This window comes from Lates calcarifer, linkage group LG19 (assembly GCF_001640805.2).
Source record: "Lates calcarifer isolate ASB-BC8 linkage group LG19, TLL_Latcal_v3, whole genome shotgun sequence".
Lineage (NCBI taxonomy): Eukaryota > Metazoa > Chordata > Actinopteri > Centropomidae > Lates > Lates calcarifer.
In genome coordinates, this window is record NC_066851.1 from 13,730,865 (window position 1) to 13,789,669 (window position 58,805).

General features: G+C 39.3%; 1 protein-coding gene across 1 annotated transcript; it reads left to right on the forward strand.

Annotated features, from left to right (window-relative positions):
• The first annotated feature begins 21,121 nt into the window (after positions 1–21,121).
• Positions 21,122–42,787, forward strand: htr1d (5-hydroxytryptamine (serotonin) receptor 1D, G protein-coupled). The gene is made up of 2 exons (XM_018663373.2): positions 21,122–21,709; positions 39,515–42,787. Exon 2 carries the CDS (start codon positions 40,434–40,436, stop codon positions 41,580–41,582), a length of 1,149 nt encoding a protein of 382 aa, XP_018518889.1. The 5' UTR covers positions 21,122–21,709; positions 39,515–40,433; the 3' UTR covers positions 41,583–42,787.
• The last annotated feature ends 16,018 nt before the right edge of the window (positions 42,788–58,805 follow it).

Below are 58,805 nucleotides of genomic sequence, written 5' to 3' on the forward strand. Positions count from 1 at the left end.
ACACACAGGCAACTTATGTAGTGATCATTAACTCTGACGGCTTGAAATCGGCGCTGGCGCCATTAATTTTTGCTCAGGCTTTTCCTGCCAACAAGGCGGTGTAAATAAACTGAGTCACATGACACCCAGTGCTCATGGTGCATTCCATTTACATTGGAGGTCGGAAATCGGACTCATTGATGCAGTACATCCATGGGTTGCTCCAGTCCTTATACCAGCTTCTCCATAATGGCCGCTGATGCTCATGGGTATTGTAGTATTTGGAACCATTCACCATTCCTAAATGAAGAACTAAATATTTTTTTTCCCAGAACTGAAGTTAAAATGATTAAAACTGGTGGTCATAACAATGGGATTACAGAGTGAGGAGGAACACTTACGGAACAAGCTCCTCCTACTTTGCAACTGTGTGACCCCAGTGTCCTTGTTAATGTAGTAATTCGTGTTTGCAATAGCTTTGAGGTAAACATTCATGGTTTCTCACATTTTCATAATCACAGACACTGAATTTGTTATCCAATACTGTTTCTACTGTAAAAAGTGCTTCCAGTAAAAACTCCAAAGACCAACTACTGTCTTCAGTGGTCATTTTAGCAGCTACAGTTTGTACTGCTTTTCATTTGTATTGCTTTGTGCAGGGAGTTTTTCTTCTAATATTTTGTCCACCCAAAACTTATAACATAAATTCAAGGAAAACTGAATATTACAGCCCTGAAGAAGTAGGATTTACTGCAGGTCTGTTGTATTAGATTGCACTTGTTTTAGGACGACGTACATGATAAACTGGCAAATGCAGATTTGGGTTGCACACTGTATTTTTGTTTTATTCTGACAGAGACGAGTTTCAGAATAACTCTGTTTACTTTGTGCTCTGCTGAACTTTTGCTTCCATGATGATTCACAAGCCGCTCCATCTGGCACAGACGCCAACAAACACACCTGCAGTCACACTGAGTGTTTACCGGTATTTGCTTATAAAGCTGTATTTAACTTGTGTTCTGTGATTTCAAAACGGCGAAACACCCTGCAGCCTGTAAATGTCATCACCTACAGAATAAATGGGGGTATTTATGACTACCAGGAGGAGGTGGTGTAAATTGTTGTTGACTTACGGTCTATGAACAAACTTATTTACCTGAAAAGAATAATTAGCGATAGTTGCAGGGATGGGTGAAAGGTTGAAAGTGCTCGACAATGACAGGCATCAAATCCTCTCCAGCTCTGCCTGCTGGCCTGACATACTTCTGCTGACAAGCAGAGGGTGTCATTGTTATAAATGGGCCCTGAGTGGATAACCTTTGATCTCACTGAATTAGTGATCGGGCTGGCAGAGCGAGCGCACACCCGCCTGTGGCTGAGGACTCTGCCTCCCACAGCCACTCTCACTGATAGCTAGATGCACCGAGGAACGGAGGAAGAAGGTGAGAACAGAAGGTGATAAATGTGCTGGGGGAAAATAAAACGAGAGGAAGAGAGAACAGGTGTAGAGAGCCTGGATGTGAGTTGGCATCAGTGCATAAAAATGTGGTTTACCTCTCAGTCAGTGATTTAAATTCTTCTTCTTCTATGTGTTTTCAAGCCACGACTCTACACTCTACACATTTCAATCACAGCGTGTGAAGCACCGGGCAAGTCAGATAGCCCAAATACAGCTGGCTGAAATTACCTGACGTACAAGCCACTAAAACCAGTAATCTGTGCTGTATGACACTAAATTACAGGTTTTATTACCTTCTCAAGTCATTTAAAGGAGACAATTTGATGGTGAAATTGAACTAATTTAGCCTTCAGTGTGCTGTGATTCCTGTGGCACTAAGTCTAACCTTCAAGACAGCCCCAGCTAATGTTTGTGAACAATAGAAACTTACTTATCGCCTGACATGAGACACACGACTGAGCTGACTCATTGATGTGATGTGACACTTAAAGCCTGCTCCAGTGAGCCTCGGTGAGCAGGTAGAGAGATAAAGATCCTGAAAGGGAAGGAAACAGTAAGAATGGCTCTACTGTACACGTGAGGGAGAAAGAAGGCAGAGAATAAAAAGCATGAGAACTAAAGATGTGACAGATGAAAGAAATATGCTTCCTGATGAAATAGAACTGTGACCTTTTTCCATTTTCCTCCATCTGTTAGTCAAATGTCAACTGTGACATGAGGGACTGAGAATTCACAGTAATGACACTTTCAGAAACAGTATCTTGAATCTTGATCCAATCAGATTCTGCTTGTTCAAAGGTTTTGAAGGAACTGTGAAAAATATATGAATACAGTGTTATGTAACCCAAGATTGATCTGACTGAGGATAAAACAACCTTTCTGCTTTTATTATTATTATTTTTTTTTTACTTTTAATTTTATCATTATTGGGCGATGGACTGGGGAAGGCTGGAGGAGTGCTGCTCCAGGTACTTTATCCCCTGACTTCCTGTGATGGCTCAGATTGAGTTCAAGACCTTGACTCCAGTCTACAGGGCCACAACACCAACAACTGTCAATGTTCAGGCCTGTGGGGAAACCATGGTCTCTTTGCCAGAAGCAACCTCTCAGACTGGTAGAGAAACTGCAGAATCTCTTGCTTCTCATGCCCAGTAAACTATCACTTCTTCAAAAAAAATTATGTGGACCCAGACTTTGGTTTAATTTGTGCTGGAACATACCAGAACATGATTTGGACCTTGCTGATCGCAGGCCTGGCACCAACATAACTTTGTGGAATCTGGCACTTCCTGTGTTACTAATAAAAATCTGTAAATTAATTTTCTGCATTCTGATTTCTAAATTAAGCACCGACTGGGACTAATATTTTGGCAAGCCTGTGTGGTAACCACCAGCTCAGAGTTTTATTTTAGCTTCTGTGGTTAGTAGTGCTTTGTACAGCTGCAAAATGGAAACTGAAATCTCCAGTAATTATCACTTGTCCTGTGTTTTCTACAGTATGGAACATTTGAAATGTAAATGTATGTAAATGTAATAACTCTCCCCAGTCGCAAACAACATTTGGAAGTGCTAAGAACAGACTGTTGGGTGAAACAGATGCTTGCTGGCTGAGGCTAAACACCTTTTCCTGATTTCTAATTTGCATGACGTCAGTAAGTGAAATTCTGCAGCAGGTGTTGTTGGAATACATTATAAACAAGTTGCACATAATCATGACTGCTGAAGCAGTTACACCGTCCCATATAAACAAGCCTCTGCCCTAGATGGACAGACTAATGATGATCTGATCCTGATCCAACATTTAGTAAACATATATTAGATATATGTTATTTTGCTTGACTTAAATTTTAATAAGATAGCATAGTTTTTGTGTTCAATAACTATACACATTCTGACAGGTAACAAGTTCCTCTATACAACTCTGAGGCACTTCATACTTTAAGTCTAACTCTAAATTTAGATGAAGTATAAACAGAAGTTAGCCACATGCTGAAAAGTAATGATGAAATACAGAGCAGGAAAACAATGTGAGTAGAAGTTGCATAAGTTTAATAGCTTATTAGACACTAAACTACTGCACAGTAGTGAGCCGAGCTTAGACATTGTTATGTGATTACTGATTAATCAAATTAATTAATTTGAAAAAATTAATTATCACTTGTGTCTTCCTTAAAAAACAGGTGCTGCAAAGTGCTGGAGTAAGTTTCCAGGTTTTATTTCTCATTTTAGGAACTTGGAACAAACCATAGATAATAAACTGGTAAATTGTGCAGCACTGTATTTTTAATTCAAACGTTCTTTGTTTCCTTAAAATTTCCATCCCTCACTTTTAACTACTTTATGTGGCGTCTCTGAAGCGTGTTGCTCCCTGATGAAAAATGCTGTTTGCAGTTTCTTTACTCCATCCATCAATCCATCACTTACTGATGCATTTGATCTTTTTTATGCTCTCACAATCTCTCTCTGTCTCTCTGGTGATTGTAAGATCAGATAGAATAAAAAGCATATGCTGATGTATTCACCCGCCCCTGCTGTTAACTGCATGCTGAGCCAACAGCACATTACCAGGGAACTACAGTACACGGTAATTACTCATTCACATTCATAAAAATTCAAAATGTAACCAGGAGTGTGGATTTTTTGTTGTTCTTGTTAGGCTGTGTGTAAATCCAAATTATTTTAACATTAACAAGATACATAATGATGGCCCCAGTGCTGCACTCACACTGTGTTTATCTGAACATATCATTTCAATGCAGAAATGTGAAAACAACTCAGCTGACCAGAGGACAGAGCCCTTGTAAAGTAGCTTTGCGCAGAATTTGCATCTGGTGTGATGCAACAGCCTGGCAATTTAATAAGTCGCCATGCTATTATGAAAGACAAGGTAAGACTGGATACGTTTAAGAATTTCAGACACAGCATTGTGTGTCTGAATATGGGGCATTTAACAGTTTACACAAACACAGATAACTGAGTATTGTTCATATAGTACAGAGGGTACAGTACAGTGGATGTTATGCTGATTAATTATTTAGCTGGTGTGTTGCACCCTGAGGGATGGCAAGGATGACCAAAGTTTTGGCTGTTATTTTCTTTGCTCTGTGATGTCAGGGTTGCCATAGATGTGTGCACATAGGGTATAAAATCTGATATCATTTGACAAACTGTAAATATAATATAATAAGCTGAGGCTCTGCTCGAACACTTAAATGTTAATCAAAGTAAGTCTTGATATTGTTGATGATAATAAACATTTTCTGTAAGTGCACTCTTCTATCAAATATCAGAGTGGTTTTGTTAGCACTAAAGGAGAGAATAAAAAGTCAAATGAACAGAACAATTATTCTGCTTCTCATCATTGTTGCCATATGGGTAATGGGTATGGGTAATAAATAACCTTTCAGTCACAAGGTAGATGCTGCAATCACTTTTCAGCAAGTGGAGAACTGTCTTTTATAGGTTGTATTAAAATGTCTAGTTCTGTTTGAGAAAACTCTTTAGGCATATATAATGTATTAAATGTGTTTAAAATCCACACACACACACACACACACACACACACACACACACACACACACTGAAATAGCACTATCCACTTCATTAAAATCTTAGGTGTGTATATGTTCAGCATTACAGTGATCCAAATGTGTAGTAAATATAAAACCAGGAACACAGTCCATATTACAGCGAAGTTATTTTTCAACCTAACCCTGAACCAAAACAAAACAGGATGAATTTTGCTGCCTCCTTCTTATTAAACAGGACAGAGAAACAGTGTCTGGGTGAGGGTCAGTGCTCTGCTGTGACAATCTGTCTTGTGTTCAACACTGTTCATCAAACTCCAGCTGACACCTTTAAATGTGCATATTATGCCTGTCTTCATTCATCTCTGGACCTGCAGCATCTCCCCTTGAACTTAGAGTCCAAGTCACACACAGCCAAGTTCAAACTGCTTGGGTCCTCCCCCCAATCCTTGAAGTGCTCCACTTTGTTTTTCTTCCTTTTCCTAAATCCACTTCAATTTGAATACAGAATAAGGCTTTTGTTTATGATGCCTGGAGTGTTTATATATTTTTGTTTCTGCCTTAGACAATTTTAAGTGAGTGACTACTACGACTTGATTATTTGGAGTTGTTGTGAGAGGGTTTGGTCAACACGTGGGCTGCTGGGTTCCGCTGGGTGCACAGTTTCTGTTTGCTCATTGTTGATCAGTAATAAAAGCTGATTTGACAAAAGTATTTTAGCTCTTTTTGCCCCCATTGCTGGATATCCAGGGGTAAAATACGCAAACTTGAGTTAAAGCAAAACTATGTAACTTTTGCAGAGCAGCGGCAACAGCGGCCTCTGCAACCACAAAGGGTGATTACAGGACAGCGGTTCATTAAATTCTGTTGGGCTCTGAGTCCAGCCAGTTACAGGTACGGGAAACCTGCACCCCTAGAAACTAACAACTGGTGTGCAGAAAACAAAGCCTGTCAATCTCTCAGACAACAAACAAAATTCATTGAAGGGGTTGATATGTGAAAGACAGTATTACCAAGCTAGCTTAAGCTTTTAGCCAGCTAAGACCTAATAGTTGACGGTGTGTGACATGTCATAAAGTGTTACAGACTTCTTATGGGAGATTGTACCTGCTCAACCCAAGGTACATGGTGTAAAAAAAAAAGGAATTCTGGTAATGACAAAGGTGCCATTCTTTCTATTGCAAGTCAGTGCACCATCAAAATGATTTTGAACCTTTTCTGTAAAATAGTTGTCTATTGTTGCTTTAATTTATAGAGACTCTGTTGTACTGTGAATTCCTATTTATTGCTATTCCACACATACAGTAAGAGTTCAGTAGAGTCAGAACAAATAAATTATAATTTTATCATAAATATGCTATTTTATTATGTTTAGCCAACGAATGAAAAAAATCATTAGAGGGAAATGATTACATTTTTCTGCCTGGGTTTTATTCTCATTATTGTGGCCATACTGATTATGGGAATAGAGATTCAGGAAATACAACTTGGGCAAAACCACCTATATTTGGGGGGGGGGCGAAATTAATCTCAGTTTTCATAAATCACTTAAAACATTTGTTTCCGAGTCCAAGCAAAAGAAAATGAAGAAGTTCAGTGGTTGGCTATGCAATGGACTATTACCCGGACAATCAACACCCACACTGTTATAAATTAACAAACAGAAAAAAGTTTCTTTGGCTCCACAACTTCTCATTTGCTGCTGTCAAGTAAAAATGATTGTACTCTTATTAAAGAAGCAGACTACTAAAATTTTAATCAGGGAGATGATCTAACATCACGACTCCTTTTATTTGTCCACTGTGTCCAGTTTAGCTCTTACTGCAGTCTCTTCTCTCACGCTGACGGTGTAACAGCACTGACACTGCAGTGAATCTGATGAGTAGAAAAAACAGAGAGAGGAAAGTGTTCCAGGCCAGTAACGTGGAGATGGGTCTGTAATTTTCACTTTGATGAGATTTAATGGAAAAACTGGAAAAGCACTGATCATTGCAAAAAGTGCTTGTGTGTCACAATTAGCGGTGAAAGTCATGTGACACTTTCTTCAAATTGGATCCACAGTTCTGCCTCAGAGCCAAAATGGCCATGACAGGAGGTTACATGCTATAATCCCGGGGTGGTGAAGCATGTACATCAGAGAGTGTGTGTGTGACTTTTATGTCTGTCTTTCTCAAAGTCAATCTGAGGTTTAGACACTGTGAGCAATGGCATTTTTTCCAAAGGAGGACATTTAAACAGGTCTTAGTAAAGATTAGGTGTTGGAGGATAAGCCTGGTGATATTTTATATTTTTTGCTCTCAACAAATCCCAATAAAAGACAAAATCAATGTTGGACTGACCCTACAGTACCAACAAGTATCGTCTGTGCAACCAAAGCCTCATTTAGCTTATTTCTCTGTGCCACAGAGTCACTGCTGTCCAAAAACTAATAAAAACACATACTATAACACGCTCCTTCGTTACCATGAACACACACACTGTAGTGGAGTTGGTCCCACATATATCTGACTGCCAGGAATACTAACCAATGCACCAGATTAATCCACAGCTGAAAATAGTCATTAATAAATGCAGCATTTAGCACTGTTTGAGTAAGATTTTCTTAAAACTACAGTGTCTACAGCTGCATTATTATTATTATTATTATTATTATTATTATAAGTTTATAAACATTTGTGATATTTTAATATGACTTCAGTAGGAATGTAGTCTTGTCTGAGTGGCACAGACAGGCTGAGGAAGTATGTTTCCATCCAAATTTTAACTAAATTCCTAAAAGAAAATCTACTAAAGAAAGTTTGTTTTCATCCACTACCATTATGCAGACATTAGGATTCACTGAGTCACTGATGTGATGTGAAATGAAGTGAGTGAATTGATTGATTTGAGTTGGAGGCTACAGGGAATTCGGTATCAGTGAGCATCCTCACAAGGACAATTACGCCTGTGTGTATGTCCATATCAAGTGTTTGAAATAGATAACCTGAGCATTACCACTGATTCATGCACTTCATAATCCTGGCAACACACACACACACACACACACACACAGAGAGAGAGAGAGTCTTGTCTTCATGACTTCAGGGGACATTGATTTACATTACTTTCCTGGAGACTTACTCTAACTTTAACCTTAACTACTTCTTGCCTAACACTGACACCATAACCTCAAAACATGTCTTCACCATAAAATGTAATGATTTACTTTATGGGGACTTTTTGTCCCCATAAGGAAGACAAGTCCCCTTAATGTGACTGTGTAAACAGATGAAGGTCCCCACAACATGAGTAATACCCAGACCACACACACACCAACAAACACACACACACACACACACACACACACATAGAGCTCTGCTCTTTAACCGCCTGCAGTGACTATTATAGCAACCACTGATCAATTATAACGCTGCTGTGGGAAAGTTTGGTGTGGTTTCCCCTGGATTCCACAAATATTCCAAACTCATTAAAGCTCTTTTATCTCACAGGGAAGAGGCAAAATGAAAATTACGAAACACTATTAATTGCATTAATTTGAGCTCGCACTCAGTCAGAGGTTGTGAGGTCGGTCTGCTAATGAAAACAGGAGGGTAAGAAACCTTTTTTTAATTTAGCTAATCTCGTTTTGCTGATGTGAATGTTTGTACAGGCTGTTAACACAACCTGAAGTAAAGCTACAGTGGATGAAAGGTAAATGTTAGAGGATAACAAGGCTAAAATAAATGTGGATATTGGCAGTGGTGAGTCCTCATATATGTTCCTTTGAATTGAAATGAACCGTAAAATAATATCCACACTGAGGAGCGGAAACATTGTATTTCTGACTTTCGTGTATATAATATGGCAGGGGCAGTAAGATATGTGTCTTTGTACTTCTATGTACAGTGCATTAATCAGGTTCTATGTAACGCTGCTATTTTAAGTGGGGATTAGCATTGCCATTCTCAGCACTGATTAGCATAATAAACGTATTATAAAGTGTTTCCATCTGAAGAAGAAGCTGTCAGTTATTGAGATGTACACTAGTTCAGCTCTGATCTGCTGCTTAGTGAACTATGCTGTATTCTCCCAAAGCACAAGACTTTCTATTGTTTTTTTTTCCATAACATATCAGTGCATAATAATTTCCCTGATTAACAATACATATTTGCATGAAGCAAGAAACACTGCTGTGAAAGTACAGTGATCACTACCAACTGGTTATTAAGAGGGTGAATTAGAAAAACAATTTAGTCAGGCCAGTATTTCATAATTTTTCAGAAGAGAATAAAACCAGTTTGGACATGTGGAATCAGCCCATACCAGAATAACGTAGGGAGTAATAAAATCACAAATGGACAAAATGAAGTACATAAGAGGTTGTTTGATGAGGAGAAAGTAATTTTACTGCCAACCCAAAAGATAATTGACCAATCATATGAGGATAACAACATTGTAGGTTGATACCAAATATTCACACCCATCCCTAAATAAATTTCAAATTTCATTGTATTTATTTTTTACTTAAATAATTGAACAAGTCCAAATAAAACAATGGTAGACATAAACACTGATTTCTTTGTGAAATTTCATTTTAATTTCAGTTCTTAAATGCAAAAGAATGTGATGTACACTGGTCAGTGATAGTACAAGTACATGCCATTTGAAATAATCAGCTAAACCAGCAAAAACAAAAATGAAAATGTTCTTAGCTTTTGCCTCCCTGGAAAGCCTCAGACATTTGGCATTGTGCTTACTCTAGACTGCACTCACTGTATACATGGCTAACATAATCACTGTGGATGTCAACCACAGCAACACATCACCCACAAGTTTTCACAAATCCATCTAATGCGACTGACTGACTACACGGACTGGACAGATGGAAACACAGTATAAACAGCTACAAATTCAGACTCATTTGTATGTTTGGAGAGGCACAAAACACCAACAGCAGAGTGTTTACTGAGAGCAGATTTTTTTCCCCCTCTAAATGTCCAGTACCCACAGCTCAGCCCAATGCTGTTCACTGACATAATGAACATCTGCTGACAAAGACCTCAGCTGACACACAAGTACAAATGCACATGCACCAGCAGCCAGCGAGGAAAACAGCCAAAATCGCCATTAAAGCACATCCAGGGTACTGAACACAAACAACTCAGCTGTAACCGCTTATGTTATTAATGATGCATCATCATAAGTCACATTTCCCTCACAAAATACAAACTGTCACCTATCAGTTTCCTTCCTACTTCATATCTTCTTGGACTGTTTTTGGTTGTAGCTCATTTCCTAATCCAGGCAGAAGGCAACACAAGTGAAGCTTGTTCAGTGGCTAAGATGCACCTCTGATTATATTGGTATGTTTAAGGTGTTGAGAGGTGATGTGTATGACCTGAAACAACCAACACGTTTACACTTGAATGCAAAATGTTTCAGCCTATTTGTGAAGTTGGTTAGAGATCCTCAAATGCACTCTATTTTTTTCAGTGTCATACTGCCTGAAGTTAAACGGTACTGGAACTGATAAGCTTGATTTCAGACAGAGGTAGACAAATGCAGGTTTTCATTTCTATCTGGCGAACATTGATTTTACTGGCTAAAATGACAACATGTTAGAATTCATTAGCTAGCTAGATAATTAAGCTAACATTATTTTAAACTGTTGATTGAAATGCTTAAACTGACCTTGGTCTTTCCCACTTAACTATTTTAAAAGCCTGTAAAAACAGGTCTTTAACATGCACTTGATCCTTGCACTTAAATGGTAAATGCACGGTAAATGATAAATGGACTGCACTTTATGTTTATACCATTTGTTTCTCAGGGGGTTTTTCCTGAGGGGAGCTTTCCTCATCTGAACTGAAAGTCAAAGGGTGTTGTATATTGTGCAGACTGTAAAGCCCCTTGAAGGCTTGATATTGGGCGATATAAATAAAAACTTGACCTACAGCAGTATAGTATTTTACCACAGCACATACACACTGCTTCAGTGTGGTTCGACAGGCCTGCTGGGTCTAGTTAGGGATGCTAAGCTACAATTTAATGATCACTGTTTGAAGGTGGAGCCAGGTAAAGGGTCAGAGTCACCTGTGCCCAGTATTTTTTACTGATGCCATTCAATACTAAAATGGATTCAAATTTTAAGTGTTGAAATGACAGGATTGGCAGAAAAATGTGTACTTTTTCTGTACTGCGACAATGTTGCAGCTGAGATGTTTTGGTCCATGCGAAGAGTTAAAGAAGTAGCTTTGTGTTTGCTCAGAGATAAAAATGTGGTAACAACTGCAGCGAATTCACAATGAACAATCCCTGCAGCTCTCTAGCTCACAGTCCCTCACAAAGTTTTCAGCTCAGCCCCTGCAACACATTCCACTAGGATGGTTCTTAACAAAAATTCCCGGGCCGTATGAACGTCCAATCCCTTGTCTAGTCAGCATTTAAAGGTCCGCCTGCTTGGTGGGATTTGAACTGACAGACCTTGGGTGAGGAGCCAAGTTCCCTGAGCAGTGGCAGCTGGTGTAAGGATTAATGAGCTGATCCTGATTCCATCATTTCCACTATACAACACAACCTTAAGGAGCAGAAGTCACACTTGACTCAATGTCTATGTGCAGTGTGTCTGTGAGCGCAGGTGTGCATATGTATGGGTATGTGACTGAGTGGACTCACCAGTGCTAACTGCATCGGACAGGTGAGTCATGTGGAAACAACGTTATCCTGGGGCAAACTGAGGGGGGAAGGATCCCACTGGGATTTAGAGTCATGCATAACTTAGAGAGAAAGTTTCTAGCACACACAGGTGTCAATCTCTGTGTGCTGTGTGACACCAAAATACAATCTTTAGAGTTTTGTGATATTTTAACTTCAGCAATAAGCGCTGCAATTCTCATGAACTGAATATGTGTCAAGTTTCAGGGACATGAGGGCCCTGCGTCCATTCCCCTTACGGCACAGTAGTAGTCAAATCAGAGAGAATTAGACCAAATAATCTAACTGGCGCCCACCCAGGTACTTTAGAGAAGATTAGTTAATGGGACACCATTGCAGTTATTTATAATCCATTTGGTGAAAGAAAACTCATTAGTGGCTTGCCATTTAGAAACAGATCCCACTATGCATGCCTGCAGTCACAGAGAGCCCAAACTCCATTTACTGTAGATGTATTGATGTCGGGACAGCGGCACAGTTTGCCTCTGAGCACTCTGATTACATTCATCGGGGCCACGAGTGTTTAGGGAATCTGGGATCACGCTGGTTATTTTCCATTATTTAAAAAAAACCTGATCATCGATCGGCAGACCACCTCAGAGACGCCGAGTGAGCAGTGCTGCTGCTGTGATAGAGGGCCTGTTCAAGATTATATGGTCAGTGTTTGCGTGCATGTATGTGCACAAGTAGGTATTTATTGACAAAATAAAAGACCATTTTTGCTGTTGTTAAAGTAACTACAGCAGTGGACTAATGAAATGGATCTTTTTTTTTTTCTTGACATTTTTATCTAGCTGGTAGATTCTGTGATATTCACCAGTGTCGACACTCAGACAGTAGATAAAATTTTTGCCATGAGTGTTCATACTATATGTTTCTCATCCCTTGTCCTGTATTGCTTTTAAAATTATGTGATGAAGTTGAACATTAACTGGATACATTACAGTGTATAATTTTAATACTTTCAATTACATATGATTTAGTGTTGTTTAAGACTATAGCATAACGCAAAGACTATTCATTGCCTGGGGTTAAAGGCTCTGCACTTAAGTGATTAACTTAATTTAATTAACCTGAGTGATTAGACCTTTAGTCAAGGTAAAGTTGGACTGAACTACATAAGCTGGGAATTACATGAGATCATCAATGTCAACATACAAAAGCAATAGTAAAATAAAAGTTGTAATGCATTAACAACTGCAGCTACTGACTGAGAGAGATTATTATCAACTGACTATTCATTTACTTTGGGTGTGGAGTTTCACTCATAAGTTAAGTGTTAAGAGTTTATCACACTGTACAGCTGTCACTGTGTGCATGCACTACAGTTTTTCTTTACAGCTGCATTGCAACCTTTTGTTTGGGTTGAAATAGTCACGGCTTGGTATTATATACTGTGAATCCAATCTTTTCACTGCTGCCATATAAACATCTCTTTTAATTGTCTGGACGAACACCATGTCTCCACACAGATGCACAGTTACTTTGTAATTTCCTTTCGCTGCTGGCTTTTCTGAACGGGACATTGTCTTGTAAGTGACTCAGGCAACATCATGTTTGCATTCTCAAGCATTCCTCATCCTGGCGACATGTTTCCTCATTGTTTGGCCCTGCTTCCGTGGTGCTACATTTCAGAATGCACTCAGCTCTGATGCATGTAGTTTGTTGGAGCCAGAGCTCATTCTCAAACATTTCTCATTGTGTTTTCAGGGGTTGGTGGTTTTTCACCCCTGGCAACAAGTGGTAACCTGAATGTTCTGCAGATAATTACATTCTGCTCAGTGTCTGACTTTTTAAAAACCAAACCATGTCCAAGTGTGGATGAAGCACCGTCTTTATCCAACAATTTCCTGTTCTTCACTCAGCTGTCAATACATAGAAATGTGTGCTTCTGCTAGCAAGCAGGAAGTGTATGCTCACTGGTTAACTTACAGCAAGCTGTCATGGAGCTCCAAGTGCACTTTAAATATAATATGATACTTAAGATTGGTTCCACTTGAATAAAGGGTACAGTGCAGATCCTTTACCAGCACAGAGTTTATATTGGTTAATCTGCCCTCCCCTAGAGTCGCCAATAAAAGTAGAAGTAAATAGGAGTAACCTGTACATAGTATGTTGGTTTTATTAAGTTAAAAAATGGTGTCTTAGCAAGTCATTTAGTCTCAAAATCAGCCTTGAAATGTATTTTGTTTAAACAAAGAAAAAAATTCTGCCAGTAGTTACTTGTGTTCCCATTACAGTTTCCCTTAGTTCAGGAATTTTGTAGAAATTAATTTAGAAATTTCTTGAAGTACAACAAAATATCCACTTTAATGCTTTCTATTGAGAAAACTTTTTATATTGGAAATAGTTTTTAAAAAAAACAAACAAACAAACAAACAATGGTTTTGGTAAAATTGCAAATGAAAAGTTTGCAGAGTTATACTCTTGTACACAGATGCTGACTACTACTTGATGAATGTTAACCAGCTCTGGCATAGTTTAGAAGCCTCTTGTGGTCATATGTACACTGAGAACATGTTGTTCGACACCGTGCTGCACATTAATATTTTATGTCCACGCTGGCGTGTATCAAGAGGTATCATTAACATTAATATCACAACACCCCCAAGGCCATGACTTAAATAACAACTGAAGTAAAAGCCCAGTGCATGAAGGGTTGAGACACCTTGAAAACACTTACATTTACTTGTTATATTTTACTGAAGGTCTTGAAATTTTAACCTTCACGTATGAATCTATAAAATTAGACTATCCACATTGACAGTTTGTGCAGGAAATATAACCTTTGCAGTAATGCATTACTGTCATTCTTGAGGAGTGTTTGTATTTGAATGGGTGTAACTATCAACTACCATAACTGATCAGTCATACCATCTTGAATACTTACTGAAAAGTCTGAAATATCCCTTTAAGAGAGAGAGTATAGCACAGTGTTGTGTTGTGCAACCTCAATGGCATGGTGTGACTCTCATGCTTGTGAGTACATTTGACAGCAGTATCAGAGCTGTGAAGAACAAGCCTGAGTGTATGATATATACAGGAAGTGTGTGTGTGTTTTTTTTGATATACTAAGATAATAGGTTTGGTGGTTGAAGGGCCCCATGATACCACGTAATAATTCCAGTGATAACAATGTTCGCAAAAAGTTATCGCATCTGCTCATGTCCAATGAAAATTGATAAGATATGGTCACTTATGAAACTACTTGTTAAAGGTAACTGAAGGGTAGTATCCTCAGTTAAATATGTAAAATGTCAATTCAGAAATGTCAAAGTCAGTCACTGTGTAGTTGTAGTTCTTGCATCACGATTAAAGGAAAATGACTGTAATAAGTCTGTTTTTTATTTTAATTTTACAACAAATAAATCAAATCAAAACAAATTCAGAGACAAATTAACATACAGAATTGTACATTATTTATATTATAATCATGTTGTTCTTACCTGACTGCTGTGAGTATTGTGTTCCTATTTCTTCTTCTTTCTTTCAACAGTATTCCCTGTGTTTATTATGATTTTTGTGTTTTTATCTCATCACTTCGACCTTTCGACTTCACTACTAAAAAATAATAATTCAACACTGATGAACAATCAGGAAATAAAACACAGCTCTGCAGCCAAATTGCCTGGGTTATCTTTCCACATAAAGCAAACCCATTTGTCTTATGTTGTGATCTAGTGAGCAGGAAACTTGTAAACTGGAAGCAATGGGGATGTTTCCATTACGTATCCTGAGACTATTAAAATTCATTATTGATGAGTTTTGAAAAGTTCTTGCATTGTGGGAAAACACAGACTTTACAGCTGACAAAAACACAGTGACATTAGTATTCTGTGAAGAATCCATAGGGATCTTCTCTCTGCAAACGAATGAGCTCCTTCAAGTTCTCACTGAAGAATGGTGAGCTCAGCGGCTGACACGCTGCCATCAGTCCGATATCTGTTGTTGTAGCTGCACCAGAGGCCGTGTTGTTGTCTAGACTTTGTACAAAGGCACATTCATGGAGTCAGTTAGAAGTTGGTTCTTTTGTAGCATCAGTATTACTTTATAAGGCTTCTATATTTCTCTTCACTGTCAACAAATCCCATTAAAACCAAACCAACAATGTGTTAGTCCATCTCTTAATACTTTCTGACTTCCCTACTCTCTCTGTGGCACTAACCCCTAAAACCATACATTCTTACTGAAGTGTAAATCTTTATATACAGTCCGGTTTCATTCCCAAAAAACATGAGTCGTGAGTAGTTTTTAGTAAACTCAAACAGCAAGATTAAACAGTGGATTTGTTGGGGACTATTTTCAGCCATGGATTAATACACATTTGGTGCGCTATAATGAAGTACCAGGATGATGTGTGTGGAATTTGGCTCAAACTTCTATCATTTTCACAACAATAAAGGAGCATTGATGGTTTCTGTCTTTTCATGGGAACTGCTGACAATAAGGACACCATGACACTAATATATCACCAGTCTTATGCTTTAAAGCAGTGACGATAGATGTTTTCAATAACAGTGAGTCAAATGACAATGTAAAATCGATGTGATGATGTGAAAGGGGTCACTCACAGTGATGAGCACATGATCATCTGAATCTGCAGATTCCCTCGGCTTCATAAAGATGTAAATTGTTAGTCTCTATTGCCTGATACATTAAAGTTATGGAACGGTCACAGCTTAGTTAGGTTTAGGCACTTGGTGGGTTAGGTGACCTTTGCTGTCATGGTTACAAGAAATAACACTGACTATTAGTTTTTCATGGGAAACGAACAGTGATCGTCTGTGGGAAAAGTCCCATCCCAAAAGTCCCACAGTTTTGTTGAGTTAATTACTATAACTTTGGCTATTTGCACAGATGACCTACAGTGTTTTTTGTTTTTTGTTTTTACAGGAAGTCTCTGCTTAGCTGCCCAACTTTACTGTTTTGGTTCAGTCTCATCGCTTTCATCATTTTCTGCTCTAAAAAGCCAAAAAACCTGCTTTACTTGCAACCTGCTCAGCACCAAACAGCAAATAGACACAATTAGGAACTGGCTAGTGAACACAGTAAAACATTTAGTCACCAAAGAGCCAGATGTTTCCCCAGGAGAGACAACAAAAACAGAGCTAAGCCAACAGGTTTAAAGACGTTGTTAATAAGCTCCCTCGTTTGATCACTGTCAGTATATGAACCACTATGTAAAAATAATTCTGAATGTTCCAAGAGGCTGCAGTGTAACTTACTGGACAATAGAAACAACATGCTCCAACATGTTTCGTTACAGTCTTACAGAGTTATAGTGGGACTGAAAGTTTGTCCAGAGGGTGGCACTGCAGGAACTGACTTTGGAGTCATTAAAATCAAACTTGAGAGTGTCAATGTGCTCAGCAATCTACTTGTTAAAATATGATATCTTGCATCTTTTGGCCTTGGGGTGACATACTGTAAGTGGAAAAATAAGTTGAGTGTCCAAAAGGAGCAGGAGTCATCCTCTGGAGACACAGCTGGATAATGAATGTAGAAATCTTTCTCTCATTAAATGAGACAAACTTCAGAATACATTATTGATCCTTGTGAATATCATGTGTGTATAAAGCAGACATCCATATTTTTAAATCAGTATATCTATCTGTGTGTTAGTAGCTTACCTTGAGGGATTTGCTTTTACCTTGTGGATATGATACTAATACAGTAATGCATTTGTTCTGTGCTTTACAAACAGGGAGTGGCTGTAAGTTTGATCTTTTAAGTGTTTAAATTGGAGAGGCAATAAAGATATCTGGTTCCTTCTTGGTAAATGTCCAGGAGACAATAATATGCACACTCATCCTGCTTCATCTCCCATTGGGTCACATATTGCTCTGTCAAATAAAGCAATGACAGGATTTATTGAAGTCTCACTGTTACCACATGGTGCTACTGTAACAGTACACAAGTCCCAAAAAGGCCACTTAGTTAGAAGTGGCAGTAATAAAATGTGACCACGGCAAAAAAAAAAGATGTTAATAGTCGTTAGTAGTCGACAGACTGCAGGTGGGTCAGCATTCTTTGTGTGCTGAACACATTTCTTTTTCATAAACTAGAATTTCAGTACAAAGTTATTATCTTTACTTCCTACATACATAGTCAATCAGATTAGTGTTGATTAATTAGTAGTGAACATCAATAACCAGTGTACTTTTTGTTGTTATGTTTTGTAACATTGTTATTGCACAGATTGGTTTTACTGAACTGAAGCAGAGGAACCCACTGACCGACTCTGCCCTGTTAAGTCACACATGATGCCCCTAGTGGCTTCTGGGTTAAGGCACCGACCATGAGCCTCAGCATCCCCTGTTTGATCCGTCATTGAACATTGAATGTTGTCTTCCACCTAGTGCAGCACCCCCAGAAGAAAAATCACATTTTCTGGTAGAGGGAATGCAAGTAGGTTTTATTAATGTTTTTAGCCTTTTATAAAATATAAAATCTTAATAAGGCTTATTGGTGACCCTTGCTGAAAAAAAAAATGCAGTGAATGATATGACCTAGCCTTTATATGCTCAGGTAGCCATTTGCATATGATTTGTAAACCCCAGTAAACAGAGTTTGACATTTTAAAAAATGATTAGAAGTTTGCCCCCGGTTATTGTAAAAATATCTTTATTAGTATTGTGGTCTCATTTCAGCCATGTCACATGAAACCTTAGGTAGTTCAATGTAGAAAAGGAAAGAAATAAAAAACGTATGTCTCTCTATTTTACTCTGTATTCTTTACTTGTATTTGTACAGTAATTCCAGCAGGCACCTGAAGGCACCACAATGTTATTGTGTTGTTATCGGTCTTTGTAGTCATAAATGAATCACAACACAATCAATCTTCACTGAAAAATGTGTTTAGATGATGTTTGGATTTTATAATCCTGCCTCACATACATAAACTCTTTAATATAAGCGTCTAAAGCAGGATCAACCTACATGTGATAGCATTTGCTTTTTAGCGAACAATAGTGCTTTTTCTAGTCTTGGGGATAAAAATGAAAATGTTCATTGAGTCATTAATTAATCATTAGCTGAAAAAGATAAGAGCAATTTACCACTGTCAGAAAAAGAAAATTTTGATCGTCCATGTAGAAAGATGTGTTTCAAAAGGTTGAACCACACAATAAGTCTTCACTGTTTTTCATCCCCATGTGTTTTCTCCAATTCCCCAGGATGAAGATGATGGGATCAAAGGGAAAACTGTCCATTTAAAGCTCAGCACCACTTAAATCAGCCTATAAAGCCTGTATATATACAGCACGTGTGTGTGCGAGAGACATGCTCCATTTCTTCATTAACATTTTCTACACTTGAAGAGCCTGTTAATTAGCTTTCAAGGAGCTGGTATTGATTCAATTAAAGATAAAACATACAGTACGGGAGACGGGAGAGAAACAGGAGCACGGTCAAAGTATTTAATGTACTAACAAGACCGCTCTCTCTGTGAATTAGTGCGGATCTTGTAAAATAATTTTGAAACACTTTATTCTTACTTGAGTTGAGCTTTTCAGAGAATGCTCTAGAGATTGATTTGCTGATATCTAAGGGAAACTGAGCACTATGATTATGTAGTTAGGAGGAAAATATCAGCTTAAGGGAAGGTGATACTGGTGGTTGCTGAATTGTGAATTTGTCTAAAATTTATTTGGGAGAAGCAAGAGAAACAGGACTTTAAGGGACTTGCTTCTTTATCATTTTCCCTCAAATTTTACTGCTTTAACTCTTAGCAAACTTTAAAGTTCAATGTGCGATGCCCAATCCTCAACTTCAGCCATTTTCCTAGCAAAACACTGTCATAGTTCACATCATGAAGGCTACTGGAGCTTTCTAGCTCTGCACCTTAACTTGCATTTGGTTTATGTCCTCACCAGTCCCTCCATCCATCTAAACAGAAACTTCCCCAGGGGTCCAAGTAGTTTCTTTTTTGGCAGCTGCTTATTCTTCGTGACTGCTCATTATTACCACCCTTGCAGCTTCTCTGTAAATATCTCAGCAGCGTGGTAAAGTTAATATACAACTGGGTGAGATGTGGATTTATCCATGACAATTTCAGGCTTTTCTCTCAGCCAGTTTTTCCCTCAACTGTTGAAAGTAAGTATAGAGTTCACTGCAAACTGTGCAAATAGCCGTCAACAATAAGTTTCTGCAGTATCATAACTAAACAGCCCCCACTCCAAGAGGGGGAGGAGGATACACTGTATCAGCTGAAATTTGCACTTTTTGACATTACTCTGTTCGAATATGTGACATAATTTTGGCATGGAACAGTCTGCTCACTGAGCTCACTGCTCACCCAGTATTTCCAGCTCATCATTAGACTTGTGTTGTTTCAGGAATGACTTTGTCCTAACCTGCACCTTGGTTTGTGGTTTTACCTTCCTTTAAAGATACGAAATTGCCTTGAATTTTTATGCATATAATTTAAAAAGGAGCTTTAAAGTGATATGGTAAAACACTGAATCATAACAGTATTCAGTTTACAATGCAACATACAGAACCTCAGAGACTGCTGCTGATTTGTATGCGAGTCTGTGTGTTTTACTGATACTGACACATGCATTTTCAGTGTAAAACCAGTACATGAAAACCCAGTGCACGCTGCATCAGCATTATAGCACTTTGCATATCAGCACTGTATTGAAGAGTAATGTGTGTGGATGAGGCTTTAGGAATCATGAAATTTTTATGAAACCAATGCATGCAACTACTCTCAAGCTCAACAAGGTCGTGGGTGAGGAAAGACGCAATGTATTATTCTGAGTATAACAATAGAAACTGTGCTGTAGGAGAGGTGGGTTTTTTGGACATTTGCAAACTTTTGCATGAGGATTGTTTCATGGAGTTTAACAGAATGAAAAGTGGCGTACTTAAATGCTTTTTTTTTTCTTTTCTTTTTTTTTTTACTTCTTATCCCCTGTAAAAAAAAATCCACATGGCATGCTTGAAATCCAAGCTGATCTGTCATCTTCTGTGGAAGGGCAAAACACAAACACTTGTATGGGCTTGTGTTTGAAACTGATTTTGTACAGTATCATTTTGAAGTTAAAATTAAAGCTAGAAGTCTGAGATTTTTTTTTTTTACTTTAATGAAACGTTTGTTTAATCTCAAAGGATTTCCTCTTTAATCTGATCTCAGGACCAAATATATTTCTCCAGCTACATACATATTAATTGGAAGTGACTGAAACAGAATTTAAATATTTTTTGTTTTGGGGACAACTTGAATTGTCAGGGTCCACTGGGGGTGGAAGGGTCCCTACACCCTGATCTGGAGCTCCTCTGCCCTACATAGTGTGAGAATGACGGGACGGGCTGTCAAAGAAATTCCACTGAATTACTTGGAAACACACGCCTGTGGCTGCAGCCGGTAAATTCACTCTCACTGCGTTTGCGTATGTGTGTGTGTGTGTGTGTGTGTGTTGGAGAGAGGGAGGGAGGCCGGGGCTCGCTCTGACATGCCGCCAGTCCCGTCAAAACCTCCCAGACTGCAACTTGTTGACGCCTCTCTGATCTGCCCCCCCCCGGGAGCAGAATGGATGGCATCAGCACCGGGAAGCCCCCGTGTCTCTCCCCCGGGGGGTTTAATCATTGATGGAGACAACCCCACAACGAGCTGCGTCCTCGTGCATCAGACGGAGCTGCGCCGGTACAACACTTTTTAAACACTTTTAACACATTCTGGTGATTGGACTCTGGAGCGAAGCGTCAGGGACTGTTGACGAGTCGAGAAAATTAAAACGAGTCGCCCAAGTTTGCGCTACTATTTATTTATTTTTTTTTCATTTTGCCCGCAGACAGGACTGAGTCACTTGTGTTTACACAATCGCTTCACCTTTTAGATGAGAAGCGAAGCAGTCTCAGCAGTTTAAGTGGTGCCATCTACAGAGGCTGGATGCCCTCTGAATGTAACCAGTATGATTCGTTTGTTTGTGCTGGACGCGCGTAAATGATGGACGGTGCTACCGGGATTCCCTGACTGATTGTGTGCTCCGCTTTTATCGGGGGAAAAAAGAGAATAAAAACTCATCAAAAGAGGGGAAAACACACGGTGAGTTTAACAATCTTTCTTTTTTTATATAACCTTTTCATGGGTTCGTGCGTGTTTGTGACCATTACGCACGGATCTGCGGGCGCAGAAGACATGATATTAGATTATATTCTAAGTCGGTTCGAAGCAAAGAGTGAGGTATAATATCTCTACTTGCAAAAAAAAAAAAAAAAACGGTTTAAAAGATTTAGACAAATATGGGTTAAAATACCCGAGAAAGATCAAACCGCTCCACAGAGAATCCTGTAATAATCCCATACACAAGAGATGCAACAGAGCAGGAAAAGGTCACTTGTGATTATCACTAGCACAAGTGAAATCACTATTTAAGTGACACCGTAAGAGATGAAGATGTCACAGAGTAGGCTGCGATAAGGTCACTATAAACTGTTGAGCACTGTTGACTCAATATACGAGGTCCTGTGGGGGAATAATATGAGCTTTACATGGGTTAAGACATGAGAGATAAGAGATGAAAATCTAAGCTGACATGGATAAAACCTGCATGAAGCCTCAGTGTGCCAAACTGATTTGCAGGCTTGAAGAAACAGGTGGAGGTTGCTGGCTTCAAAATGAACATATTGCATGTGTAAAAGCTGGGAAAACACACCCATTTCAGGTTGATCAAGGGCATTTATTGCAGGTTTGTAAAACTTTACAGACCTCTCCTTTTTATTATGTTACTGTGCTTGCTACTCCTCATACCTCTTGGACCATTATGTAGTCATTTTTGTGAAAATGATGGTGATAGGAAGGATACAGGGACTTTTTTCTTGATTTGTCTTGTTACATTTTTTGGGTGATTGCAGGTGAGTAGTTTATAAGGTGATTAAGGTTGTCTTCATTTCAAAACAAGGCTTAAATCTCTGTGCAGTGAATGGCTGTACAGAGCACAAGCTGCTGCCGAGTGTAAGGTGCTTCAGAGAGAAGCCACTGGTCGACTGGCCGAGTATGATGCTGACATTATACTGAAGGTGTTTACCTCCAACCCTGCACAGTTGTGGCGTATGCAGTTGAATTCATTAAACAAATGTAGGGCAAGGAGAGTGGAGTTACATGGTGATATTGAGGACGATATGGTTTGTTGGCAATATTAATAAAACATGTATTTCATGGTAGTTTCATGTTATGCTGAATGAGGAACTATGCAAATGATTTTGATATTGTCCTCATCTTGTAATTTGCTGTTTGTGGATCTTTTTCACTTTGAGGAGGAAATAAAATATATGAGTAACATGAGAAGATGCTTCTTTTGCCATTAGTTGCTGCTATTTGAGGAGGAGAGGTGAGCAGCCCAAACATTAAGTCCATTTCAGGCGGGGGAAAAAAATAGACCTGTCCTCTGTGCTCTCAAGCTTTTCAGAAACCCACCCCGGGCTCTCTTCGCAGAGAGAGCGTGTTGCATTTTTGCTTTAAGCAGCTGACTGATGTGAGAGATACTCTGGCAACATGAAAGAGAATCACCATCACGGTGCTTTGATGAAAAGTATTCCTCAGCACACAATGTCCCTCCATTTCACACACGTGGAGTTTCCTTGCTCGCTCTCATACTGAATCCCTTTTCTCCCCCATCCTTTCGCACGTAAGCAGACCTGCTACGCACACACTCGGGGATGCACAGATACACACACGCACGCACACATGCCCATGCACGCTAACTATCAGGGTGTGACTGAAGACAGAACTGAATCGACAGCCCATTAAAATAACAGAAACTCCTATTCATACCATGCCAACCCTTCTTCCTACTTAATAATGAAAATGATGATAAAAACAGGAAAGAACTAATCTTGGATTATAATATTGCTGAATATGTCATTTTCATTCATTTGTAGCTCATTAGGCAAAGTGTATAATTCTGGTTTAATAATTAATGTAGGAACAGGCAATTAATGCCTGATGGTTTCATGAGTGTAGCACATGTATAGAAGAGCTGCTCTTTCTGATATCTTTTCACATGCAGAGGATATAGGAAAAAAGGCACCATCTACCCCTCACTTGCCTGGAGTTATATTATTTTTTTATCTGTAGAAAATCAAGTTGAAACTGAAATGCAGCCCCCCCTGCAAGGACAACCACTCTTCTCTTACAGGGACAAGTAAAATGATGCTGAGAGTCATGGTATATAATTTAAGGAGAGGTAAAACTTACAGCAGTATCATCACTTTTAAACCAGCCTGATCAGATACAATTACAAATACATACTGTACCTGACTGTTTGCTAAAATCTCTCCTGCAAATAACAATATTTTTACAGGTATGTGAATACCTGAAACACAGTGGTGTATTTTTAAAATACAAAAATTAAAAAAGTGTAATGGAATGGATTAAATGGTGTGTTTGGCTATTCTAGCATATGCTGCAAATGTTAGCCTGTACAGCTAACTAGCTTACTTAAATTTTGTAAACAAAACAAACTCACAAACTGCATTAGCCGGTCATGAACTACTTCTGATAGAGGCTCTGTCCTGCTCTTTGTTGGTTTTATTTTGGGGAAGTTTACACTCCAGCAACCTCACTCCACACTCCAACATTCGCCAAAATATATTAGCTACCTCTTAAAAGCCTTTTCTCTTGTAATGTTCAAATGTAAATTTTTCCAGACTATCGTACAACACTTGGACTAATTAGCCCTAGCATGACTTTTTTCCAAGGACATGCAGCTAGCCTCAGTCATTTAGCACAATATCACGTACATAGGCATCCAGTGCATATTTAAGACCCTTAATTCTGTAATCAAAATGAATCAGCTTGGAACAAAAAGTCAGGTGGAGACAGCATCAGCCATTTCATGGATCTAATTTTAGCCTAATTAACTAGCTAGTCAAAGTTAATAAAATCTGCCAGCAAGTGCCAGTCAACTATTCTCTGAAATCAAGATCCACATGTTTCAGAAATTAAAGAGAATTACAAGTAGTTAATCTGCCATCATTATAAACTGCAATTTGCACCATGCAAGAACGGAAAGCTTTACAGGTGGAGCAGCAGTAACAGAGAGGGACAAATCAGCAAACAATCTCAATTTAAACCACAGATGCGATGGTCAGCACAGAGGCTCCAGATGAAACACATACAGTACTGGGTCGTATTCTCACAGCTTTTTCACTGTAATTCACTGACAGTACCACAGCTACAGTACTTGCTTTGTAATGCATTGCATGTTTGCTTAAGTCTGGCAATGCATGACAGGACTGAGTTGAAACTGAGAAAACAAGAAGCAGATGCATGTAGCTGGGTCACGGTTTCATTCCACAGTTTTAGCATTAGTCACTACTGTAGCTCCAAAATATGTCTTTTTCACGATCTACTACAAGACACAAAACAGCAAACACACTTGAGGTAAAACACTTGAGGTAATCTATCGCCGTGTCATCATGACATTGTTTGTCCTGCAGACTGACTCCACTGTTTACACTACTGTGCAGCACGTGAGTTAGCTGAGTAGCAGAATAACAGCTGAGCAGATGGTGGGGCAGCGTCTGTGAAGAAGAGTTTACCATTCAGCTGTAAAACACCCCGCCTGAGTGTATGTCTTTGTCGCAACTCTTTGAAGTATCAGAGAAAGCCTTAAACGTGTGGTGATTATTTCGCTCCTAAAGAAATGTCAATATTAGAATAATGACCAGGAGATAGTGGGAGGATGAGATGAACACTGACACCATACTCATTAATTGGCCCAACTGCTGATGTGAGAGAGAGCTACAAACTAGACTTCCTAAACTCAGTGAGAAGCCGTCAGTGTGGCAGAAAGTCTGAGAGTAGTATTACTTACTATTCCCACTACTTCTATAACTGAAACCAATGTGCAAACAGATAAACTTGTCAAGGCAGTGTTTCCAATGACAGCAAGATCAAGTAAACAAGCCATCACAAAGTAAACATTCAAAGTTGGAGCATCAAAGGCCGAAACTGAACAGTACTACTGGAAGACCAAGGAGAAGAAATAATCATCACATAACACCACTCCTCAGCAGCTAATAGACTTGGGGTTTGATAGGGGTTTGATCCCTCAACCAGGGAATCAGGAAAAGTTGATGCAAGTATGAATGGAGCTACCTTCAGCCTCTACCTGTACGACCTGAACAGATGATGGTGACAACATTCAGGTTTCCTGCAGAGCTGACAGCAGAGGCGCACTGCAAATAAAGAGCCTCCACTAATGTCACAAGATTTGTATATTTGTATAAGATATATTAGGTTTATGAAGATTTATAATGTGTCTACACAGGAGGTGTCGAGTGAGCAGCACGTTGGCAGAGCTTTAGTGCTCCATTAGTGTTTACAAAGGAGGCGTTCATGCACAGTATCGATTGTTTGTCACCTGCATTTTGGCAAGGCTCAGAGCTGATACACAATCACTCGTCACTTCACTAAACACTGGGCTGAAGTTAGCTTGACAATCACATGTTTTACCCAACAGAGTCTGCATCAGGTTTAAGTTCTCAAGGTATTGATGAGCTGGATTTCTGCGAATAGATTGGGGCCAATTTCCTTTTGGGAACACTAGAATCAAAGATCTCAGTTGTAAGAACTTGTGCAGAATCATCAAACTCCCAGATGTCAACACTGAACACCAAAACTTGTTTATGTCCATACCCTTAATATTTGTATTCATCTTTGATCTTTACTTTCACATGCATTGTTTAAGTTATCCATTTAAATTTTCTAAGCACAAGTTTCAAAAAATGGAAATACCCAAAAGGCGTAGTTGGTTCTATACACTGGAAGAATATAGACATTGGCATGTGAATGTGCTCACAAATGCACACATTGCTTTTTATGCACATTAGTTCAGCCACCCAGGTCTCCATTTCATGCCATGCTCTGCTTCTTTCATCAAATCTTCTTGTCACTCTTTATGCTGCTGAGTTTTCCCCTTTACACTGGAATTAAAGCAATCCAGAAAATTGAGACTGTATCAGTGGTAATCCCATTGGATTTACAGCCAGGATTATTCACAAGGGATTTGACTCAGTGTGAGAAAGCAGTTTTTCACTCAGGAAATAACATCCCTCTGTCAGTCTCTCTCCTTCTCCCTCTCTGTTTATCATTATTTTCTACACCATTGTTTCAGCAGAGAGTGCAGTCCGCCACACTGTGCCATCTCAGGGCAATGTTAATCATGTTTTGTTTTTATTCAGGATGATTTTAACCTCAGAGACCCTTTGTGTTGGTCTTTTTCTATCAGATTTTTGTTGCATTACTCAATTTCTCATCCATTTTTCTTTCCTCTCTCTCTCTAGTCTCATTGTCTCCCTCTGTCTCTGAATAATCTATGGTCAGTCTACTCATATAATTAGAGCTGAATCCTGAGATTGGGCCCTCCAGATGAAAGTTGTAATTATAGATCATGACAATGTGTCACTTACCATGAGGATGACAGCAGGGGTCATATCAGAAATCTATACGAGCCTGTAGTCCTCACTCTCACAGTAGCAGCTCTGCCACTCAGGCCATTAGTGGTCAATGTTTCAAGATTGACTACTTGTTGAAAGATGCCTGTTTCCATTACTTGAAGGCTGTCGAGTAGGGGGGGTGGCTGTCTCACATTATCCAAGATGCTGTAATTTGTTGACTGAGAGCCTGTAGGGAGACATGCTGAAGAAGTGGAAAATACCACAACACTATAAAGAAAAATTCAGGGGGTTTTAGAAGTGTTGGAACTGTAGCACTCACCTGGGTTTGTAGTACCCAATTTACATATCTACTGCACGAGGCAGAGTGGAAAAGTTTGTTAGAGCTTTTGATCTAGTTTTCATGTCTTTACTATTATTGAAAATATTGTAGTTCCAGTGCTAACAACTTGTATTCTATCTTAAAGTAAGTTCATTGTTTTGTCTGTGCTGCTATCATTAATGGAGAAAAGTGCTTTTTTGTGGGGTAATGATTACTTATATACAATAAAATCTAGTAATATTATAACATACACACACTTAGATTTTAAAATGGTTGAACATAGTGCATTCAAACATAGGCCAAGACCAAACTGACAGACTTCTCTTTGCTCTTTGGTAACATATTTGTAAATGAAACTTTCATAGAAATGGGGCAGAGCAGGATCCTTATACAGCAGTTTTAGGTTTATTGATTATGCTAACGATCAAATCTCATGAACACACCTTCTCGTGAATGGATGCACTCATCACTGAACTAGCAATTCATGACTTTATTTATTCATGTAGGAGAGTTTGGTGACTCCCAGTTGAAACCTGAAAGATAAAAATAATAAAAATATAGGATAAGAATATGAAAATGTTCCTGAATGAGCCCCATTGTAGAAATTAGTGCACTATTACAAATGCTGGCAGCACAAAACAGGTTCGTAGTGTAAAATGAAGCGGAAGCTGAGGATGGAGAACCTGAATTAAAACACACCTGGTCTATTCTGTGTGACAGTCCTTTCTGCCCTCTGTGCCTGTAACTTGGGGTGTGGCTGTTTTCCTTGCAGGTACTGGGAGTGGGTGTGGCAGAGGGGCATCAGCACCTGGTCTATATTAGTGACCCTGGCACACCTGGGTCCTGTGTGTCAGTGATCCTTTTAAAAACCCTCTCAGAACTCAGTTCTGGTTCTCTCTCATCTCCTGAGACACCCCATTTGGTTTTGGTTGACATTTGGTTTGTGTTGCTGTGCCTTACAACATTGTGCACACACCCTTCTTCACTCAGGCATTTTTGCATCTCTTTCTTTTGTCATGGCCGTGTGGTCCAGTTTGTGACAAGTGGGGGCTTTTCTGGGTTTGAACCCAAGACCTCAAGCCCGGTTTGTGACACATGCCTTCATCCTTGACTTAATGCAATTCGAAGGAAGGCTGAAAGTTTGGCCTTATTGGCCTTCTCTTGAATTAGTGTCTTTAAATGTGTACGTCTCCGTGTTTAAAGACACAGTTGAGTGATTGGAGCTGGTTTTGACTGGAAGTCAAATTTAAAAATTTGTCAGGATTTCAGTCACGTTTCTCCCTCTTTCTCTCTTTCTCTCTTAGCACATTAGCATATAACAGTGAGGTTTCAAAAACTCCAGCATGCTTTCCAGAGTAAGCCAATACTTTGAACACAGTTGTTAGCGGCTCTCTGTCATGTTTGAGAGTAGTTCAATGTGTTAATTGACAGGCCCATCTTTCCGTTAGAAACTGGATTCTCATTTTGTGCAAAGCTTCTTCCAAATTCAAAGTCAAGATGTCAGAGTTTCTCTTCTTACTTACAAATGGGCTTGAACACATTTTCGCTGGGGTTCTACAACACTATATGGATCCATCCTGCTTAATTGGCAGTAAAATCAATACACCATCTACATGAAAGTTTTAGCCCACAAATATTGAAATCAGTTCAAGATGCAAAAAAGAAACATTTCCCCCTAAGCTTGTAATATGAATGGTCACAGATTTCACTTTTTAATAAAATCAGCTGAGCTCTTTTCCCAGAAAAATACTATTTTCATGTCAGAGGGTTTTTTTTTTTTTTTTTTTGCACATGCACATTTTAAACAATTTCAAAGAACTCACATGTGGCATAGAAATGTATAAGAAAAAACATTTAAAACCACAATGAAGAGGAAAATGAGTAAATGGACAAGGAAAGCAGTTTCAGTGTAGCTGATCCCAAACGTTTACTTGTTCTCTTCATTTTAAGCCCTTCAGCTTTGTGTCCTTAACATCTCTAACCTGACTTTTATATGAAAAATCCTCTTTTATAAGAGATTATATCTCATCCAGCTAATCTTTCTTTTTAATTACACTTCTGAATAATTCAAGTCTGGTTTCAGTGCTTATATAGTGCACCGGAAGCAACTTTTAATGTAACACATGAATGCCAGTTTTAATTGAATGCCTAGAGTTATAACTGTCGTGTTTACAGTACACAAAACACAGATGTTTGTTTTCTTGGCACAAGTCACACAATATGATAAGATCTTGTGTACTAGCTGCATAAAGCTGCATAAGATCTAATCAACCCACACTCAATGTCTCTGCTGAGATCACGCTACAGTGTAGCTGGAGAACAATCTCTCACTGCTGCAGCTCATCTTCCCCACAACATGCACAGTGCTGCAGGGCTCAATTCTCAGTCCAATTTCATTGTACATGCTAACCGTCAGCCGCATGAATTTCACTGCAGATGTCAGTGACACGCAACTATTTCTCCTTTTAAAGCCCACTGCCTTTGTATTACAGAGTTTTAGACCTGAGGATCAGAAGACAGACAAATGAAATATAAAATTGTGTGTATCAGAGTGTATCTGTTAGTTCATGCAAATGACCATGTGCAGATTCTCTTTTCATTTAAAGGACATGTGTAATTCTTAAAGAGTAGCGTAATACCAGACTGACAAGCAGTGTTTTGATCAATTTTCCAAGTGTCACCTCTGACCACACCCAGCATCAGTGATGGGTGTCTGCTGTGGCTATAAAGAGAGTTATGTCAAATCTGAGAAAATACCTCTTGAAGATGTTCATGTTATTGGCTGTATTACGGGAAATGTAAGATTTCATCACTTATCATGTCCCCTACTTCTAAAGAATGACTTTCACTGATTCTTTAGAACTAGAATGACTTTCACTGATTCTTTAGAACTAGAATGACTTTCACTGATTCTTTAGAACTACTGAATCATTTTAACCTGTCAAGCCTGTTAGATGAGTAGAGCTGATTAAGGAGCAGGTTAAGACTCATGTCTGTTAGGTCAACAACTCAACAGTCCCAAGGAAGGTCTCTTCACATCTACATTTATTTTTCATTTAACAGTGGATCAGCAGTTAATCTAATGGCCACATCTGAGCTGGCTTTAATAGTCAGCCGTGCTCTCTTCAGTGTTTCCTCAGGTTCCCACATATATTCATTTCTATTCCCTGTCTTATGATTTCCATACTGTATGTCCTCTATGTAAAACAGTTTGTACACTGTTATTTTTAGTTATGCTATCTTTATTACTGCTCTCTGCCTTCATTGTATCATCACTTTCTGTCAATATGGGAAAACTAAACCCGTAATAGGCTTTCTCGTTGTCCTCTTCAGCACTCTTATCAAACATCCGTTGTTGTCTCCCGCATGGATCATTGTTTCCCAACCTCTAGTGATTCATCACCCCTTCACTTTTATGACTCATACACACACTCAAACACAGAAGATAAAGATAAAAGCGCTCCTGTTTGTCATCAAACATGAATATGAAACTTAACTACAGAGCTTCCTCACTTCTAACACGTTGAATTTAGATTTGTTGATGTTGTTGGTCAAACTACATCCTCCTCACTGTCCCCATCATGGCATCCACAGTATGCTTATTTCTTTCGTTCTTGATCACATTTTGTGGTGGTATATCACCTAGATTTCTTCTGTCTTATTTAAATCCCTGATCCAAAAGGAAAAGGTAACCTTTTTTTGTCCCTGTGCAATATTTCAGACTCTATATGGCTTTGGTCAACAGGCGTTTCTGTTAGGGATGTTAACATAGACCATATTTAGTTCACAAAAACAAGAAGTCAAAGAGAAACTGACTGGAAACTTTAGTTGTACACTTGACTCTATAGCAGTGACAGCAATCTCACTTAAGGGTAAGTAGACCTCTAATTAAATATGTGTAGGGTATTAAATACATAGTATTTACCTTGACTATTGTATTTTTAGGCAAATTCCAGTGCAACACAGTTATGGCATTTATTATGTTATGGCCATTAAATATAGTAACAGTCATTAGTTACCTCTGTATGTAGTAGTTTGCATTGTCAGTGGTCATTCCTATCTTCAAATGGCATATACATATGAAAGGGATTTGCAGGAAACTGGACAAAATTTAGAAAACAAGACTTAGCTAATGCATACTGTAGGTTGCATGTAATGCAATGTTGTGTGCATGCACCTATGTCATGTAACTAAACATCACTGGGTTAAAAATGTAAAGATGTACCCAGTGGTGTTCAAAACCGTCTAAGACAGGGGGTTTTTAAATAACACACGGTCAAAAGTACTGGTATTGAGTATACATCTAATCCAGAGGACTGGGACAGCTAGTTTAAGCATTATGAAGAGGAGACATATTTGCATTTAAAAAGAACACAAGTGGTTTGTTTTCTTCTGTTGTTATTGTAGCTGCTCAATGCACATTTCCTTCTCTTCATGATCGATAAACATCTCATTGGTGGTGCAAAGTTAACCGTATTTACTTGTAAATATTCAGTATGGTTTGATTAAATCTTGTGTTGCTCACACACAGACCGCTTCTACCTTTCTGTGTAAACATGTTGGTTATAACTCTGACAGGACATGGGCTTGACATTGTGAAGACTCAGCAGACACAGCAGATCACACAAGGCTATTGTTAAGGCTGTCTCCGCTCAGCATCACTGATGTCCCCCAGGACAGCCTGTTCTCATCAGTCTTCACTCTGTGTCTTCGTACAAAGCTGCTTAGATTGGCTGGAGAACAGCAGCTGTAGATGACTGTCTAAAATATAGTGTTTTTAATTATAGCAAACATGCCTGTGATTGCAATGAACAATTAGAGGTGATTTATATAGAGAGGTATATTTTTGGCAAATGCCCCTGATGTCAACATTTTTAAGGATAATTAGTCATGTAAACAGGGAGAGCTGTTGCACTTTGAGTTATGTCTCTTGTATGAAATAGTGGCCTGAAACTACCGAATCAGCAACAACTTTATTTATTCATTCAATTTGGCATCTTACCTTTAGAGAGCTAAAAGAAAGATGGAGGGAGAGGGAAGGGCATGACAAGGTTCCTACAGCCAAGATTCGAACCATAGATGTTGGCCACCAAGCTTGTCTGTGAAGTTATCTGAAAATCTGCAATGTAATTTACATCCACTTTGTGTTATTTTGCAATAACTAGCACATAATAAGAATTGCAAGTCAGTGGGGAAAATTGTGAAATTACAATTGTGAAACATTTACCTAATAAGTAATTCCTTAAAGCGTAGAAATGATCTATAGAGGTTTAATATAAAGTTTTATTTTGTGCATTAGTGGTAGTTTGTGCAGCCACTGCAGCTATAGCTGGGAGGTTCATTGTGCTTGATGGCCATTATTGCTCTTGCAAGGAATTTGGTTTGTTAATACTGATTTGAAATGAAATTAGTGAAATGAGTTTCATTTATTTGTGGAAGGAAATTGGATAATTTTATGTGGAAAATGGCATCATTTTATTGTACTTCAGCAAATTGCTAATTTCTCTGAAAAAATAATGCCAGGTTTGGAAAGTAAGTCTCACAGATTGGTTGATTTTGTTTTAGTGGGAACTTCTGTGGTCCTGCAGAAGATCACAAATTGCAGGAGAGACTACCCAGAATTTATGTTTTGTTTTGTTGATACACATTTAGCACTAGCAGTGTTCTAATCGTAAGAACGTCTTTTATCATCACCCCAGATTTAAACCAGATCCCCATTTGTCTTGTCTGTTTTTCTCTGTCTCCTCTCTCCTCCTAACACATGTAGATTTGCACATAGCTGGCTATGACACACAATCTCTGCATCAGCTCATTGCAGGCTGCCTCTCACTAGAAGGTACCTCTCAGGTGTCCTAGATTTGCGCTGGACTTGTTCCACTTTCTAAGGGTCACATATATGCAGTGACAAACCATTGGTGGGAAGGTTGTCTCTGCAGTAGGAAGCTTTGATGTGTTGATAAAGTTGTTGGAAGCTGCATTTTAGCTAATTTTAACATCCTGCTGCATAGCGTGCTAAAACTGTAATAAATTTTTGGGACTTTAATTAACAAGGAAATCTTCATTTTCCTGCTAAGAGGCTAAATTGTCCCATTTTCAACAATCTGCTCCCTTCCAATCAGCTTACAGAAGAGCTGAGATTATCCTTCACAGCCTTTATAATGAGTCCTGAGGTTTGTACCCAGAGGTTTGAACAGACCGCTCTCAGTGGCTGACTTCAGTCCCTTACACCCTTCACCGCTGTTCATTTGTTAGCACAGGAATCAGTCACCATAAATCAACACCAACCTGTGAAAACTCCTCCGTGTCCTCTAGTGCCAGTTCCTGTGAGGATTAATTGTTGGTATTTTACGTTTGACTGTTCCTGTATTTGTATGTACATGTGCATGCCTGTGTGTGTGTGTGTGTGTGTGTGTGTGTGGGTGGATGGTTGGAGGGTGGTGCAAATTGTCCTTGTATGTATGATTGTACATGCACACATGCAGCCCACACAGCCTGAGAAAAACACCTACTCTCCACGCTCCCAGGCGCCTGCAAATAATGGAGATATGATGAACCCTGGAGCCCTCGAGAAATCATGTGATTTCATTTGCTGTTTCTTGAATTGCAGCGCGACGTGCCAGCATGTTGCACTTCACACGCGCCAGCCATTCATGAAATATGTTTCCATTATTCTGCACAGCTGTGTCACTGTGTCTCTTGGTGAATCTTATTTTAAAGTCACGTCCTCCATCTCCCCGCTGTCGATGTTGATTGTATTCACTTTAACTTTTAGATCGTACTTTGACAGATATCAGCTCTGAAGTCATGCTGACTGTTCAAGCATTCCTATCAATCTATATTTTATAGCTTCATTTTCCCACACATGATGCTACTGTATCTGTAATACAGTATTTGCATAGCGCTAAGCTATGTTGTAAAAATTTATTTCTTTTGCTAAATCAAACAACAGCATCCTGGACTGTAGGCTGACTGCAATGAAGAGCAAAGTCGCTGGGAGTGCATGCTTGGCTATGAGACAGTTAAAAGGCCAAACTGATAATTGCCTGAAGCCAAACACATGTCTGTTAAGGAGAATATTAACTGTAAGGATGAATATAGATTTAATAATTTATTAACCCAAAAAAACAAAGTTGGAAATACCTTTTCAGTAGTGTCTGCAGGTATTCCTTTCAGGCTGCATACTCCCTCCAGTAATGTTCATCAGTAAGCAAAAGCTGCCTGTATGTAGGCGAAGGGTCAGATGAACAAGTCAACATATTTGCAAACTCATCTCATCTGCACTATGGCAGCAGGATAGTAAGAGAACAGGAGAGTTTAGCATGAAAATCAACGTGAAACAATAAAAGCATGGGGGAGGGACAAAAATAGGATTTTGAAATCCCCAGTGGAAATTATGTCCATGTCTGACCTGATTACAAAATGGTTCACAGTGTGATTCTGCATTTTGCTGCAACTTCACCAGATCCCCCAGCTCCTGCTTTATCTAAACGCTCTTCTATCTACCCCATCAACAATCCCCAAACCTTTCTCTTTCTCCATTGATGTAAGCTCCCACCACCCACCCATCCATCCACACCCACAGTACATCCCTTGCTCACCTACCGTTGAGTGCACGCTTGAGTAAACACCAGACATTAGCTGACAGCGGAGGCAGCGATGGCTCTACCTCCTCAGAGCTAAATCAATTAGCCTATCTCCAGTGGGGCCATGCAGCGTTCGCAGGCCTGCTGGGTTCAGAGGGTATTTACTGTTTCACCCCGACCAACAAACAGGCTGCTGCACACACACACACACACTGCACCATCTGCTTGGATTTGGCCCAAGCCTGAAAGGAATGAATTGGATTTGCAGTGAATGGGGTGTGATGCAAAGGAGCCGACCGGACAGGGCAGGATTCTTTTTGTCAGACCCGCGAGAATGCAACTTTTATGTTTCGAGCATGTTTTTCATTGTGATCTAGCTTTGCTGTACCCACTTTTTTCTCCTCTTTTTTTCTCGAGAGATAAATTCACATCTCACCTCGTTCGGCTAAGCCACGCCTTGCTGTATTAGATCTTCAATTTCAAAGCCAGATGTACACGCTAATATATTTCACACAAACAGTATACAGCCCAATTTAGGCAAAGCCTGCTCTTGATTGAAAATCTTTTCCTCTCATCCATTCATTATGAACCTCATTAACTCATTGTGCTGTAAACCAGACCCGTAGGAGATAAGCCTTGTTCTTGACTTGTTTGATGTGTAAACAGATAAGCTATTTAGCCATCTATCAAACATGCTACTGTATGTGTGTGTGTGTGGGAAGTGATGTGCACCAGAGACAACAGGGACAAGTGAATGACTGACGTGATGCTGTCCACGATGATCCTATTACTTAGCTCACTGTGTGATGCAGTCAGTGCTTACAAACACTGTGACCGAGCGATATTACCAGACACTCAGTGCATTTATCAGGCTCTTCTGCACTGATGCAATGAAGTGTGACTGTAAGGTAGTCATGCTGTGTCACGCTTCACCCATTACGTCTACACACAGTGTTTTGTTGGAGATGTTCTCTTCTTTGTGTCTACAGTACATGTAAAACAAAAATAATTCCACTGATTTTATGAACGCTCAGTTTACTCATCACGAGGAGAAGCTTTCTCTGAAGCTCAAAAAAGTAACCCTGATGACGTCACTATGATGTCATTAGGGTTATCTTAGCTCAGGCAGAAAACCTACCTGGATGTTTGAAGATGGAGGAGTTTAGAAGGAGAGGAGGAAGATGCTATGAAGTTGCTGTATGGGAAATGTAGGGCTCTGGGTTTTTGGGGGCGTGACTCATACTAGGGATTTCGGGTCAGGATATCTCGGCCTCTGCTGCTCAGATTGTGACAGTTCTTTTTTTATGTTTCTCATAAGCCATGTGTCTTTATTGAAGTGCAAAACTAAATTGCTGGAGTATTCATTCAGATTCTGTGGGGTGTTCAGGAAAGTACACTTACTTTACCTGTACCAGTTACTAGAGATTAATGTTGCAAGAGGTTACATACTTAATATATTTTGGTTTTGTCTGCTGTTTTAGCAGGGAAAATCAGGCAACATGTTTTTTTGTTCATTTATTTTTGTTTAAGCTACATTGTATTTCATATTTCTTTGACCACTGCACAATCATTACCCATGTTAGAAAAACTAATTAAGAGCATAAATACAAAAAGTGCTACATTATTGCTACATTCCTAGCACAAATGGCCATTACAATAAGTTCAAATGGAAATAGCACAGAGCTATTATGAATATAAATTCAAATGAATTTGATATTTGATAAATGTTATTGTTCAGGCATGTATTGGTATATTGGTTCAAACCAGGAGCCTCAATGAGTTGCAATGAGTCGCAATCCTATATATTGTAAATAACCAACTATAACATAAATATAATTGCTCTTCATATGTGATATGCCTTTAGACTGTTGTGAGGAGAACAAGTCATTTGACTCATTTACAGAGCTGTATGGGTCTGATGCTCATGGTTTAGGAATCAGCAGTGGTTACTCGCATACAGCACAGTGCAGAGTGTACCATTACATTACCATTACACTAAAACAAGCTACAAGAGCTATTCCTGTTTTGCAGCATCATTATAATTCCTAAAAGCTGCAGTGCATATCAGCAGGGCTCAGTCAGACCAGCATTTGTGTGTGTGAGTGTGTGTGTTTGTGTGTGTGTGTGTTTGTCTGTGCCCTTTTCTTTCCTATTAAACAATATGTACAGGTCTTTGATGGAGGGCGGCCAGCAGTCGACCACCCTCTCGGCTATCTGAATGTCATGGCGCAGGCTTGTATCAGAGCAGGACACAGCAGGGACAAAACGTATGCTTGTGTACTATACGATGTGGGGGTACCTTGACTAAAGCTTATTATCTTACGTTCTGTTGGTTATTATTACATCACGTCAGCTCCATTCCAGGATTACATTTGAAGTTGTTGCTGGTAAAAAAATCGAGCTCTGAGTTCACTAGTTTATTAGTATATATGAATTGTTTACATAGAATCCCTCTATGTAAACAGTTTATCAGTAATGGGAACTAAACTGTGTTCATCCTGTTAACCTATAATTTCATAAATAAGTCATATCCCCTGCAGTAAATCTTATATTACTGAGAGTGCCCATTGATTGCTACAACAAAAGTGTGTATTTTAAATCAATGACCGAAATGTATTTTTTTGCGTTTGACCCATAAAGGGAGCACAAAGTAGTTTTCCCAGAGTGATTCCCTCAAATTCATCACCACTGAGAGCACACATCACATATAAAGAAAACACAAGGCTCTGAACCGATCAATGCTCACTTTGGTTGATAAAAATTTTGACGTTCACCTGAGAGTTTGCAAAAGAATGTGCTAAACGGACAAGGCTGTTTTCATCTGATATTTAATATGCCTGTTTGTCGTCATAGCTGAAGCCCAATAATTCCTCTCAAGAGCCCTGCTGCCAGTCAACACTTCAGCTAATGGAGGAGATTTTCAGAGCTGTATCAGGAACAAACACACACTCAGAAATCGGTATTCAGCAGAAGGATGTGTTAAGTGTGAAAAAGCAAACATTTCTAATTACTGCAGCAAACATTATTGTTTGTTTTTTTAGCTTCTTTATTCCATAGTATTCCAACATCACTTCATAGCTTGTTGATGTGTGAAATACAAAATGTTCCCAAGAAAATAATTAACAAGCTGACAAACACACGTTCCACTAACCAAATCTTGTTAATTAGTGTCCCTAATCCTTCTTGAGCGTACCTCAGTCACTTTGGCTTTTGTCTGGATTTTACAGTATGCCATTTTTAAAGTGATTTTATTTGAAATGTTTACATTAAACAGTTTAGCATTTGTCACAAGGTTGATTAATGCATAATTTGTCAGGTCTTAGCAGTATTTTCTGTGTGGGTTGTGATACAGTAACAAGTGGTTTCAGCTGTTGTAACTTGCCATTTTGAAATTAGTCCATTAAATGTGTCACTTAATGCATATATTTCCTCTCTCCTCTGAATTATGAGTGGTTATCATTCATTCTACTGCTTTTAAATAATACATGAAAGAAAACTTTATCAATAGATGGGAAGCTGGAGGGAGGGAATGCTTTCCGTGGTGATTAACAGTCATTTGAAGTCCTCGTCCCCGCTGGGACATAATACCACGTTTCCACACTTCAGTTCCCATCTCTTTTATTGCACATGAAAGCAAGTCAGCTTTCTGTCCTGTGATCATTTTCTGTTACTCTTACCTGGAGGCAACATGGTCAGTTTCTCTTTGTACTCCCATGCTCCAGTTTTCCCGGGCACCATTAACAGTATTGTGAAGCAAGTTTCATCAAGTTTATATGTCACAAGATCAGACGTCTTATCTGGGGCTTTATCAGTTAAAAAAAAGTTGCTGTTGTTAATGACATTTGCTTTAAATTGAGTCTTTTTTGAATATTCAATGTACATCCAAAGAACATCCTGAGACAGCTTACATCCTAAGTGACATTAAAGACAGGAAATGACATACAATCTAACTGGCAATTACATGGTCAGCAACCTAAAACCAACGGGCGACCCAGGCCGCCCTACAATTATATTTAAGTATTTTCACAGGAAAAGCATGTTGTTGTTCTGAACCACTAGCAGTTGCCATGGCAGAAAATATTAATTTATACGACAACAATCTGAGAGAATATTATCATATAAATTGCTCATTGCTCAAAATTTACACTGGATTCCTCAGTAAAGCACCAGGGTCACCATAATGTCATATAGTGTTTATAGCAAAGCATACAGGTCTGGATAACTTTGGTATAACTTGTGTCATATATGACTCTCCTGGAGATTTCAGTGCCAGTCTTACAACAGTTCTAATAAATCAACAAAATAGCAGAAAGTGTGTGGGTGTTCGTGTCTGTGCATCAAGTCATAACGCTCCATTTACAGGTCGAGGCTGAGTTTACAGATTGTTTGTGTGCATTTATTGCCCCTAATGTGTGGGCTTTGTCATGTAGGTGGTTTGTTTATATGTGTGCGTGTATATGCAGAACATGGGGGAGGGGATGATGGATGAAAGGAAGGTGAATATAACTAATCTTCCTTTTTTTCCTCTCTCATTTATCCCTCCCAGGGTGAAAGTGATGCAGGGGAAGCTGCATGAAAGTCGGACAAAACCTTCTCATCTGTGTGGACACTGCAGCTGAAAGTTTATCTGACGGACCACGCTGAGAAGAGGACAAACAAGTATTTAGCACTGGGAACCTGGAGAGAAAAAGCTTTGCTGATCATGGTATTTTAGTGCAGATGTCTATATACCTTCCAAAACCACGTGGAAATCCAACAATTAGCCACGACAAGACTGGACATCTTGAGCATCCCCTAGGTCTGGTTTTGATGTCGATCATGTAACTGTGATGTTCAGGCTTTCCAATATCATCATCACGAGGCACGGCCAAGTTTCAATACAAAGCTCAATTTAGAAGGCTTCACACAGACTTTGGTGTAGATAAGAGAGATAAGTGGCGAACCTGTGTATCTGTCGTCATCATCTTCCTACATGCAGCTCCCTGCTTAGCTTTATTGAAAAGGAGGAGCCCATTAAAGCATTTGATAGATAGGAAGGCTTGGTCTGAAGGTGTTGTTGCTGGCTGGCTGCTGGTTGGAGATGAGATAAGAGACACTGGGAAGAGGGAAAAGAGAAATAGAAGTGCCTGTCTGACGGGAGCTGCATACAAATTAGGATTCGTCTCTCCTGCAGCTAGACCAGTGAGGCGAATCAATATTGGAGAAGCGAAATGGACAAATTAGTCAGCTTCGATTACAGGAGCACAAACTGAAATTATGGTATTAGATGTTTGCTAAAGGTTGATATGAAATCATACTGCAATACACAGGATGGGAAATGAAGTAAAATATTGTCTTAGTTGCTGAAAGGAGGATAGAGGACTTTACAGCCGAAACCAACAGTGCCACACCAGAGTATGGCCTTCTAAGTGATGAGGCTGCTCTAAACCTTCTGGACATAGGGTTTTAAAAGGAGAAGAGGCGAGATGGAGCTGGATAATAGCTCACTGGACTACAACTTCACAGAGATTCCTGACACCACTACTGCTCCACCCTGGAGCAAGGCCACGCTATTCGGCCTTCAGGTCTCCCTGTCGGTGCTACTAGCCATTGTCACCTTGGCCACCGTGCTTTCAAACGCCTTCGTCATCGCCACCATCTTCCTGACCAGGAAGCTCCACACACCTGCCAACTTCCTGATCGGCTCCTTGGCTGTCACAGACTTGCTGGTGTCCATTTTAGTCATGCCCATCAGCATTGTCTACACTGTCAGCAAGACCTGGTCTCTGGGGCAGATCGTTTGTGACATCTGGCTGTCGTCCGACATCACCTTCTGCACGGCTTCCATCTTGCACCTGTGCGTGATCGCATTGGACCGCTACTGGGCCATTACACATGCTCTAGAGTACTCCAAACGCCGCACCATGCGCCGGGCGGGGATCATGGTCGGGGTGGTGTGGGTGATCTCCATATCGATCTCCATGCCTCCGCTTTTTTGGCGGCAGGCCAAAGCCCACGAGGAGCTGACAGAGTGTATGGTGAATACAGATCAGATCTCTTATACCCTATACTCCACCTTTGGCGCCTTCTATGTTCCCACAGTGCTTCTCATCATCCTCTATGGACGGATCTACGTCGCCGCCCGCTCCCGCATTTTCAAGACGCCATCGTCCTCGGGGAAGCGCTTCACCACAGCACAGCTCATCCAGACCTCTGCAGGCTCCTCTCTCTGTTCTCTTAATTCTGCCTCCAACCAGGAAGCACACCTACACTCTGGCAACGTGGGAGGCGGCGGAGGAGGAGGAGGAGGATCGCCTCTGTTCATGAATAGTGTGAAAGTGAAGTTGGCAGACAATGTGCTGGAGAGGAAACGCCTCTGTGCGGCTCGGGAGAGGAAAGCGACCAAGACTCTGGGCATCATCCTGGGTGCGTTCATCATCTGCTGGCTCCCGTTCTTTGTTGGCACGCTCGTCATGGCCATATGCAAAGAGTGCTGGTTCGATCCCGTGCTTTTTGATATATTCACCTGGCTGGGATACCTGAACTCCCTCATCAATCCTGTAATCTACACTGTGTTCAATGACGAGTTCAAACAAGCTTTCCAAAAACTCATCAAATTCAGGCGGTGCTCTTGAAGAAAACTTTACAGTGGATTAAAACTATAAGAAAACAGGAAGTGAAAAAGACAAAGAAAAAACCAAGATAATAGATAATAATGATACTGAAAGTACTGTTTACTTAAATGTCCCATCTTGTAAACACATGCTAACTGTGATATGTTTTTTTTTTTTTTACATCAAACAGCTCTGTGCCATAGCTCTTTAGATACCTAACAATATATCCATCATATAGACTTATGCATGCATGTTTAAAAAGATAAAAATCTTTATTCCCCTGAGACTTATTATAAAAAGATAAATAAAGGGGGCTTGAAATCTGTTTCATGTTGCAGGGACATTGCCGATATTTCTTGAACAAAAGCAAATATTTTAAACAAAGACTGGTGTAACTGTATGGGAAGAGTAAACTCAGAGTGACTGGATCAAATCCAGCAGAAATGAAAAGCCATGAAATATATGTTGTGTTATTCTCTGTGTCATACTGTATGCTGCTGCTCCCATATGATGTCTCTGTGGTACAGTAAAGAAAAACAAAAAACTCTAGAGAATCAGTAAAAATGTCTCCATATATGCAGTTATACGTGACAGTGGTGTGCGTGTGTGTATGAGTGTATGAGTGTGTAAAGGTAGTTATTTTACTGTAATATATGCATGTTTGAGGAAGGGAGGATAGTCAAGTGTTTGACATTTATTCGTGCTATTCTCCACTGAGGCTTGTCTTGTCATTACAGAGACTGAAATGGAAACAGCATTTCCACTCTGCCTCTGAATATTAAGTAACACCCACCGTACCATAGCAACAAATAAACCCTTCCAAAAAAAAAGAAATCTCTGAAACCGTGTGCTCAAGCAAAAAGGACAAGGTGAGGGCAAATGGTCAGAGTACTGAGAGCAGATTGAGAATTTTTTTTTTTTTTTTAGATACGTATGTATTCATTTGTTTGTTGGATGGTGGTAATACCCATTCCTTACAACTACAGGATTCAAAAATACACTGATGACAATGAGTGATGGAGCTCAAAATTGAATACAGATCAGATGTTGTTAATATAAAAAACTAAGGTATGAAGGAATGAGGACGCAAATGCAATAAAGACATGAAGGATTTGTCAATAAACAAGCTTGATTTGACATAGATGGTGAACATGTTCGGTTAGGATGTCTCTTCACACTCATCTTCCAAAAGGTCATGAAACTAAATGCCAGTTGTTACTACTTGAACTAACTCAGTAACTTTTGGTAACTCTGTATATCCTTAACAAAAGTACCTAATTTATTCTATACTATAAGCCAATTCAAAATAGCTCTTCTACTGTACTCGAGATGAGAAAAGAGATATTAAAAGGTAAATTCTCTGGCCAGTGCAAACCAAAATAATTAATTAATTAATAAGTATGAAGTTACTAAAAAAACTACATAAAGTAAAACTTAAGTTTCTTAGTTTTTGGATGTAGGTGTTTGTGTGGATGGTTACAGTATACTGTAGGCTTGGTATCTGTTTAAGTAAATCACTCCACAGATCTACATCAGACCAGAGTCAACCATCTTCACCCCTGGAGCAACAACACAGGCTGGCCTAATGGACCTCCATCTGTTTCTGCCATCAATTCTTTATGTCTGTCTTTCAGAGTGGCTCCCTGTATGTACATATATATATACATCTTCATGATACCATAACCTGCACTCTCCCTCCACTGTCTGAAATGATGACTGGATGGTGGCGTGGACAGTTGGTGCAATCATCATGCAAGAGCAGATCGACTTTCAGTCCAGAGGAAAGAGACCAGCTTAGCCACTTACAATAAATTTATTATTAATGTTCAATTTATTTATTTACATTTCCAAAGAGCTGTGGTTGAACCACTGGCAACTGTACAGCAGAATATGGCTCTCATCAGATATCAAATGTGTGGTTTATGGGTTAATTTTTAGATGTGTTGGCAACATGTCTTTTGATCCATATAGAAATATCTCAACAACCACTGGATGAATTCCCATGAAACTGAATGTCTCTCATGTATCCTAATGACTTTCTGTCCTCTGATATTTCCTCTTGCACTGCCATGAAGCTGACATTCATGGTTCTGAGTGAAATGTCTCATTAACTATTGGCTGGATTGTCACTTCAGATTCATGTCCCCTTCAGGATGAGTCCTAATAACTTTGGTGATCCCATAACTTTTCAATCAGTGCCATCATCAGATCATTTCACTTTGTTCAACAGTCTGGTTTGTGACAGAAACTTGCAAAACTAATGACATTCCCATCAGTACTTAAGAAAAAGGAGGAGCTGCATGCAGCTGGAAAAAATTAGGAATGTAAAAAAAATTCCCAAAGATCTCGCAAAGATTTAGGAACAACAGGAAAAACAACATACATTTTAATGTAGATTTGTAAAGATTATTTGTCGCACTCCAAAGTCAGAGTTTGATTGACAACTGATGTCTCACATCTTGCATCATTTCCTGTTAGACTAAAGTGGTTTGATATTTTTTAATTTGCATGCAGTACACACTGTGTAGAATTAGTATGTAGCAGATGTTTGGGACACAGCTTCAAAAGTTATCTCCATATTGGATTAACATTAATGAAAATTGTATGTCCTTTTTATGCCATTTTTCGATTCAGTTGTTTAAGAAAATGAAATCAACCTTTGATTGGAGTTGTTGCTCAGTTGCACACTGACTACTGAGTAGGACAGAAGTAAAAAGGAGGACAAAATGCATTCATACTTTTTATACCAGCTGCGGCCTTTTTTAAAAAAAAAAAATCAATTGTCATGGAAGTTAATGGCTAATATAACCTTCAGTGTGTCAAGTTAATTACACTGTGAATATACCAAGCTCTGTGAAGAGAGGTCATGTGATCCTTGTGGTGTAACACAATGAATGTGCTCTCTGGATGTATAGGTGGGTCACATTTAACAGTGTTAGACAAATAAAACCTAATTATTTGGGATACAGCATTCAAGATACGACAATTAGCCCACCAGCTATTGATTTATGCCTTTGGGAATCACTGAGGCTTAGAAATGTTTCTTAATTAATCAGCATGAAGAAAAGAAATTGAAACAAATTACAATAAAGGAGTACGTATCTGTGGAAAGTGCAGAGATAAGACACAAAAGAGGCATCCTGAAACCTAGAGTAGGTTCAGCAAATGCCATGCAATCACTACATCTTGGGTTTAAATCAGGTTACATGCATCTCTCTCTCTCTCCACTGTGAACCATCAAATAAAAGGCTAAAATACCAAAAATTTATACCTTTAAAAAAGGAAAGGGGGCCGAAAGTAGTTCTGTCAACCTGGATCAGCGCAAATAAGAGATGGCTTCAGATAATGTTAGGCTGCCTTGAGAAGTGAAACCAGAAGGTCACGATGCACTTAACCTCACGGGATGAGGACTGTCACTTCTCGACTCATGTGAGGAGTAAAAGCTTGAAAGGGAGCGCGGGGGGAAAACAGCTGGAGGAGGGGAAGTGAATGGAAAGAGAGCGACAGCCTGGCAAACAAACAAAATTAGCCCCAAGAGACAGAGTCCATCAGACACTTGTTTGCCTTTGGCCTGTTTCACCAAAACAGGCCAAAGGCTAATAAGGTGCCACTTTAACATACACATCACATTACTTAGCCAGCTTAACCATACCTAAAAATATCCATAGGAGTTCTTTCTGTGCTGGATTGTTGAAACAATACAGATCACTAATGTAAATGTATGCCAAACATAGGTAATAGCACTTGAGTTGAGATGAATGATAACTAACACATAATAATTAGAATGAATATGAATGCAACCAAAGTAGCCTCCTCCCAAACTACGGTGTATAATTGGCACGGTTCATTTATTCACAGTGCCTCCTCTGCCTCACTTGACTGACAAACTAGCAGCCGCCTTCAGATTTTGTTGTTGTGGTAATGCTACAAAGTGGTCAGCAGACACCCTTATAGTCTCATCCTTGATTTTTCCATGAACACAAGCTGTTGAATCCAAAATGCCTCTTCACATTAATTCTCAGATAGTTTGGTGTTTTAATTATCTCCTCAGTGGAGCTTGCCAGTTTTCTCTAATTTGTTTTAAAGACAGGAACAGTAATCTAGTTTACTGATAGGGCCAAATGAATACATTGACCTGATGGTAGTAGATGAAAAGCAGAGCATCAGCAAAGTCATTACAATCATATCAATTCAGATTTCATGGCAATTCTCTCTCAAAACTATAAAAGTTGACATCATGTTGTAGGAAGAGTAAAGGTGAGGGGATTGCCAGAATCAGTAGGCTTCATCCTCACTGAAACAAGAATGTCTGTATACAATTTGAAGGGAATTTTTTATTTGTAATGATATTTTTGTCTCGGTCAAAGTGGTCAACCAACCAAGAGACATAACCATAACCTCAAGCTAGCCACTAGCACAGCTAAAAAAAAAAAGTGATAGCACTTACAAGTAGTGATCTAACTTTATTCCTTCAAAATGGCTGGCTGTCAAAACTCACCCTCTTACAGGACATTCTGGTCCTCACCCTGACCAGAATGTCCTGTAAGAGATAGACTGTCAAATGCTTCTCTCTTACTTTCTCTCTCTTACTTTCTGAGTTGCAGCAAAGGCCAGAGAGAGAGGATACAGTACATAAATTATGCAGTCGTTCTCAGCATGAGATGGAGTGTCCACAACTGACTCACATTTTGATTAACAGGCACATATGGAGCCTGACAAGCCTCCCTCCACCTACACGCATGCACAGTCACTTAGGCTGCACTCTGCCCGCGCATCTTAAACACATGCATATTCAATGTAGTCTATAGTATGCTTCCCATGTATACACATCCACACACACTTGCAATGATACCTTTGCTAACTCAACATACATGATCACAAACATGGGAGTTAAATGATTCATGAGGTTCGATGAATATTTCACATTTCATTTCATGTACAAGACGGTCAATTCAAATGGCTTCATAATGTTAAGGACAAAGGAAAACAGCATGGAGTGGTAATGGAATGGAAAAGTGTGCCGGCTCCAATTAAACTGCGAATGAAATAAATAATGGTGATACAACACCAACACTACGGCAAAAGAAAAATTCTTCTCTCAGAAATATTTTGAGTTTTGAGATGAAGAGGGAGACTTACTGAAGAATAAATAAAACCGCCCACACAACATAAACTCAAATAGTCAATCACGAGTGAATTAAATGAATCTCCCAAACCAACAGGAAAGCTGTCATAGTTGTGACCTGAGATACAGAGTTAATAAAATGGGCCAGTAGCGAGATCAGAGTCACCTGGGTGTACTTTTGTGTTGTACTATTCAAAATACAAATGAATAAGTAATACCAATAGATTGTTTCAAAGGTAACTGTGTTCTTTTCTCTCTCCCATGTGTGTACATACACAGCCAAAGGTTTTTTCCACACAATCCGAGAATTCATGTTTTATGAATGGGACCAGAGCAGCAGGAGTCCATAAAAACATTTGTTTAAAACATGTATGAGCTTCAGACACATTTCTGCAGACCTCTTTCATTTGGCACCAGTTTTTTTAAGGTGTCACGGTCCATTTCAGTATCTACAACTGGAAGGTGCGATGTGACGTGTGCTGCGAGGTCAAAAGGTCTACTGTAAGTTTTGCCAGCAATCTTTATGCCAGCTATGCAAGTTACAACCTTGACTGAGACTTTGATTTTGACAGGATGATCAGACAAGATGTCATAAGAAAGAGTATGGGTAAAGCACTGAGTATTTGCTGATTCCACAAGAAGCTGCAGATTGGACTGAAGGTTAACCAAGCAAGGAAATGGACTCAGAGGAGCGGTGTTGTGCAGCAGGAGCAGTGTGGTTGACAGACAGTTGGACTGAAAACATTATAGATAGCCGTAGGGGCAGAATTCAGAGCTGAGTAAATCAGAGTACAAAATGTGTACCACTCAGCCACTTCTCTCTCTCTATTTGTAGTTATCATTGAGCACTGCAGAACTCACCAGATATTTATTACATCTAAAAACTTGATTTAAATTATTGCCTTCGTAACTGAATAATCCTTTGTAATGGACAACTTTTTTCATATTTTTTAACTCTAAGAAGTGATTCCAAGTACAAGAAAATAGGTGAATGCCATAAATTCTCTTACATTACTGGTAAATGCAGACAATGACAAGAACTGCACTGAAATGAAGTTGACCTCTGCTTATAAACAGAAAGTGTCTGGGAATGTAGCATTCGTGGGGGCGAAATGAATGTAATCTCCAAAGAGGTTTCTCATCTCCTCTATCCTTTCTATCTCTGATATTTTCCACTCTTAGTGAAGCAAAACTTTCAAGGCCCATTTGGAATCAATATGGACCCTGTTATCCTTTGAATGGGTTCCATAAACGCTGCAAATGTTTCAGTAAATATTCAAAAGCACTCCCTCAGAGAGCTCCTTGTCCCTCTTCCGCTGCTTTTCACTCTCTCAAAAAGATCTGTGATACAGATGTTTAGTCTTGTCTTGTGTACTTTACACAGTCTCATGATGATATTTCTAAGTCTTTAAAGCAGGAGGAGAGTAGGAAGAACATGAGAGCGAGAGACAAATAATGCACAGTTACATAAAATAAGGATTTTAGTGGAGGTAACAGTCAGTCACTCTGCAATCCCTCAGTTAAAGGTGCTATATGTAAGTTTTTATTATCACTACATAGACCAGAGTTCACATGAACAGCTGTTTACTTACCAAGAGCGTTAGTCATAGTTGATGCTAACATTTCTTCTAGACAGGTAAGTAAACAGCTGTTAATGCTAACATTGGCTATATAGTGATAGCCAAAACTTACATATACCTATAAAATATAATTTTGAAGCAATTAAACATGAAGGTTATATTAAGACTAGACTTTACCAAAATGTAAGTCTCAGATTTTCCTGATGTTGCTTTCAAGTCGGAAATATATCTAGTTCAACACAAGTGAGCTTCCCAAAACTGAACCTGAGTTCAAATCACACTGCATAATATCAGCCTTGTAGTTTTGCATTGCCATGACACATTTAGCCTTTGATATTCTCTTCTTTGGGCAACAGTGAGGTGCTGGACAGGAAAAGGTCAGGATATTAAAGGGGACTAAAGGTCCCTGTAACATTTTGGTCACTGAAGCTTCAGCAATTAGCAAGCACATGGCAGGTTAAGCCTTTCATAAAGGAAATGGGCAGTCACTATAGGAGAAGCATATTAACCTTATACACTCCTTTTGTAAATATAACCACTTGTTTATTCAGTGAGAGCAGGTGGGGGATTGGTTTGAGGGGAAAATGGTCAAGAGTAATGTCAGCTACCATGACAACAGAGAAAGATACTGAAACTGAATATACCTGTTTCCATACATGCACATGATTATATGAGCACAGCCCAGAACATGAGCTGCATGCACAGGTCACAGATACAGACACACAAAGAGACTGTTGCATAAACGTAAGCAAAAATGGCTGCCATAACAACTCCACAGTGACAGTGTGTACAGCTCACAACAATGTTAATCACTCTGAGGAGCTCCTGGCAGAGAAAATGAAAGGTTTCAAGGTAGGAGCAAGGGATGAGGGAGAAGCTGGAAGGGGGAGGGTGAAGAAGAGACACACATAAACACCCAGACAGACACACACACATACACATACACACACAACCCAGAGGTTTTCTGTTCCAGTCAGTGATCTATCTACTTTAGAGTAGATGAACCATGGTTGAACCCAAACGGAATGAGGCATGGCAATCATCTTTATTTAATGAAGTATTCCCTGTTCAAATTATTTAAAACAGAAGAGGAAAAAGTCTGTGGATCCAGAGTTAGGAAATGAAACAAATTAAATAATCCTCCAATTCTTTTTTAACGATATTTTTTAATTCATCTGTTCACTGACTGCAGAGGAAAACATATCATATTAATTATGACCTCCAGGTATGTTATGTATCAGCAATCGGCAGCACTAGTCCTGTCTATTATTTGAATAATATTTGCACAAAGTGAAAGCCAGTGTCATACATAATAGTAATAGCCACACTAAAGCACTCCTGGACTGGATAACTTTTAACTTACTGCTCAGGGACCAGCTGTAAAACACATACATCTGAGACAACTTAATAAGTAAATAGTTGCCTTAATGTTTTCTTGTAACTCATGAACGGGGATTGTAATGAGACATCAGCCTTATGATCCCTATCTCATAACAACACAAAAAGATTCTGTAATAAGAAGAAAATATTTTAGGCATTTTGATCATGGACAGATTTCTCACCTTAAAACATGATCTTGATATAAAAGATATAAATCTCATAATAAAACCTGGCAGTCACATTTCTGTAGTATCCCCCTTTTAGAGGAATAATATATGAATACTTGTTTGGTTAACTTTAACACTGGTTTCCTACCATGCTCTACATGTATAATATGTTTTCCTAAAGTCAGTGGCATTAAAGAGACCTTGTTTGGAGATTGACATCTCAGTAAATCTTTACAATGGAGTACTTTTTATGCGCAATGGAAAAAGCTGCTTCATTTTCAGCTTGAATTCAATTACAGTAGGACGCAAGCCATCAGTGGTGGGCTGCAACTGCACTGCTGAGTGGACAACCCATCGTCACTGATCCTCCTACGCTGTCAAGTGACAGCTCCAATAAATGCTTCATAGTTCCTGCTCCTTCAGCAAGCTCTTCCAGGAATAAAACTAAAATCATCGCTTTGCGTTTGTATGCCCCCACCAACCGGTCAAGTTGCAGTAAATAAAATCAATTTGACTTGACTTTGTTAAGCTTTGTTTTTCTTGTTCTGCTGTATGTCTACTGTATTAGTGGATAGGTTCACTGAGAGAAACAAAAAACAGAGTCAACTGCTCAGAATCAAAAGCTGATTGTGATAAAACACAAAGCTGTAGCCACAACAGTAGACAATGCTTCACATGTAGATGTGGCTGTAAAGAAACTACACATTTGGAAAAGTGGATGCTTCACACACATCTTCAAACTGGCAGCACAGAAGATCAGTAAAATAACTACAGTTTCAAGGTGGCCATCCAAGATTAGTGTTACTAATTCAGTATCAGCAAATTTTCTTTTTCTACATTCAGACAGAGCCTCCACAAACAACTTTTAGAACAGAAATCCTGGAAGTCTGGTGTTCCCTTCAAGCCAAGTTGTGCACAAACGCACATACTCACAAAAACACACAGGCAGCCATCACAGCAATGCTCTATCTAAAGGGCACCACAAATCCTCCAAGAGATTTCTCACTGCCTAACTTTGCCAGAAATATAATTTCATCCTAATTTCCTATCTTTGTAAAGTGCTGCCATACAACTATGGGGTGAGATAAAATGGTTAAGTCATTTCCATACTGCCTGCAAAGCAACAGTGGTACTAATTAGTCTGGAAAGGCAAAATGAAAAGTCTGGTTTTCTGTACATTTTGAAATACCCCATTAATGGCTAATTATGTGGATCATACCTGGCAGGAATCATATTTTACATTTCTGAATCTGTGCCTTGGGCTGAGACACAGAGCCCAAAAATTTTCAGTGCAGAGATAAAAAAAGGTATTAAGCATGAATTAACAAAACCCTCATTAGCAATCTACAACTCCCACACATACAGAAACATACAATTATGGAATTACCCACTCAAAAAGCTGTTTATTTGCAGGCAGATGATTGATGTAAAAATGCTTCATTATTCCCTTGCTGATGGTTTATTTCATTAAATACTCAAAACAGCCAATACACAGCATCATCTTTTCCATCACTCTGAGGTCCTAATAGCGAAATTTAAATTTCTACATCTTCAGGGTGATTTTGAACCTCTCCAGACATAAAGCTTTTTTCTTCTTTTTTTTTTCTTTTTCTGAGTACATTTATAGGTCAGGTTGGATGGTATCTGATTTGAGACACGAGCACAGCCTTTTATCAATGTGGAAAAGCTGGCCTTTCTGTCAACCTCTGTCTCGGTCTCCAGCCGCCTGTATTCTCCAGATTAGCCCGGGCAGCTGGCTCATTTTCTGACCTGAGTAACTCACCAGCAGAGAGGAACTGAGCCGAGGCTGAGAGCGAATGCAGAGGATGGAGAGAAGAGGAGATAGGATGAAGAAATGTGAATAGAACAGAGCAGGAGAAAAGATGGGCTGAGATAGTCAGAGGTGCAGAAGAGAGGAGTTGGAACGACCATTGACTGACAGAAGGACAGAGTGTTATTTCATTTCAGAAGCACTCTTTTCAGTGGGACTTTATCTCTAATGAAATGTGGTGATGAAAGCGAGGTAGAAACACCAGAAAACCATCATAAAATCCAGTATTTCCTCATGCACATCCCAACACATCTTCAGCCGTATAAAAATCTATTATTAAAACCCACATCTTTCCCACTCATTCATCATATTATAGGTAAAATATAAGACTCTTGCACATAAAACTTTTTTAATTTTCTATTTTCAAACTTGTAGTCTTCAGTCCCAACTGACCCTGACTCAAATGACATCACTGGAGACAATTTATCAGAGCCACAAAAGGCTTTATAGAAATCTGACATATGCAGTAGTACTCCCCAACACCTGTAAACAGACTTTGATGTCTAAAATTGGCATAGTTCCCCTTTAAGAGCCCTTGTCAGACGGTTGAATAACGTCAGAAACCTCTCCTCAAATACCTCTCCAAACCTGACAAAATGACAAGGAAACTCACTCCACACAGCGATCGGCCAGGTGTGCAAAGATGAGAGAGTTGGTAGGGTTTGAACTTTTCTTCAAAAAAAAAAAAAAAAAAAAATCGAATCAACTTAGCCAGTGTTTCTTTCCATTCATGTAAGACAAAATTCCAGTAAGTATGGGATTTAAACACTGAATTGTCTGTGTGTCAATCAAAGAAGCTGTTGGTGAAAAGCATAGAGCATAAAGCAATGAAACTTTTTACATGACATTCTTTTGTCATCTGAATTTTAGTACTATTGTATTTTAAATCCAAAATAAAATGAATCAGATAAAAATGCATCTTTGTTTTGTTTGCAGCCAAATCTGATGATAAATGTAGAGCCTCTCTTAAGTCTGAGCCATTCCCTTCCTTCTGCCTTCCTTCTCTTGCTCTCTTTCCCTTTGCTGCTCCTTTTAATGTACTGACAGCTGCAGCTGTGACAGACCTTTTCATTCTCCCTCTCTTATACTTTAAAAAAAAATGGATAAAGGGAGGTAAAGACAAAAAAAGTAAAGAAAAGAAAGGTCTGACCCTAACACAGAAGGGATTTAGTTACATTGTTGACATGTTCCCCACAGCGTTAGAAGAGCCTGCAGATTTCATGCTGGCTGATAAGAGTGATCCCTTCTCTTGCTGCAGTGGCAGAAGAAATAAGTCTGCTACAGGAACCTAGAGGTACCTCAGCCTGTCTCTTTCATTACAACCATGGACTGACAAACTGGTGTTAGAACAAACATCACAATGAGATGACAGCTGTAGATGCTGTCTGGACTGTCAGTCCCTTCCAGCAGAAAGCAGAGAGCCCGTCACAAACAGGTGACAACAGGTATTCAATGAGGATGACTTACAGAGTTGAGAGTTTACCCTGACCCTGTGTATAATGCACTGTACAGTAATTGGGCCTTGTCAAAGGGATCATGTTATGTTTGAGAGAATGTTTGTGGGTGCATGTGTTGATCAGTGTCTGTCCGTGCAGGCATGTGTGGGTGTGGAGATGCTTTTATAAAAGCACATTTTCTCTATGTTGTGTATAAATAATCTTCAATACCAGATATCCAGAGGTTGACATTTAAATACCACTCAAAAAATCATTTAAAATACCAACAACAACTTGACTCAAGTTGTCTTACAAACAACACATTTCATTTCAGTCATTCTCTTCTTTAATGGAGATTATGTGAGGACTGGATGACAGACTGAATGTTTCCCCCTCTTTCTAGGCCTTATGCTAAGCTATTGCAAAACTATTGACTTTCTCATCTCACTCTTTGCAAACAAGCAAATAAGTTTATGATGTCTAACAAAATGTCTAACAATTCCTGTAAAACGTGCAGCAGAGATACCTACTGTCTATATCTGTAGTCTTACTATATTGTACAACCCAAAGTACTTCTTACTGATACTACAAAACTGTCGCAAAATGTCAGCATGTGGAGATGGTTGTAATGCATGTGTTTTTGTGCATTGTATCACAGACATATTTTAAGCCTGTGTATGTTTTGGTGCATGCATATTTATGTCTCACAGGTGGGGAAGACACATGCATGATGACAGCTCCTTTTAATGTTTCATAGCCACTTGACAGATAACAGAGCTCTTACAGGCCATTCTTCATTCCTGTAATCTCTGACATGCCTTCGTCTCGAGCCCTTACAGACAAAAGGCAAGAAATATCTGTGCTAAAATTATGTTATCACCTCAATCCCAGCTAAGAGCTCAAAAAGGGAAGGTCTCAGGTTTCCTCACAAAGTCTGGGCTGATTCACAGCTTGACTTAGAATGTGCTGTAGCTGTATTGCGCATTTGTATGCATGTGTGTGCTTTCCGAGAAACAGATGAAAAAAGCTACAGGCCTTTTTTAAGAGCCAGAGCATTCTGACCTACCACAGCCCAGAGTCGACTCTGTGAAAGATGCTGTTTGTGCACTTGGGGTGATGAAAGAATCTAAGTTGAAAGCTGAAGATCTGGGCTTTAGTTGTTATCACAGAAAACCTTTTCATTACCAGAATTTGTTTCTTATTCTCTGCTTACATCTCGACTTTTATCATCATAGAAAATGACTGATATCTAAATTGTCACTGTCATTGTCTTGCCTATGTTTTGACATTTAATGCTTTGAATTAAACCACAAATGTTTTGGGTAACTTTCTGATGAAATTCTCTCTTTCTGGTTTTAAGAATGCCAAATAAATCAAAATAAAGTCCAATTTAGCTTTCCTGTTATGGATTTTACAAGCATGACCAGACTTTCAAACTTCATTTAAGACCTTGTAGCCCACACGCCCTGCAAATACCGGTCTATGAGTCTCTCTGACTTTTCCTGGTGCTGAAATAAATGAGGAGGTCAGATACTGGCGCCAAAGGGAATCTGCGATCTGATTCTGAGAAGGCCTGTAATTGCTACAGCCAGACAGAGGGGAGTATGGGTGGTATGAGTCTACTAAAACAAAGTGTAACCAGCCATCCGGTCAATAGAGACTGACTCTGTTTCAGAGCTGAATGGTCAGCATAATTGCAGTTAATGAAGTTCTGAAGTTAGAGGTGATTTGTCTGGCATCAACCATGATGACGAACTTCAGATGTGAGGATCTTACCTTTATATTCTCTCTCTTAACTTCTAGCACTATACAGGACCTACCTAAAATGAAGAAAGTTAAAAGGTTGAATATAAACAATCCAATGTCCTAGCTGTCTTTTTGTAGAGAAGTTTATTTTGTTGTAAGTAAAAGTATTGTTTAAAGGCCAATCAATAATTTTCACTATAAACATTTGACATGACACAACATTTAACATGCATCTGCTAGCATTTTGCGCATTCCTATATTGGCCTGTGTTACTCAAATGAATACAAACATTAACAGTGTCGACACTGCATTAAAAGATCTGTTAATTCATTTGAGTGTGAAAACACATCCCATCTTTTGATTGTGGTATCAATACTAGTGTCACCATTTCAAATATAAGCCTTAGAACTCACTTTTTTTTTTTAAAGCTAAATGTGCTTAGACGTTCAGTCAACCTACATTTTTTCAGGATGACTGATAAAAGGTGTCTGAAAGTATGTCTCTGTAAAAGGAAGAAATCAGGCTGCAGCACAACTGTAAAGGGTAGAGCCCAGGGAAGAACTGTCTGGGGACCACTCCAACACCCTGGGGAAAGTAAAAAAGGTTGAAGCTGGTGCAACATGAGCTGTAAGTTGCAGAACACAAAGCGAGATCCAGTAGACTTGGCATGAAACAGCTAGGTGACTGCAGAAAGTAGCTACAGGCGGAAAGACTAGAAGGTCACCTTGGAGGAACTGGAAAGTTGAATCCCAGAGGGTGGTGTTCTTGAAGCAGGCGGTACATGATGTTCTTCCAAGCCCATCAAACAAGCCATCTGCCGGGGCAAGGTGAGGGCACTGGGATGCTATCTCTGTTCACAGAGTCAGAGCACTCCATCATGCTAAACATAAGCATGTCAACATCCAATAGTTGCTAATGTGCATGTTAACATGCTTACGGTAGCATGTTGGTAATAAGAATGACTCTTCTACCCCCCAGCCACAGCCCAAGCCACATTTTTGTTATAATGGTTGTAAGGGCAGCAAATAGTTTGAATATCTTTGCTTTTGTATTATTTTAAATATTTAGATAATTAATAATTTTAATTGAATATGCTGATGAATATCATTTAATATTATATAAATCTTCAGAACAGCTACTACAGATGTTGAGGCCAGATTGTTTTGTCAACTGCTCTTTCCAAGTGTAAAGCTCCATCTGCTGATTAATATCATACGATATGACTGAAAGTTCCAGGACATTGTGGTGAAATTGATTTTAGCCAAAAATGGAGCAAAGTTGTCCACATTGTTAAAGAGAGATGTGGGTTGAAATTCAGAGGTCCAGAGTCCGGCTTTAAGGATCCAAGAATAGTAAGACTTGATTTAATTTACAATTTACTTATAATGTGGATTCAGATTTAATCGCTACACTTAAGTTTAATGCTACTAGAATGGACACCTCCGATATCACTGCTCACATTCACAGTATCCTGTCATGAACTGAATTGTTGGTGTTAGTGGAAATTTCACCCAGTTGGTGGCACTTAATGAAAAGTCAGGGGTCACCAAAGATTGTTCAAATTGGTTGTCTCAGAAAACATCACATACTCGCCAAATCAATCTGCCCTGCAATGACGGTTCCCTTTCACAATAAAAGCAGGTAAACAGACCACCGTTTAAGTGCAAGCTTGCCTTTGACAATCAATACACATTTATGTGTTATCACTGGGGATCGTGCACCTGCGATACAACACGGCGATTACAGTCAACCAAGTCATCTTTCCCCTACTACCCCCTCAGTTCTCCTTTGTTCTCTCTGGCAATTTTCCTCCATTATAACAAGCTGTCCACTTCTTTCCCCTCTTTTCCCCCCTTTCTATCTCTCTCTCTCCTGGAAAAGTAAACAAGGTCTTGTTGAACAGCCCCATTCATTAGCCCCATTGGCTGGACAGCTTTCTCATATAACAAGCGGGTGTTATGGCAACTCACACTTCACTGACTGTGCTGCACGGGACTCAGATAGGTGAGATAGGTTCAATGGTTGTACAAAGGTTAAAGAATTTAAACCAGCTAATTCTCACAGAAAGTTTTTAAAAACCCACTGGTAATTTAGAGTAAGGAAAGGAGAAAAATAAATATTTGTGGGAGAGAATTGTCAGCCCGAAGTCAAGCTATTGGGCAGATTTATGTGAAAAAATATTTTATTCATTTATTGAAGGATGGTAGAAAAACAAATCTTCCCTCACATCACTAATATTCTTCATTACACCAGCTGCCTATAGTTCATTTATTGCATTTCTTTGTGCTGTCACAGTCATCTGTCCACCCAACCATGTACGTGCACATGCGCGCACAGTGTTGTTGCATTCACTGTTGTTGCAGCGACAGGAAATGAAGGGAGTCATATCACCCAGTAATAACACAGCGTTGATGATGAAGCTCTGACCATGGACAGAGGCAGAGATGGAAACACAATGATTCAGAGAACAGAACACTCTCACAACCTAATCAATACACACCAGTGTACTGCATCAACAAACCAGAACAGAAAAACAATCCTACTCTGTTTGTAGCCCACACATGCATTCATTGCCCATGTCAATCATTTCTTCTCCAATCAGTCATGATAAAACGTGTGTGCTCTCTGTAGATGTGAAAACTGGTTTCCTGTGTCACAAGGTAAGATGTAGTTTAAAGTCTTTTTTAGGTGGGGCATTGTCAATTTTTCAACATAGGGGTGATGGTTATGAAATCTGACATGGGTTGGTTTATGTTTCCACCCAGTTTTACCAAAAGACGTAACCTGGTTTTGTTTTTTTGATTTTGTCAAAGTTACATCATCCTTGTGAGGTCATCTAATCTTACTGAATTTTCTACAGACTCCTGAACATAAACACATAGAAGGAAGAGTTTGTCCCAAATGGAAGATTTATCGATTTCCTTGTGTACACCTGCCTGTAGGTAAATGATTTCAGTATGAGTAAATGTTACACTAAACTCACAAGCATACAACACTGCCACCATGTGGACAAAGTTACACATTACAACTACATAACAAATACATGGGTAAAATACCCAGAAATAGGCATTCACATCTAATTGATGGGTTCTCCATGGAATAGCTGAAGGAATCTCAACTTAAGGGATACAATAAATGGATTGTATTTGAAAAAATTAAGTATGGATTTGATGGTGCCATATGGATTTCATCTTCACAGTGCTATTTGGTTACTGAATAACTTGGGGTGTGTTTCTTTATATTCAGTGCAGTTGGAGAGGCAAAGATCTATGCTCGAGACCATATTTGCTGCCAGAATTTTGTAGCATTTAACTATGAAAAGCTGCATCTAGGCAGATATGAAACATGAATTTGTTTTATGAAAGTTTCAGCCTTGTCATTCTCTCACTTTTCCCTTTTTAAGCTATCTGTAATAATGCTACTTCTAACTCTATTAGCCTAGCATGCACCTCACTCCCAAGGCACGCTACTCATCCGACAAAAGTTACCTTGAAAATTTAGCTTTTTCTAGGCAGGTGGCACCATGATAAAGCTACAAGCAAAGATTATTTTCATCAACAAAACATCTGACAGTTGTTTTCTTTACTAATTGATTGTTTATTTACTCTGTAACATCAGAACATAGTGGAAAAGGGCATGATTATTCCCTGGAGGCCAAATGAACACACTGTCATTTTGGTCTTGCCCTTGGTTGCAAAAACACCATCTTAGAGGATATCAACTGACACTGACATCTGTTTGCCTGATAGATTGCTGAGAGGTCCACCTCCCCTCTGGCGAATTCACACTCACATCAAATACTATTACATAACTTAAATTGGTAGTAAATGCCTGAAGTAACCTTGCTGACCCTGCTGACATAGCACGACCCAGAGTCAGGGTCGCAGACCGTAGTCTCCTCCAACACTCTACAACACTGCCCTTCTGCGGCAGTTCCCAGACATTACAACCGACACAGAATACACACATCTCTCGCTTA

Bases quoted from the DNA above. Each gene is read 5' to 3' on its own strand.
- htr1d (XM_018663373.2), top strand. From the start codon at position 40,434: ATGGAGCTGGATAATAGCTCACTGGACTACAACTTCACAGAGATTCCT.